The sequence below is a fragment of the Excalfactoria chinensis genome, chromosome 15 (assembly GCF_039878825.1).
Source record: "Excalfactoria chinensis isolate bCotChi1 chromosome 15, bCotChi1.hap2, whole genome shotgun sequence".
Taxonomy (NCBI): domain Eukaryota; kingdom Metazoa; phylum Chordata; class Aves; order Galliformes; family Phasianidae; genus Excalfactoria; species Excalfactoria chinensis.
Window position 1 is genome coordinate 11,718,518 of NC_092839.1, and position 71,741 is coordinate 11,790,258.

At 42.6% G+C, this 71,741-nt stretch overlaps 1 protein-coding gene across 4 annotated transcripts; it reads left to right on the plus strand.

Annotated features, from left to right (window-relative positions):
* The first annotated feature begins 33,198 nt into the window (after window positions 1–33,198).
* Window positions 33,199–60,367, plus strand: ZNF217 (zinc finger protein 217). Of its 4 annotated transcripts, XM_072350537.1 has the most exons (7): window positions 33,241–33,326; window positions 34,117–34,178; window positions 47,024–48,814; window positions 50,871–50,996; window positions 51,730–53,322; window positions 56,840–56,968; window positions 58,248–60,367. In XM_072350537.1, the coding sequence occupies exons 3-6, from the start codon at window positions 47,416–47,418 to the stop codon at window positions 56,947–56,949; spliced, it is 3,228 nt and encodes a 1,075-aa protein (XP_072206638.1). In that variant the 5' UTR covers window positions 33,241–33,326; window positions 34,117–34,178; window positions 47,024–47,415; the 3' UTR covers window positions 56,950–56,968; window positions 58,248–60,367. The 4 variants fall into 4 exon arrangements, with proteins under 4 accessions (XP_072206637.1, XP_072206638.1, XP_072206639.1 ...); XM_072350536.1 differs by lacking the exon at window positions 34,117–34,178 and having other exon boundaries at window positions 33,199–33,326; XM_072350538.1 differs by lacking the exons at window positions 33,241–33,326; window positions 34,117–34,178 and adding an exon at window positions 33,596–33,779.
* Window positions 60,368–71,741: the final 11,374 nt, after the last annotated feature.

Here is a 71,741-nt window from a genome sequence, read left to right on the forward strand (position 1 = left end):
CAGTGAGACTGTCCATTCTGAGTCCATAAAAATCGAATCTATTTTATACAGGGAAGGGTAATTTGGACAGGAGCAGGAAGCCTCTTGCAGATGATCAATACTTTGCTATTTGTGATAATATCGAATAGGTTATCATTGGTCTTCAGATACTGCACATGCAGATATATCAAAAGAAGATTAATCACATCTGATTATATGTAATTTTAGGATCAGTTCCAACAAACCCAATTAGTGCTTCATAGCTAATAAAACCTCTTTGAACTCAGTATACCCCTCTTAGGATGCGGGCTTGCATGGCACTGAGCACCTCTGGTGAGACAGGAGTGCTCCCTGTTGAAGTCTGAAGTCTGAGGAAATCAGGCCTCCCATGAGTTAATTATGGGGGATTAACAACATATATGAAAAATAACAGCTGTGACTAAACAATAAGTTTGCAAGCAGCAATAGGACCAATCAATACGAGGCTCTGCTCAGCAAGTGATTATGCTCCAAATGGGACAACGTTGTGTTTTTCGTTATTTGGTTTGTTTGTTTAACAAATCTTTATACTTAAAAACATGTTTGAAATGCTGGGAGGATACAAAGCACATGACTATGAGAACGGCACACTAGAGCTGCTGTGGCAACTTCTCCATTCCATTATTTTACAAGATGATTTGGAAAAGGTTGCCTTTCACGTTGTTTTTCTTCACTCAAACTAGAACAACATGGAGCACAGGTAATGCAACTGCCTGAAGTCTTTGCTTTGTTAGCAAAGCTCAATGTTAAGTCCATTTTAAACCTATGTGCCACAGTGATTAATATGAGCTGGAAAGGATAAGCAGGTATGAGACATGGGGCTGACCGTGCTTGAAATTTCTCTTGCTTTTTGCTGCTGATGCTTGAGACTGTCAGGAATTGCAGATAAATAAATACATTCTGTTAATATTTGCTGAAATTTTGGAACACGTTCCCTTTGGCTCTGCTGGTGTCTCGTCTCTCTTTTGCTTTCTGGGAACATATGTGTGATTGAGTCAGGGAACAAATGTTTGGAGAAAAAAACATCAGACTTTTGACCAGTGGCACATGTGCGTTAGTACTCGTGTCAAATGTGACTCAAATGGATTTTTTGCCAAGAAACAGGGAGTTTAATATGAGTTTATATTTATGGCTAAGGATATTCTCTTCCTGCAGCTGGGAGGTGTGATGTGAAAGCTCCTAAATAAGAGTCTATGGTGGCCCACAGTGGCACAGTGGTTCTGCACCAGCTCCTAACAGTCTCACTGGTACATGATTGATTTCAGAGCAGGATATTTGCAACCACAATAAAGGACTGCATGTTAAGCCCTGTTAAAGAATCCCTCTGGTCAAGCAGAAGCAGGTGATAATTTTCCTGATTAAACAATGGGTTGTTATAAACTGTTCTCAGGTTTTAAGCATGCTCAAAGAGGACAAACCTGTAATTCTGGCTCTGTTCAGCCTGGAGAAGACTGAGAGGGGGACTTTATCAGTGCCTATCAATACCTAAGGAGCAGGAGGCAACTGGATGAGACCAGACTCTTTTCAGTGGTGCCCAGTGATGAGCAGCATCCAAAATCTGTAACATAGGAAGCCCCATACAAACATGCGGAAGAACTTCTTTACAGTGCAGGTACCACAGCCCTGAATAGGGCCCAGAGAGTGAATGGAATCTCCTGTGGAGACATTCAAGACCCTTCTGAACACTGACCATAGTGACCTGCTGTAGGGGGCTGCCTTGGCAGTGCGTTGGGTTCAGTGATCCCCAGAATTCTCTTCCAGCTCCTAAGAGAAGAAGCCATATCAATAAAGTATCTGGAGTCTGGAGCACAGAGAGTCACCCCTTGCGTTACCCATTTGTTGGAGACATTCATGAAATCCTTTCCTCGGGAGAAAAAAAAAGCCAACAACCCACAAAAACCGAAACAAAAATACAAACAGAAAACAACAAACTGACAAAAAAAAAATCCCCTTAGACAAAAAAAAATCCAAACCCCACTAAAAACCAACAACAACAACAAAACAACCCAGAAAAACCATACCACATTTTCAGAGAGTTTCAGCACTGTTATGGCCTCTGATTTATGGGCTCTGGTAGATGCTGGAACGATGTCAGAAGACACAGTGAGAGAAGCCTGCTGTTACAGCATTAGAATGCCATAACATTCTGCATCTCATTTCAGAGGGTTTCGCCTGTTGTTTTGTGGCTTGGTGACACCAGTGGGTTGCATTTCATTCACTTTACAGCTCTCAAAACTGTAAAATAAAGTTTAGAATTAGAAAAAAAACCAACATTTTCACAAGTAAATCTACGTAGATCAAACAAAAATCTTTTCCTTCAGTGGAAACGTTTGAACAGATAGTGGGCGAGATTTCAAAGTCAAGACAATGCAGAAGGGATTGGTGTGTGCAGTGCTGCACAGATGCGACTGGTTGCCGTTTGTTCATCGATCACTTAATTAGAGCAGATTGGTATTACTGAAGTGGCGAGATAAAAACAGCATTCCTCTTCTGTGTCCTGCTTTCTGTTTATTGTTCTTATCCTTTGTACAAGTGGATAAGGGAAAAGAAGTAGAAGCAGATCATAAGCAATGTCAAGGTCCAAATAGCCTTGCTTGCCAGCATTAAAGGAAGTGCATTCTTTGTACAAAAGAAAAAAAAAGGAAGCATGGAAAGAGATACTAAATGAGAGAAAACTGCATTTTTCTTCATCTGAATCATCCTATTTGGTTCCAACAAAAATCCCATGGAAACTTCAGGGCCATCCAGCATATCCTGCAGTATTTCTTGCAGGGAAATGCTCTGGTTTCAGGTCTGCTGTGGGTTCCTGCAGTGCCGTCCGTGATCTCCAGCAGCACAGCTCCCATTAATACAGTAAGTCCTGGACAGGTCTGCACCTTCAGACATGAAAACAATCTCAAATGCTGCATTTCCCAGTGTCACAGTAGGGGGTTCTCCCTGAAAGACTGGCAGAGCCACTGGATGCAGGAGTTTAATTAACTAAGGCCTGATAATCAAAGTATTGCCTGGAGAAGCTTGGGTTGGGTTGGGTTGGCTTTTGCTTCTATGGCCAGATAAAACTCCCTCCCTCCAGATGTTCTGGGAATACATTTCTTTTTTAAAAAAAAAGCCTAATTTTGGGAGCAGAACCACAGATGGAGTTTAGACAGAATCTGATAACAGAGCACAGCATTGGCCACAGGCTGACAGGAATGATGGGAATGAGTTTCACTGCCCCTGCTGTCCCTGCGAGGTTCAAGCATTGCTTCCCAGGTTTCCCAGATCTACCTGTGTCCTGAAGATCCTCATAAGCGTCGTGTGAATTAGCACATATATAGAGTTTGATGGGATCAGCTATGTGTCACAGTTTTCATACACGGTCAGATCAATTTATTGCTGTAAAGTGCTCATACTGCTTTGTAAGGCCCCATAAGTAAGTGCAGAGGGGTGAGGGCAGCCAGGCGTGGGGATTTCCCTTCCTATGATTGGGATTAACTCAAAGCAAGGTGAAGCTGTTACCAGCAGCGTTTGCTGCTACTACTGCAAGTTTTTGCTCTTCAGGTTCCTGACTCATCAGTGATGCACACACACTGACAAAGGGCAGTGAGATGGATGCAGGTCCCTCTGCTCAGCTTGCCCTTCATCTGAATATGAGCTGCACGTTTTAGCAAGAAGAACAGAACATTTCACAGGTGGCCCTGCTGCTGCTGCACTGTTGTTTAGCTGGGTCAAACGTTCTGATTAATGTTGACACACCAGGGTGGGTGCGAAATGGGTGTCCAGAGATTTTCGGACTAATTTTGTGTCTGTGATTGGGTGGTAGCAAAATTCCTGTTGAGCTCTGAGCTACACGGAGAGCAACAGCAGTCACCAAGCAACGAATGTCGGAAAAAAGATGAATGTTAGTAGGAAAACAAGTATAACAGTGAAGCCAAACAAAGCAAAAGCAGAACAAATCAGGATGCCGGTTCCAAAATAATCCCCTTCAAAACAACTTCCAAAACAAATAACACTTTTCCCATAAAAAACAAAATAATGCCAACACATCAGCGTTCGAGTAATTCCTGCTATTGAGCGTCTGACTTTAAACAGCACATTTTTAGGAGGAAGTATTTTAGCTGTGTAAATAAAAGGCATCCAAGTATCTTTGTTTTCCTGTGAAATGCAAGGCCAATAACTTCTCTCTTATTAAAAGGTTCATCGTTACTTTCCCTAAGGTGCTTTTTTTTTGTTGTTGTTGCTCTCTTGGCAAAATGGTTTGGAACAAAGAGAAAGCAGCTTCCCCGCTTGTTGTTTTGCTGCCTTTGCGAGCAGTTACGTTCACAGAGACAAATCTCAGTTTCCTCTGTGGTGGTGTTGTGTTGCGTGAAATGTCCCAACGTTCCTATGAATGGAGGCTTCTAAAGACAGGCTGTTCTGTTTTGAACTTGTTATGACAAAAATAGCCAAAAAAGCCAGCTTGTCAAATTAGGAATTACATGAGGTCAGCAGTTTTGGGAACAACCACAAGAGGAGGAGAGAGAAAGAGGGACCTAATTATGCCGGGGGGAGGAGGGTGGGCCAAGAGCCTCTTTTCATCTCTGAGCGCGGTGGGGCACACACGCAGCACAGCTCTCCCACTAATTTTAGTGGCAAATGACCAGTTCTGTTCCCCAAAATAGCATCATGTGGGCCAATATCCAGCGTGCCCTCGGTGCACCACAGGATACTTCTGCCAGAGGTATGAAGTGTGAACTGCGAGCTTCAGTGACGTCCCAAAGCTCTGTGCCCTCATCCAGCTCTCTCAGACCCATACATGGCACCTGTCACTGCCACCAAAGGGGAACTTCTGCAAAGGTCCGCCTCTGAGTAAGTCCTGGAAAGGGAACTCAGCACTTTGGAGAAGTCTTGGAGAATGCACCGAGCACAACAGTTTTACCACTTGCACTTTTGTTGGGCTTCAAGTGCCGTAAGGCACGTGGCTCCTTTCAACCTGGTATGAGAACAAGGACAAAGTGCAGTGGCACTGGGCTCACTGCAGGCAGCTGTGGGAGATGCTCTCCACCTGTCAGTGTCACACTGCTTCAGGAATCCGTGAATATATTTCTTCAGTCTCCACCTATCCCATGGATCTATCAGAGCCTATTAGAGACTAAGTGTAAATCTTATGTTCTTATTATGTTAAGAAAGTAATCTTCAGTGCTGTTTGAGGGGAAGTTAAAACTGGGGTTTATGTGCAGCCCAAGAGCTGAAAAACAAATTCATAATGGTTGCCTTCATTAAGAATCTCAGACCTCCTTCCCAGCAGGGATAAAGCGTGCCCTGACTTCTGGGTGCTGGGGAACAGCGTTCCCAACTGCTGGGCTATCACAGCCAGACACACAGCCATGCACAGTGCTGGGCTGCTCAGCCCTCTGCCCCCACTTGCAGGGCTGCATGACAGAAGAGCCCTGTTCTTGCTTCTGTCCTTTGGTCGTACGCAGATGCAGAACCCAAACCTCCATCTAGACATTAACCAACTATTTATTCAAACCAAATTCAACCGACTAATTGTTTCCGAGCCCTTCCTTGCTGTGTTCATTATTTGCTATGTACAATTGGCCCCCTGGGACTTTGGTAGTACGACGTGCCTTCTTTGCCCTGACTGGATCATTGGGTTGTGAAAGGGTGATAAATTGTAAATACCAAATTTATTTGGTAGGACTCAGTTGTGGCCACAGCCGCCCTCTCTCCTCATCTCCAAACTTCTTTGCTATTAAAAACACATTCATGTCGGTGCTCACAAATGATAAATCAAATGGGATACAAACACTGACTGAAAAAAAAGCAAACCTCCTTTGCAATTCCTACCTCATAGGCTGTTTGCTGAGCGTGATAGATGTAGCTACAAACAGGACAGGTATCTCACCAGCTCTTTCAATAGGAAATAACACAACTGTAATAAACATAGAAGCTCTGAAGTATTATGTCTATTTTCAACGTGTGGTTAAAATACATTCCAGCCTCACACTGGCTCTGAGCAGTGAGTTAAAAGTCCAACGTTCTGATTTGTTAATTTTTAACCTGGGTATGTAAAAATGGTCTGTTTTGTTGTTTTTTTAAGTGAAGATACAAAAGCAGTGACCCCCCCTCAGCCCCCCCAGTCCTACATGGATGTAAAGCACACAGCACAGCACCACAATGAAGCAACAGCTACGCTGGGCAGCCTGTCTGGACAGAGTCCAGCCTGAACAAAGACAGCGATTCAAGTTGAAACTGAAAGCCAATGTTTAATATAAGAACCAGTAAAGAAAGTATTTTATGTAACTTCAGCAGAATCACGAAAGTTTGGCAATTGTGTGTGGAGCTGATACGTGAACTTCAGCCTTCCAGTTATTGCAGACAGAAAGGAAATATTTGCAAGCAGCAGCTGAGGAATCTTACAAATTAAATTACATGAATGTGTCTCATCTGGGGAGGAGGCAGTTCTGCCTCAGATCTGTATGTTTTATGCAACAGAGCTGTTAACTTTGTTCGTAAACCCCACAAAATACGGCCCGAAGTTCACTCCCTGTTCAAGGTAAGAATGTAGTTGCACCTCCTGAAGTGTGATAGAGGTAATAAATTTAGGATTCGCCAGAGAAGGACGGTTTGGAATTAAGAAAAAGCCATTTTAACTGTCTTAATGCCTCTTCTCCCCCTCCCCCACTTCTTAATGACTCTCGTCCCCTGAAGAAATCTTTGAAGTAAGCCAAAAGGAAAGGGCTGCTCTGCTTAAAGGTCGTGTGGATGCGCTGTGCTTCCCGTGGCTGCACGCTGCCCCTGCCGAGCTCAGGGGGATCGCTGCTGCTCCTCCTTCTCATCCAGGCTTCACTTTAGGGAACACGTAGCCATGTCCGAGCCTCACACACGACCTTCTGACATTTGTTTAGTGTTGTTAATCACACTCCCGTTCACTCCTTCAAAAGCAAAGCCTACCTGTGGACGTGCAATGGAGATGTATCTGTAAAATCAGAGTGTGCTTACTGAGAAATACAATCAGGGGAACAGAAAGGCGTGCTTCAGCCTCAAAGGCAAATGATTTCGTAATGAATAGATTCTTCAGGCCATAAAAAATCCATTTATTTTCTTTTGAAATTCAAGTGGAGGACTTACACTTTCCCACTCACTTAAAATCATTTAAAATTAGAACAGAGAGAATGAAACTGGTGCACGGGCAGACCAGGCAACAACCGCGGTGTGTAATAATAGAAGTTAATTAACAGATGTTTTAAAAGAAGCAGCACTTCCATGGAAAGGTACTCATATATTACTGATGCAGAATGAAGATGTGATCTAAAACGCATCCTGCCTTTACAAATCATCTCCCTCCTAACAACGTGCTGCCAGGTTTTGGTTAACTCATTGAAAAGAAGCCTCCACTTGACCCCTCCTGCAATTGTGGAAATGAACCAGAAATATGATTAGTCCAACTGTTTCAAGGGATGCTCCACATCAAGCTTGCCTTATCGAGGAATTTGTTTTCTGCTTCCCTCTTGTTTTTCTGCCCAGAAAGCTGAGGTGTGCAGTGCTGTGGGACCCTCTGGTCTGCAGAGGGCACAGCCGTGTCATGGGGTACCGAGGGCTCATCCAGCATGCAGCCACACATCAGCAGCACACAGCTGTGCACACAGTGCCCACAGGATGGCTGTGAGCTGCTCCTGTGTGCTGCCAGCTGCTCTGAGGGAGGACAGCTGGGACAGTGCTGCCATCCAAATGCTGGGCAAGCAGAATGCTCTTGTTGGGATTGGAACAGCACTACAACAGTGGCTGGACTGCACGTCCACTAGTGTGGGATCAGCTACTCCCGCAGTGTCACTTTCCCTTCCCTCTTTCATTTCTGTGGTTCCCAGGGTGTGATTGAATGAGAACGGGGTTTCTAGTTTTTAATGTGAACAGGAACCAGAGCCAGTATCTTAGTGCCATTGCGAAGATCCCACTGAGGTCAAACAGGCAGAACTATTTGCATGAGTAAGGGCTTTCTAAAACAAGGGTGAGAGACTGAAGAAATGTGGGGAAAACTGACCCCTTGATGTCTGTGTTACCTGTATCCTTCCTATTGCAGCACTGATGTGAGCAAAGGGGTCAGGAGCACCTGGGGAAAGAACTGGGTCAGCCTGGGAGCACAGGCAAAGGCAGTTCAGTGATGTGACCAGAAAGGATGGAGCCTGGCTGCACCTCTATTAGACCTCGTTTAAGGGCTGGCTGCACTGGGGAAAAATTTCTGGTTGGAGATCCCTCCCTTGTGGAGTTTTTCCTACTAGTCTCTTCAGACGTGGGTGAGCACTTCCCTTTTTACTTTGTAACACCTTTCTGTTATTCTGCTCCCTTTGTGGTTACACCTCCTGGATCACCATTTTGTCCCATTGATGTTTCTGATTGTTACGTTCAGTCTTTGCTGTATCTTCTTGCCTAACTTGTACAAGAGTTATGAGCAGTGGTGTGATGCTCGGGAAAAACAGCTTTTTAGCACTGTTGTCCGTGAAGATTGATGGCTGGAAAAGTGCTATCCTCAATCAACTGCCCCACAACACCAGAACACCCAGATCCAACTTCTCTGCTGATCATCTGTATAGTTCAGAAGTTAGAACAGAAACAGAATGGAAATTGTCAAGAGCAAAGGCTGAGCAGAACCTTCTGCCTTGATGCCACGCGTCGACTGTTTGGCCTCCTCGTGTCCTTTATCAGAGCTGTACACGAGCTCTGTCCCACAGAGGCACTGTGGGCACACATCTGTGAGCTGAGTGCTGCAGGGGCCATCCTGCTTGTTTGTTGCAGCTGTGCTGGAAAAACATATTCAAGCCAAAAGGATCTCAGGGCTTGAGCCATATTTCTTATCTATCATTTGACCCACGGAATTTCTGCGTGCCCCAAAGCCCAGGAATTTTAATCTAACAGTTTACGTGTTTAAAGACAAGAGTTCTCGGTTGCACTCTGTAGCTGCTCAGTAGAGGACTATAAATCTAGGCAAATTGTTAGAGACTGAAACTCCAGAAGGCTGTAGGAATGATGCAAACAGAAGGTCCTGTTCTGACTCAGTCACTTTCCAACTTGTGTTACATTTTTATTGCGGGTCAGAAGTCATCAGAGTATGCAAATTTCAAGAAAAAGGTTCTTGTTTTGGAATAATAAGCCATTTTAGTATTTATAATTGCACACTAAGGGGCTTTCATGCTCAGCCTCATTTATCTTGGATTTTTGCATAATTTGAACTAAAAGCAGCAATATACGTGGAGCTCATTTATTCAAATTATACAGGGTTAGTGTTTCCCTCTCTTGAACATGGTGTGCGTTTCGGGAGGAGTGCCAGATTCGAGGAGGGAGGAGGAGTATAAGAAGAGTCTGAGGAAGGACTACAGGGATACTTATTCAACTTCTAAAATGGCTTCCAGACCCCATGAAAAATGAGACGAGTGAGTTTTAAATCCTCTTCCCCTTGCAAGACAAGCAAGTTCCCTGCAGACCTCACTGGCTCCACCCTCCCCTTTTCTCCTCCCCCCCCCCCCCAGCTCAGAACTGCGGGTGCCATCCAAGGTGTGCAACGACCGCTGTTCTCACCTGTGCCGTTGAACAGAAGGCAGCTTCTCTGTGTCCTCAGATAACTCGTCTTCCCTTTTCACCTGCCAGTCTTTAAAATAGCACGTCCAATTTATTAGCTTAACCATTGGCTGACTTAGGCTGTGCGTGTGATGTTACAGCTTTTACTGCGGGAATTACTCACTGGGCATCCTGCTGTAAATAATGCTGTGAATAGATCTTATCATCCATCACAGTCCAGGCAAAACACGTTTACGGTGTGGTTTGCAGTAAATGAAATGTTTTGTATTTGGTTTTTCTCTGTGCTAATGATCACTTAAAATGGTTCAAATTAAAGGTGTGAAATTCTTGCTAAGTTAAATTTCCAGTGCAGCAAAGCACTGTGCCAGCCTTTGTTTGGTTTGGGTTTTGCCCTTAAAGGAAGGAGGCTACAGGGCAGTGTTTAAGAGACTTAATTATTCCCTGACACATAACAACTGTACTCTACTGAAGTGGTTCTTTCCCCTTGTGTACAAATGTGACCTTACCCATAGGTGACCCTGGGAGGTGTTTGCCCTCCAATATTTCTACTGAGTAAAAGGCTCGATATCACTCCCAAATGCAATGACATATATCAGTGTATTTGGGAGACTTAATGATGTGTACTTAACAAGCAAATTTGCCATGCTCTTCAATGTTTTAAATCACTATTCATCCAATAAGTGCAGTTTATGCCAACCTGGTGATCCCCTTTGCAGCCCCTAAGAAGCACATCCCACCAGCACATAAAGAGAAATTGTTGCTCTGTGGGCACAGCATAACTTTCCTAAGGGCAGTCGTGTCTGGGAGCCTAAACGTTCAAAATGTGCTTCTGTAGGCAGGGACAGACGCAGCCCAGATGTGAACCGGATATTTGAGCATCTTTCTTTCCTTCCTTCCTTGCCCCAAGCCCTGCACGTGGCTGGGTTGAGGCGCCGTGCCCAGCCTGAACCAGGCAGTGGGAGCTGTGGCTCATGGGCCCTGCCCAGCCCGGTGCCCAGCAGCATCTCCCAGCCATGGGATCCCATTTGCCCCATCCTGGGAGTGAGCCTGGAGCAGTGGGCATGGGATGGGGTCAGGCTGCCCTGCTAGCTCTCGTGACCTCCTCCTTTCCCACAGTGCTGGCACTGTACTGCTGCTCCTGGGGCTGTGCTGGTGAGTGAATTTCCCTTCAAACACAAAGTGTAATTGTCGTTTCTAGGTTTTTTTGGTTTTGTTTTGTTTTTTAAATGCAAAACGGTTGTTTCCAAGCTTTCAGCTGGTGATTCCTGTGATTCCTGTTCTAGGCTCGTGTGCCCGTTTCCTCCTGCACTTCCAGGTCATGAACCCAGCCGAGTCACCATCTGATCCCTGGGAACTGCTGATTTAACGTGGCTACGTAGCTGTGCTGCCAAGCTGCAGGGAAGTGCTGTGATTAGTGGGATTTATTTTTCTTTTCTAATAATACATTTGTTATGGAAAGAACTGAAGTCGATCTTCCATTCCTTAAGAAACAAAGCTGCAGTGTTCCCTTGGTAATGAGATGGCCCGAAGGAATTAGTTATAAGATGGGGGGAAAAAAGGAACTCATCCACTTTTTAAGGCAGAAAACTAAGTTGTGCTGTATGAAGAAACTTCTAATAGCCCTGCTGTACTTGTTTCATGTCCCACATGGGCCGTGTTGTCCCTTGGAAATATGCAGAAAACTCATCCAACAGTTGCCCAATTGCTGCTGAAGGGTGAGAGCTGTACCTACACATGTCATGTTTGGAACCATTCTTTCTCCATGGTTTGCAAACTAGCATCACTGCTTCCACATGTCAAATATGAACTCACACTGCTGCTCTTCCCAAATGCTAATACACAGCTGTGGAGTTCGGATATTCCAGAGCTGACTCATTCTGCAACACAGCAGATTCACAGAGATGAAGTGGAGGAGGGGCACAGCAAAACAGCTCTTTCAGGAATTAAAAGAACTCCTGAAACCCCAAAGTATTACTATTCCACTACAGTATTTCTTTCATTGAAAACTTTGGGTTTTAATGACCCCTAATTGATTTTTTTTCCCCCTTTTTTTTCTTTGCTTTGTTTCAACATAAAATCTATGTCACTCCGGCTCAGGCTGCCAGAGTCTTTTGTCTGATGTTACAAACAAATCCAGCCAAACATTAAGATTCATAAGGGGGATGGGGGGAAGCACAGCTTCTTAAAGCCACATCAAGTATGTTAGAGACAAAACATTTAATTTAAATGGTAGAAACTAACACAAAACAGCTTCAAACCTAGTAAGCAGTTAGCTAAGTAGAAACACATGTTCTTTAGACATTTGTTTTCATGACAATTAGAAGCAACTAGTTTTCAGCTAACTTTCCTGTTCGTCTCTTTGATGAGCTTTGGCTAATGTGTTAATTCAGAATTACTGCAGAACAGGTGCTGATTGGAACAGTGTAGGTAATTACGTGCAGCTCAGTAGAATAAGAGGCAAATAACCTGAGTCTGGTTCAGGCATGTACATAATCGTATATTCAATGAGTCAAGCAAATGAGGAACACAAAGCGCTTTCATTTTTATGTTGTTTTGACCTCAATGTATGTTTTGCTGTAATTTATTTTGCATGCTCTGATCACATGAATGTGTCTCACTCCCTTGTGGAGCACACAGCTTCACCCCCCCCATCTAAAGACAAAGCCCAGTGACAGCTTGCAGAGACAAGAACACGTTTTTGACTTGGTGTCATTCGCTGGCAGGGTTTGGTTGCAACAGTTTAATGTCAGCCCAGAGCTAGTGAGAGGATTAACTTGTCAAAGGGCTCTTCCTACCTTTTTCTTCCTCTTAGCCAAGAAGCGAATCCTCATTTTATTAAAGTCAGTGGAAGGTACAACTCTGGTTTCAACAGGGATGAGATTTCACGTGCAGTTGGAGACAATGCAGGGGTTTGAAAGGGTGGGTGGTGCAACGTAGCCCACCGCTGGGGGCTGTGCTCGTCAAGCCACTCTCAGGTTCTGCTTTGAACAGATGGCAAGAGTCTAAAAGACCAACATTGCCCCAAAACAGCTCAGCTGTGTGAGTTACCCTGAGAGGTGTCACTTCAGGACTAAAGGAGCAGTTTGCCCAAGGCTGGGAAGCTTCCCTTGCTGTTAGGGGTAGAATTGGATGGAGGAGAGTTGTGAATGACTCAGCCTGCTGTTCCTGGGTGCCCACCAGGGCGAGGAGTGACACTGCCAGCAGGGATGTCACCACATTCACACCCCATCTCTCCTGAGGTGGGGAGGCAGGGACGGGTCCTCCCCATGGTCTGGCAAGGTGTGACTATTTATCCTGTGTGGTGTCCCATTCCCTCCCATTGCTTTTGGCAACGGCGTGCTTTATCAATGCCTGGAATCTGTGCTGAGTGGAGGGATGTGGTAGGGTCTGACTGAGAGGAGTTAACTTGTGCATCCCAGCACCTACAGAACAGGGAGAGGTTGCTGGGAATATTGATAGCAATATATTAGCACCTCTGAGTCCAATTTTCAGAAGAACTACAAGAACTTAGAAGCAGACTCTGCTGTTGCTGTCAAGGGATTTGTTCTAGTAGGTGAGATGTTCAAGAAACTGAAGCAACATGTTATTATTAGCCAATTGATAAGTATTTTCTTTTTGTTTGTTTAAACGGAGTTATCACGCTGCTGAAAGACAGGAGTAATCTTAAAAGTCTTGCTAATGAGTTAGGAAATGCACAGACACCACACCCTGCGCTGGATTTATTTCAGTCATACAATGGATCTGCATGTGATGAAGAATGCAGATGGTGTCACATTACAAACCCTTTAGGGCCCTAGTCTGCCCTAAGTACATCTACATGTGAACTTCACCTTCAGAAAACACAAACAAAAGGTTTCATTTTCCAGTCTTCAGAGCACTGTTTCAGCATTTGTACATGCAGAGCTGGACATGTAGTATATATCCCTTATAGAGCTGCATATAGAGACCATATCCCATGTAGCACTAAACCATTATCTGGTGTCCTCTACTGCTGGGCTTTCAAGGTTTTAGTACCTGTGCAGATTCATTGCACCTATGTTAATGAATTTGACTATATGCAATAAAATAGATAAAACCTCACCAGATTTATATGACTGGCAGCATAAAAGGATGTAGTGAGTGTGACAGCAGTGCTTCCCCTGCTCGCTGTCAGGACCCCAGCAGCTGCTGTCCATCTCTATTGACTCTCAACCATTGCTTACGCCGTTTTGCTTTTATTGTTCTTTTTTCCTTCTTGCTTCTCAGCAGCACCACACACACGTACATTCTATGCCTTTACTGTCTGACGTGTTTAACCATAGCAGTGCTGGCTGCAGTGGACAGGAGCTACCCCTAGAACAGGCTCCAGCCCCAGCAGAGTGCAGGCTGGCATTTAGAGGCGCTGTGTCTCCTCACTGCTTATTACCGTGCCGTTAAACTGTGCCTTTTATCTAATGAGCCCAAGCAGTTTATCGGCAGTGAATTATGCTCTCACAACATCTCTGTGAATCTTGTAAATAATGGAGATAAGATAGTGCAAGAAAATGAGAGGAGCTTTATAGGAGCTCTGTGCTTTTTAACAAGCTGTGGTAAATTGTTCATCATAGGGTGAAAAAACACTGCATAAATGCTTCTGCATTGTCAATGTTACATTTGGCTCATATGATTTTCATTTCAGCTCACTTATTTCTGAAGTCTATTAGGACAATTGTCTTAATCTCACTTACTCTGCAGTGTATTTGCTCTCTGTAATAACAGTATTAATAAAAATCCCTCTATAAACACACACCAGCTGGAGCAAGCGCCATGAGAACAGGGAAGAGCAACCCACGTGTACAGCATTACCCATATTCTTTTTATTACAGATAAACACGTTGCCTGGTCCTCCCCAGGAACTCCTTGCGATGCCCAGCTGCCCCCTCCTGCCCCACAGGCCCAGCAGCTGCAGCAAAGCAGGCAATTTTCATCATACTCCCCACCCTGTGGGGAAGTGGATCTTTCTCTTCCCCTCCCCTTTTTTCTCTGTTCAGCCAGAGGTGATAATCCCCTCGGAATGCAGCATTTAGCACTTGTCAGGTATATGGTAATTGCTACATTCCCAGGGGATTAAATCCATGGAATCTAATTACAGTGGACTGAACCATCCCTGTAAGTGAGGAGCAGAAGTCTACTCCTGGGCACCATGGATCTGGGGGGCGATGTGCCCTGCCTTTGCCTTTTCCCCATTGAACAGAAGTAATCTGCTGCCTGTTCTGCTCGAGTCACCTCCCAGCTTCCCACAGAGGTGTGATCCAGGTGAGTCTGCTGGCTGGAAGCTGCTTTACTTCTCCTCTGGTATATATCAGTTACGGTCAGACTTACCTCCATGTGTTCTCACAGTAACCCTGGACTGTGCTTAACTAAGCTATAGCTTGATTGTATGTCATTCTGTACATGCTCACCCTTGTATTTACATTGGGCAGCAGTACTTAGGCTCAGCCTTGCCAGGGAGTTTTGTCATTCCTGGAATAATACAGATGCAATCCAAACCTAACTGAAGTCAATAGGAGTTTTACAACTGACTCATACAACCAGATCAAGTGCTGCTTTACTAAATTAGTTTCCTCAAACAAGCACACATATGCATGTGTACATAAGCACATACAAATAGTATTATGGGTTATCTACAGCAGCCTGGTTGCTACTAACATGCTACCTAGATGAGTTTGAGTTTATCTCAATTTGAAGTCAGCAGCGCATGTTGCAGAGGAGGCAAAGAATATTCAGAAGCAGTTAATAGAAACATGCTGATCTATAAATGATACCAGAAACAATGAAGGAGGCGAGAGGAGGTTTGTTTATTGAGGAAAACCTCACTACGTACACAATGCTGAGATGGTTTATGTCAAAATACCAACTCAGAGTCTCTGCTTTATTTAGATAAAAAGAAAGGAACAGCTGCGGTACAAAGTTGTCCCTATAAGCCGTGTTGTTGCATTCAGATTTCCAGTGGGAAATTGTATTTGGAGAGGGAAAACACACATAGAACACCTCAACATCTTCAACTAGAGCAGTTTGCCATTGTGTGTAAGTCTTCTTCTGAGGGAAGGACTCTGCCTTTGGTTTTCCAGCAGAAGGTTCTGACAGCACCAGTTTCAAGCAGGCACATTTTTTTCTCCTCTTACAACCTACACCTGCTGACTGTAACAGACAAACACCAGTGGAAACACTGAGCATGCTCCTGCCTGGCTGCCACACAGCAGCACTGCACACAGAGTCACGGGGCTGACTTCAAGCCTTTGGTTTTAAAACCAGGGATCCATCTTATTTCTCTCTGATTTCTGAGCTGTTTGGTATCCTCAGTTCACGTGTTCAAGTTCTTGTTTTGATTTGGAGAGGCTAAGGGAGAGAAAAAGAAAAATGAAAGAAAGAAAGAAAGAAGGAAGGAAGAACAAATAAACTTATGGTTCTCATGGAAACAAAAGAGAACATTTCTGTCCCTCAGAACTGACTTGTCACAAGAAATGCCACAAAACCAGGAGAGCCGTATTCCTGGTGCTGGTGACATTGCTGGAGGTGACACGGAGCATCGCCTCTGTTGTCTTTGAATTGTTATTTATACAATAATGATACGGGATGAAAATATTCTGGGGTACAAAATAATTGAAATTCTCTGCTGGAAAATTTGCTGTGAGCATCAGGAGACCTGGCTGCTATTATTGACTCAGCGCCCATTCGGGATGACTCAGTCGAATCAGTTCTTCACATCTTCAGTTTCTGCAAATATGAAATTTAATTACAAAGCTTATTAAGTGAATCCTTAACAACGTGCAGTGAAATTCTTGGATGGAGGTCGTACAAATGTGTTTAATGTCAGTCTGTGTTAGTGGTACTCTGAGAAGCACAGTTTCCCTTTGGGGACGTAGCAGGGCAGTAGGTGTGGAGCCTCCTACAGGCATTTCCCCACCAAGGAAGTGGTTCTGAGCCGTGCCTCTGATTCATGTTTTCATTTGGCTGAATTGTAACTGATGCTTGATAATTGGTTCGATAATAAATAGGGACAACAAATTCCTTCTGTCCTTTCTGAAATTTATTCATATTTCCCGATTTGGGAAACGTTGCGTGTTTAAGTCCCAGAAATCCTAGCTAAATATTAGTAACGATAAAACATTCACTTGAGAGATGGACTGACAAAACTATTCTTTGCTTTCTCACTCATAAATAACAAAAATCTATTGGCCCTGCCACACTTACCCAATAAGCAGCGTAAATAATCATACACATATTTACTCCATCCTCTTTTTGCAGTTCTGTGCTCTCTGTCCATTCTGCCTTGCATGCACGTGGAACACTTTGATACGCGGCAGCATCCATTTTCTATATTTTCCTTTTCTATATTTTCTTTCTTGCATTTTCCTGTGTTCACACTCCACATCCATCACAGCACACAGCACTGTTAGCCTCGCTCAGCACACGCAGGGAAGCAGGATCATGGCACAGCCCACTCCCCATTAGTACATAACTGACAAACTGCATTGTGCTCACCTCACATTTCCTCTGCACTTGCACTGAGTTTTTGCATGTTATTTATGGGCTGCGTTCTTTGACTCCTGCAGTGGCTGCACTTCCCTCGATGAAAATTTCATGTCTTTGAGAAACTCTTTAGGTTTTGCTCACATTTATCTTACTGGGGCCAAGTTTCAGTGTACAAAACAAGTGAGAGGCAGAGTTAGCCAAGTACCTGCAGAGTGCTGCTTTGCCCTGAAAAATGCCTATGTAAAGATGCAGAGAGCTCTCTGTGGCCATGCCTGACAGGTCGCAAAAAGCCACTTGTCCCTGTTGCTGGTGGGGGCACAGAGAACAGGTGGTGGCCCCAGGAAAGACTGCCTGGTGGTCCCCAGAGGCTGGGGGTGCTGTTGTGTGCCCGTGGGCACTGTCCCTGCAGCAGGATTTGGGCTGCACAACAGCCTGTGGTTGTGGGGATGGTGTAGGGTTGGGAATCCAAGGGCACAACCCAGGAAGCACCCCCAGAAACTGTTTTGTATTACTGCAGCGTTGGCAGCCGTGGGTTTCAGATCCTGATTTGAGGGCCCTCAAAATACGGTGAGTGCATCTAATGCTCCCAGTGAAACAAGCACAGGAACACACAGTGTGGATGCTGCGCCTTATCCCAGCTGTCTGTGATGTCAGCTCAGAGCAGTGAGCCGTTCTGGTGTTTCCATCAATCTGCATGGTTTTCACTTGTAGGGATTTATTGGGAAGATCAATACTTAGACCTGTTTGTGAATTTGTGAATTTTTGTATTTATATCATAGCTGCATGTGAGCTTTTGGCCAAGATATCCTGTTTGCTTAGTTCCATTACCTACTAAGCTGTAGGATGGCAAGTTTTGCTTTGTTTTTTGCATCTGAGTCATAGTGTTTATGCAATAGCATACCTACCAGACCTAGCAGGGAAAAAACCATAGCACAACTTGGACAGATGTTGATTGCAAATGGTCCCCTGGTCCTGGCAGCCTGTAGCTGCAGGCCCCTGCAGGCTGCAGTGCTGGGCAGGTAGGCTGCAATGTGCTGCTCCATCACTGCCTCTAACACCGTGCTCAGGACAAAGCTGCTTGCTGCTTGATTGGCTTAGCAGGCATTTCTTCCTTGTTGTATATTTCAGGAGAAAGGACTCTATTTCTTAGGGCTGTGATGTCTTAATAAGTGCTGTATTGTTTTGTACTTTTGTAGTTTTTTTGTTTTGTCAGAGCATCAGAATTAATACAAACTAAACAAATTAATTGGTGTCTGATTGCAATTAAGTGGAATGTATAACCCAAAATCTTAAACTTGACAGCCAAAGAAATCTGGAGAAACTCTACCTTAGAAGCACACGTTGTCTTTCTTGGTGAAACACTGTGAACAGGAAGTGTTTTTCTGATTACTATTGGAAACATGCAGAGATGAAATTGCCAACTGTCTGCACATACAAAATGAATTTGCTAAGTATGAAATCAGCAGTTTGCTGCTGAGCTCAGGGCTGTCGCAAATTCACAAGGCAAAATACACAGCAAACCTTGTTTTAGTCCTGAAATTCGCGTTTACATTAAAAATATGCATATGCGTGCTTACAGGGAAACGCCTTCAGAAGTCGGCAGTTTGGGGCAAATTTGCAATGCAATGTGTAATTTCTCTTAGCAAGGCTGTGAGAGTGCTGGTCATCATAGGTTCAAATCCTGCAGCTGCGCATTGAGTGTCTCCTGCGCTCCTCACGCCTGCCACTTTCCATACGTTTTAATGTGGAGATAAGGAAGGCATGTGAGAGAGGCGGTGGGAAGGTCTTGAAGTTCTGCCTGCCACAGCTGTGCGTGTGCAAATGACCATTTTCAGTTTCTTTAAATCCTGATCAGTTGTCAGGGCGATGGGTTTGTACACCGTTGTGTAGAGGGCAGATTAAATGGAATCTTTTACCCCAGTCGTCCCTCAGAGACAGACTTGTGTAAGTGATTAGAGCTCTGTCTGCACGCAGAATTACTGGGCTTTTAAAGTGAGAGGAAATTAAATCAGATGAGCAAGATGTGTACCTGTCCTTATTAGAGGTGCTTGGTGAACTTTGCTAGTGGTGAGAGCTGTGGATGTAACGCAGAGTCTTGCATGGTTATTTTTGGGACCATCAAATCGATGTTGCTGTGACACTGCACTTACGGCTTCTTATGTTGCCCTCCCAAAGAGCTAACCAAGTCCTTTGGCTCATGAAGGCAAAGCGTGGGGATGATGTAGAAAATGAGAACAAAGAATAAATCATACTCTGCTCTTGCCAATTGATTCCACACTTGTGCCACGTTTTGGGGCTTCCTTTTCTATGGCCTGTCTATATTTCTTCCTGGAAACCGTATTTGTGAATATCATTTTCATTGAAACTGGAGGACAGGAGAAGAGGGGAAATAGAGGAAAGATTTTATCTGTTGAAAGCACTGATACTGTCCATGTGGTAAAAAAAATATAAATAAATAAAGGGACAGCAAACTGATGGGCACTGGGTATAAAAGTCCAGATTTTCACACATTAAGTTGCAGTTCTATAAAGACTAGCAAGAAAAAGAAAAGATTTAATAATTCTAATAGAGGGAATACATTCCTTCCATTTGCAGGCTGATAAATCTGCTGAGACATTGGCTTAGTTATGAGCAAAGTGCATGGGTAGCTGGATGAGGTTTCATGTAGTGCTTTATATCTAAATTCAGACAATATGACCCTTCTGTTCTTAATATTGCCAACCTGGAAAATGTTTCACAAATGTTACTGTAATACCTGAAGTTCCAAAGGCCGTGGAAAAAAGGGAAACCCTGAAGCTGGACATGTTGCAATCACAAGAGAAAACAGTGACATTAGGCATGTATTGGAGCCCCGCTGCACTTACTCTGGTTGGAAAAAATGTCTTTGTGGAGTAAGAATTAGAAGTAGTGCGTTATTACCATTCAAAATATTTTTATTCTCTTAACTGCTCCCCGCACTTCTCAGCTCCCCGCACATTTCCACCGGTGATAAGGAATGGGAGCAGTCAGTATTCACAGCTGGAATTAGAGGAGATGAGGCGTCCTGTGCATTACCGAGATCTTGGAGCAGGTAGAGCAGTTAATTAGTCCCCCAGCGCGAAGTTTGCAATCAGGTGTTGAAGCAGTTTCGGTTGCAGTGTTGTGGTGAATCATTTCCTTCTGATGCGTGTGGTGATCAATCATGTGGGGCCCTCTTCTCGATTTCACACCGGCTTTAAGACAAAAGACATTCAGAAAGAAAAACACAATATTATCCATCTGCGTGCCCAGCATGGCGCTCGTGTCACTATTTTTACAAACTTTGTTTATTTTCTGACTGCAAGGTTATTCAAACATTCTACCCTTTAAAACTGGCATTTTGCTCTGAAGGAAGCCTCTTCAGGAAACGTTTGCAAATAATATCTGAATTTAAAATGCAAAACTAGATATATTTGAAGTGCTGGTGGGATTAGTTTTGTTTGTTTGTTGTTTTTTAATTGCTGGCTTTCTTTCTGAGCAGCAAAAATATCCTGCTTTTCCAGAGGGAGCTTTTAGGCTACATTGCACATCATTACCTTTTTTTCCCCTGCAGACGAGGCAGTACAGGTCTGCACTTGTATGACCACGCATATTTCATGACATACACACAAAGCATGTATGAAGAATTTTCACCTGCAGCTATTTTGATTGATCGATTTGGATTCAGGAATGCATCCCTATTTGAGTCCACACTTAAGCGTGTGGTTAACAACATGCACAAGGTAATACTTAAAGCTGGTCATGCACTTAAATGTGGTCATGATGAGGGATGGACGTGAGCATGTGCGAAAGTGATTTCTTGGTTTGTGGCCTTTGTCACTGCAACGCAAACAGATGCGTGCGGAGCACCAGCCGCACACTGCAATTAAGAAAGCCTAACCTCCTGTCCTCAGCCATGTTTTAATATATAAAATAATGGTGTGATGATGAAGATCTTCAGCTCTCACGGGCCTCAGTGGGAATTAAGGCTCACTGGAGGTGGTGAAACTAACAATATTTGCATAAAAATGCACATGGGAAAAAGAAAGCATCAAATGTATAATCATATTCCAGTCCTATTTTCAGTGTCCTCTCTATCTTTTCAGCGGACTACTACGTCCATGCTGGATTCTGCTGGAAACATGAAGGAACATTCATTTCAAAAGATACATTTTTTTCTTTTCATGATCACAATAAATTATGGGAAATGATTTTAAACTTTTTCCCACTGTTTCCCCACTTTGCAGAGCTGTACCCTGGGGTCTGGGAAGATTATTAACTGTGGAGATTGCTTGCTTTCCATTGCTACTTATAATTATGAAGCGGTTAAATGAATAAAGAATAAGGAACGTGACCTTGTCACCCCAACCCGTGAGTGATTGTCAAGTGAGGTATCCCAATAGGTCAGATACTGAAGTCTTCATTTTTTTTTTTTCTCATTTGGTCGTGAACTAAAAATGGAAATGCTGATCTCACAAAGACTTCTGCATGTTCTTACTTTTAAGCATCGGAAATGTAAGGCTTGTGCCTTCGGTGCATGTGCTGCAGAAGAGAGACCTGAGGAAATCGGGAGTCAACCCCATTGACTTCAATAGGGGTTTCACATGAAGGATTGCAGGATCAGATTCCTGGGTGATACAAAGGAAGGTTTACAGAAAGTGCTGGGGGTGGGGAACTGTTACTGAAGATATAATTAAAGTTGCGACAGCAGTTACTAATGATCGCTTCTGATGAAAGAAGCAAACTCTACGCCAACTAAATTTGAAGGTCTCTTCTCGGTTTAATTTCTAACAATAAAGAGCCTTCCTGCAAGGAAGAGCCCAGTGGGTGCCTGGCTGGGGGATGGGTGTATTTGCATATTCATAAGGGATGGGGATATCACAGGGGAGAGGAGTACAGAGAGATCATGTGGAGACACTGCCACTTGGATGCTATTGCCCCCGCTCCAGTATTTTTGATAGCCGGATCAATATAACATTGGCTGTCCTTGCAAAACACAACAGGTCAATAAATAAATTTGTCTGCATTTTTCCTAGCTTGCCATGCTGGGAAATAATACAGGTTACTAAAGAATTGTCAACTTTGATTTATAAAACTAATTAAATGCAGGTGCTTTGGTTTGTCTCAAATCATTTAGCAAATTAAAAGATACAGGGAAAGAAAATTCTACAAGTGAACCGGTGGAATGCAGTGCATCTGAGCACTCCTCAGTCTATGGAGACAGCTGACCTTGATTAGTATGAGCGCATTTAACACAGCACTTTAGTGTTGCTTCCTCTTTGTCTGTTTACAAGGTATGATATTCAAAATAAATCTGCAGCGAAGCAGTTTTGATTTAGCATTTAAGATTCTAGCAATCCGTTCCAACTTCAGTCTTGGGGCAGTAGATATTTTCCCAAGTGATTTCCTGCTATTGCCGTGCAATTTTGCTTATTATTTTTTATTACTTTGCATTATATTATGCTAATATTAGTTGACTTCATTCATATACAAACTGGTTCTTCTCTTCGGTTAAGAAATATTTCAGTTCTCTTATGTCCTGCTGTAGTGTTATGAGTGAGCGGCTCCTGCAAGCTGAAGGAGCTGTTTGGGGGATTTTTTTTTTAACTCATGGACTTTTCCTAACCATCTTTGTCTTGTAAGCAATGAGAGCCCCAGCAGAGTGTCTCCAGTGTTCCATCTGATCAGGAGTCTTCTTCTTTCTCCTTTAAAAAATAAATACATAAATAAATAAACAAAACCAAGAACAAAACCAGGAAGTTCAGACTGAGATCCTCTGCACCTGACAGCAGAGGCCCAAGCTGAGCTCCTGGTTGTGCAGTGTGCAGCCAAGTGAAATAGAGCCAGCCTGGGACTTCCAGAGCATTGCAGGATGAAAGGCAGTTTGGATAAATTCAGTCCTAAAATTGAATTTAGTGAATGTGGGGAAATGAAGCTGATTTGTTAAGATTTCTGAGATGGACATTTCCCATGTTTTCCCTTGGGATTTTGCATAACTGCTTTCTCCAAAGCCAGGAGTCAATATATTCTTCACAGCCAGTGAGTCTCTATAATCCACTCAGTCCTTCCCCGGCTATGAAGAGCTAATCTGGGGCTGCTACACTTCTGTCTGGGATTTCCTGGACAGAAATACACGCACATGTGCCGTGTAATGGCATGTAGAATAAACCTGATGTATCCGGGATGCATCAAACCTATTGCACATGTGTGAATCAACTTTATATCGCGTGCTCAATAAAGCCAGCATTTCCGAGAAAAGCAGTACAAGACCTGCACATCCACCGTGCAGATCTCTGCAATTGGGGATGTATGAAAACTCATCTGAAGCTCCTGCACAGAAATTCCAACTGGGCTGCTCTTTTATCCATTTATAAAATGGGTATGGAGATGCCTATTGCTCTGTGTAAAGTGCCTGTATTGGTATACATCAGTGGTTCTGCTGTTCTAATGGCCAGCTATGACATTTAATTCAACTGTGGACTGTTGTAAGAAAGATTGTGCTACCTGTGCAGGTGGGGTTGTGCCTCTGTAAGTCACTCACTCGCACACAAGGCAATTTTTAAAGACCCCAAAATGCTCGCATTTCCTTTGGCCTGTTCCTGTTTCAAAGATACCCGACATGAAAGTCTCAGACATCCACATAGTGCACAGCTCTCCCTGCTATTTTCGAATAATATTTTTCCTCCTTTGAAAAATGAACAAGTAGAAACAAAGACTGCTCAGATTACAAATGTTTCTTACTAAAAATAATTAGAATCAATGAAAATATTTATATAATTAAGTAATTGCTGCCTGGGGTAGTTACTTTATGTAACTGGTCATTATTATACTAAATACAGGGCACGCTGTTGCTACAAATCCATTATCATGCAGTACGTGGCTCCTTGTTCAGAGCAGTTAATGCAGTTATGAACCTTTAAAATATCTGCACTAGAGAAAGGATTAGTGATTTCCCTGCCTTAGAATAGAAATTCTTTTCCTTTTATTTTACAAATTGTGATTTAATTTCCAAAGCTGAAACAAAGGAAAGGCTGTACTCTGGCAAGGAGAGGCACTGCTTAAGGCTGACAGCTGGAGTACTGTATATAGGATGGCAGTTCTTGATTTGTCAGCATGTTGCTAGGGGTAGGGAAATTGAGGGTATAGTAAAATGCCTATTGAGATATTCCTGTAACTCACAGCACATATGCACACTTGCTCTTTCCCTTGTCTATCTATATTCACTGTAACTTCTAAAAATATTATATATATCCTCTTAACAAAACCAGAAAGACACATCCTGTGTTTCCTTTCTTCTCTGTGCCTTTGTGCACAGGTTGAACGAGTAGCAGAAAAAGGGGCAGCGCCGAAAGTGAGTCTGAGAGAAGGCAGCACAGTGGGGCCAGAGGAAGGATGCTGCAGGCTGCAGGTAGGGGCACGGGGCTGCCAGCACACTGACATGGATGGGCACCAACAGCTGGACCCCTGTGCTCCAGAGATGGTTCTGTCTGGGGATCCATAGCAGGGGACGGAGCTGAGTGTCTGCACATGTAAGAGGAAAGGCACATTTTCCCAAGTAGCTGTTTCCATGTGCAACTACTTGGTGTGTGCACCTGAATTCAGATAATGACGTGCCTCAAGCAGACATCCAGCTTCATGTGCGTTTGCAGTACTCTGCTGAGTCACAAATTTCTGTTGAAAAGCCACCTTCAGTGACAAATGTTGACACTTAACAAAGCAGAATGAAGTTTTGAGCTCCTCTTACACTTTTAAAATGACCTCATTTACTAATACCCTTCAATATCTGTGAAAGGTATTTATCTAACTGTGCACACACAGCACCGGAGGAGATTCAACATTACCAGCAGACACGTTATTCTAAACGTCTGTGTGTCCCTTAAAGGGTTCAATTCACCATAGATCCCGATAAGGATGCAGTGTCTGAAGCAAACTGGTCTGTGCTGTTCCTGCAGAAGAAGCAGGAAGTGTGCAGCAGGAAGCATTTTTTCACTCTCAGGGTTTACATTGTCTCTAGAAGGCCTTGCTAAAGCTGAGGCTGCATCTGCTGGGCCGGGGTTTGATCATCTCCAAAGCTGGAGTTAGGAGACCTGCAGGGCTCTGCTGCTCTGCGATAACTCACAGCAATCATAGCAGGATTTCTGACTCACAGAAACTGTATTCTCCCAAATTGCATTAATGGAAACTTTGTTATTCCGAAGAAGTAAAATCCTTTATCTTCGGGAGAACACGTAGATTGAAAAGTCCACATAATTATTTTTCTCCTACGTAATTTGCAATGATGCCATCTCAAATGAATAAACTGAAATGGCTCTACAGCTCCGTTCTGCTTGCCCTTTCATTTCTGATGGTTTAATTTTTGTGTTTGCTTCCACAGAACAATTCACCTTCATTCTTGTCTGACCTCAGCCATTGAAGTTTAAAATGTTCCCAGTTGTGTGTGTTCTCTGTGTGCTGCTGCATGGAGCACAGGCTTTGGAAGAGGAAAAACAAAATGCCCAACTATGTTAGTTTACTAAAAGAGAAAACCAAAACCAAAACCCAAAAACCTCAGAAGAACTTCATTATTTAGTAATAATCCTTTTTGCAGCAGAAAATAATAATAATTATAAGAAGAAGAAAGTGATGCAGGAACTAGTGTAATATTTGCAATAATGAACCAAAATCCAGTGATTTGCATTGAATAGCATCCTGACACAAACAAATCACACACGGCACTTCCAGCGTAGCAAACCCCAGTGTCGAACTCTGCCCTTCCACACGTGAGCAGGCTTCGTCTTGTTGAAAGGAAGGTTCCCAGGCGACAACCGGCCCACGGCAGCAGAACAGTAACGGGCTGGGAAAGCAAAAACCCCTCCCGAGCATCCTGGGGGTGAGGTCACAGCTGGTGCAGTGACGCAGCTGAAGGCCCGGTCTGTGCAGCTCGCACTGCCAGCCTATCGGCAGAGCTTCCCTGGTGCGGTTGTCTGGGGAATGTCAGTGCAAGACAGTGTGGTACAAGCTGGGGAATCTGTGCACAGAGATAGCGCTTGGGGCTTGATTTTGAAAGTGGCTCTAAGGGTTCTTAGGTATGAAAGTGCGTTTCTTTTCTCCCTCCCCCTTCGGCACACAGCACTGGTGGCAAATGTTCATCACCTGTTTGTCGGCTTCTCCCACCCCGCGTGCTGTGAGAGGACGGGGAAGCAGAAAAATGAAAATCAAACAAACTGAGCAAATGCGGGGAAAAGGGCTCGGGTTACCGGGCAGCGGGGAGAGGGGAAAAAGCGAACGCGGCCTGGAGGAAAACGATATCTTCCCGTGCTGTCTGAGCAATAACTCGCAAAATGGGGAAGCAGTTTTGCTGCCGGTGTTCGGAATATTTGGGGTAACTATCTCTTGCTCAGATCAAGGAATACTTGATCTCATTAACTAGCATTGGAACCCGGTGAGATCTGGCAGCATACCACGCCTTTGTCAACTGTCATGCTAATACCTCGTTTTAAGCGAGTGCTCGTCCTTTTTTTCATATATCCTTTCAAATGCGCATTTTTGCCATACCAGCCCGATGGCATTCGAAACGCTAAGAAGCCTCAGATTTTTTTTGTCCCCTTCCTTTCTGATACAAGGAGGAAGCACGGATGGGGCTGCAACTGTAGCAAGAAGCAAGTAATGACAACAAAGAGAAGAAGCTCACGGAATTCTTTCTGTTATCGGATTAGGGGGAAAAAAAACCCTTGCAGCCCTCCCAGAATGGTAATTCCACTTCAGGAGTGATCAATATTAGCTTTCTATTTATAGAACACCTTTCATTGGGAGGCCGTGCAGTGTTTATAAATTAATAAACACATGTGCAAGAATCCCATCATCCATTATTAACACCTCGGCACTTTCAGATGATGAGAGACAATGATTATTTTTAGCGCTGAAAGTTTATGACAGAATGACAAAACTACTTTTTGTTTCCCATTCTCTCTGCCCTACAATTCAGCTGTTTTAGTGCTGCAATAGCACTATAGCTGAATGAAAGGACACACTCTGGGGTAAATAGTTCTGCAAAAGTCCATAGGTCGCACTGAAAGTAACGCCTCCTATTTATTTCAATGGAGACTACAATAATACAAAGAGCACAATAACACTTTGATAGAGTAAATTCTCAGATATAGAATGGGATTTTTCAACATATTCCTCACCATTTGCTGTGCATTTTCACCAGTGATGAACAGAAGCCTGCATACCGTGCTCATAGCAATCTGCACCAGGGGAGGTGATCACTGTCACTGTCACCACTGCTGAAACACACCACCACGGCCACACTGTGCCACTGCCCACTGTTTGGTCCCCATAAACATTCAGCAAGTGTCAGTGGATGTCAGTGCGTGCCATTTTTTCCTACGTGGAGGAATACAGGTCCGTACTCTTGCTCCATATGTACTTCCATGTCAGACGCCAACCTGTCTGACTGCCCCTCTGCTGCCAGCTGTCACACAGCAACAAAATGTAGTGGCACACTGGCAGGAAGGTTCAGCCCCTACTGCCACACTGCCAGCATCTGCCTGACATCGCGAGCCAACATCATAATATAGGAGGCATTACTTCTGCAGCAGCTCTTGTGTGTGTAGAAACTCATTTAACTGATCACAGTGCATCTCGCAGTGTCTGTGGTAATCTTAGATAAAACAGCTACAAGGTGAATACTTCCTTAAGTCTGAACCGACACACATGAACATCTCCAGTCCCTCTGCTACTGCTACCCCAAGGCAGATAATTTTTCCTTGTGTGATTCAGTTCCTACAGCTCAGCCTTCACATTCAGGACCCAGCAGCAGTGACCACTGCTCCTGAAGGCTCTTTGTCTTTGAATGCCACAGTTCCCATGATGGGAGGAATTCACCTGGAGATAGCTCCTTCCCCTGAGAACACCTTGAGATGCTCAGACGGGCTATTTCCATTATTGTGGGAATACACAACATATATTGAAACACAATGTAAGTAACATCGTTAGTGCATCTAAAATTTCAGTTCCATTTGTTTAAGGGCAAAACAAAGAGAAAGCTGCTAATGGAAGGCAAAACAGAAAACAACCCCAAAAGGAGAAGTGAAGAGAAAGGTGGCACTTGAATTACATTTACAGCATCATTCAAGTGACAGAATTGAAACATGGCTGCAAAGTCCTTCAGGCCTGAGATCTCCGCAAGGTTTGGGATCTTGCTGTAAACCAACTTATTCTGTAGGAAGTGTGGACACTTGGAGGGAAAAAAGTTGTATTAATAAATGCTTAAGCGTATAATCTTATCAAAGCAATACATTTAGGCCTCCATCTTAGAGCCAGTTCAGTGTGTACCTACACCTCTGCGCGTGAGCAGACTGCTCAGGGCTGGGCTTTGGATGTGAAAAATTTCTCATGATTTGACAAATAGTGTCAGTTGGTAAATAGCATGGCGGGCTGCATTCTTATTTTTGCCATAGCCTAAGAAGTGGAAAGAAGTAGTTTATAAACGAGAGTGAGAAGACTGGAAGCCCAGACTAATCAAGGAAGAGAGTGGATTAACAGATCCCTAGATCTGACCCTTGACATTCAGAGTAAAGGCCGGGTGATAGCAGAGAGGACAATCTGGAAAGTTACAACAAAAGTTTAGGGCCTCTGCTCCTGATAGCAGAGCACATTTGGGGCAGAAAGTATGACTCCAGGATCTTCAGTTTCTTCTTCTTCTTTTTTTTCCACAGCTTATGTTTCACTCGTGTGTTTCTTTTCATTCCCCGCACAGTACAGTACAGTATGTGCACGCTTGGAGTTTGCTTCTGTTTTCAGTCCTGAGGGAAGAGCTGCTGTGTCACAAGCCCTCCTCTCCTCCAGCTGCATCACTCCAATGAAAAACATTACTTCTCCATGCAAATCTTTATTCTCATTCGGTCACCACAGTAGCGCCCCGCTGCTCTCATTACTAATGTTATATACGCTATCAACCAACTTACGTGCACTTAAAAAATTGACAGTAAGATCCCAAAGACCTTTTACCCATTAGTTATAAGAGGACATTCACTTCACAGTGTGCTCGCATTTTGAAAGGGAAATTTGCTGAACAAAGTATAGGAATAAAACTGGAGGTTGAGCAAAATGAGCTGGGAGAAAGTGATGTATTTTTGCTGAGAAATCTACATGCTATTGAACAAGCTTCTGTTTACATGTCTTCTCCTACACTACATGTGCTTGTGATAAATGAAAAGAAACGGTGTGTCATGCTTCAAGTCTGTTAAAGTTCATACTCAGTGAAAACAAAATCAAGGTCAAATAGAAAATCTTTAATAGCTGTACTGTCAGCGTGCCTCACAGGACTTGAATCTAAGTGTTTATACTGACAGGATGTATAAAATACTGGAAGAAAAAAATCTGCAGCTTCTTTCTCATTATAAAAATAAACTGTCCTACGTTACATTTGCTGCTGATAAAGTTAACTAGACCTACAAATTTTAGTTGTGTGAAACACAATTAGAAATACAAATGCATTTTTAAATACTGCAATACTTTGGCCTAAAATGCACAGGGGGGTGGGGAAGAACAAAACCACAACCCCCCAAGCTGCTGCTGCTGACAGAGGGAGGCTGGTAACTGAATCTGCACCGAGGAGATAGCTGCTAATGCAAGAGCAGGGCACATTCTTGGGGGGGAGGGAGCCTTGTGCATGGCTGCAGCACAAAGTCGCTCCATGGATTATCTGATGTTGCAAGAACCTGATTGCTTGCAGCTTTCTCATCACTGTCTCATCTGTGTCTTCATTTAGTAAACCTAATCATGTGAGCATGTTAGTCAAATCTGAGACCGTGCCTAACTACCAAACTGCCCCTGCAGCAGGCGTTTCCTGTAAACACACCACTGTGTGCTTCTGCAGAGGCAAAAACATGAGAATCATCTGACACGATTGGATTTTCTTTTAGTCGTTGCTGAAATAATGCTGAAAGACGTAATTTGTGTGAAGGGGAAATTCAAAAACAAGCCACAGAACACTGATAAAGCTTTCTCATCAGTCTGCCTCTTTTCTACTCTCAGCAGAATATCTTGCTAACAGTTTGTGAGCAGTTCTGTAAGCAAAGGAGGAAAATGATCCCGATTTTACCAACAGAAATTGTGTTGCATAAATGAATGCTGCAGAATTTTGTATTCAAACTCATGGCACAAAATCATCTTACAAAAGAATTTTGCAATTTCTTCTCCGGCTTTGAGCCATTAAGTTACTCTCCGAGTGTGTTTTTGAGCTTATCTCCTTAAAAGCGAAAACACTGCATATTTACTTTATTCATCCATTCATGCCAGCATATGGAGAGTTTCATGTAATGGTTTGATTGCTCGAGCAGGGCTTTTTTTTTGTTGTTTGTTGTTTTTTTATTAACCTGCCTGCCTTTGTGTGCCTTGAGAGACAACTTGCCCAAGATCACACAGAAAGTCTGTGACCGCACTGGGACTGAGCCCAGACCCCCCAAATCCCACTTGTGCCCTAACCACACTGCAGTCCATATGTAATAGCTGCTTACATGTGATTCTAAAATGAGAGAGCTCCAGTGCGAAAGAATGAAGCTTGGCTGATTTCCCGCTCCCAGGTATTGCCTGGATATTTTGCTGTTCAGATCAGTTATTTTAAACAAACACCCATGCTAACTCTCGAAAGACTTAAATTTAGGTAAAGGCTTCCTGTTGCTTGGTCAGCTCTGTTTTCATTCTCTCTGACAGCCAGTGTTTTCTCATGTGCAGCAGAGCGGGGCTTCAACCAGTTTACAGGACTTTTAGCACGATTTTTTTTTTTAAAGAATGTAAATTTACATAATGCAATTCCAAAGCACAGAAATGCAAATGTAAGTGCATTAGGAGTTTGGGGACCGAAAGGAAACATTTCAGTTTTCAGCAGTGTTATTTTATTTTATTTTTCCTGTTGTTACGGAGCAGATTATCACAATTTTGGGCTTGCTGCCTGGTTCCAAAGTCTAGTTTGGAGTTGGGTTTAATATTGCAGGCTGTGTAGTGACATACAGTGTAATACAGAAAACACAGGTCTGTCAGCCTTTCCTGTGTGTTTGTTGTCCAGTTTTTCACTCCATACACGATATTCCACGTGCTGAAGGTTGTCCAGAAAAGCAGCAAATGTCCCCAGCACAAAACAAACATGGGGAGAAAATATAAGATTTATTTTTACAAGTTGGCCCTTGCCTCATATCAAACATCTCCGGTGCCATGAGCATAAATCATGGGGGTCATTGTGGCTAATCCGTAAAAATAAATGGGATGTTTTCAGTTCAGTCATGTGATGTGATGTTATACATCGCATTTTGAGGAAAGAAAACAAAGTTTAGAGATACGCTGAGCCTCTCATTCTTTTTTCTTAAACGCTCCTTTTACCTTCTTACGTTTTCCATGGTGCTATCATATCTCAGTGGATAAAAACCACACGGCTTCTGTGTTCTCTGTTCAACCATGTTTACAGTCACCCAGAGCGCCGGCTCCAGTGGAACACCCCGTGGCTTTAAGGAGGTCAGCATACTTCACCTGGAAGAGCAGACTACTTCAAAAAGGGGTGAAAAATGAAAGGAGGAGAAAGTAATGCGTGCTAGCATGTCATGAGAACAACAAATACTGTAAAATGGGGCTCAGTGAGCTTTGCAGGAGGCAGAGCTGGAGGCTGAAAGGAAAGGCAGAAGAGTTTGTTTGTTTGTCTAAAGTTTTTGGGCTCTGAACTGGCTTCCAGTCTTTGGTATAAGGGCTCTTAAATGATAAAATCTGCACTTTTAGCAGTCATGACTTTTAAAGGAGTCACGTGACTCAGAACACTGAGTATAGCAAAACTGGTAACTCACACCCACCTTCATTGAAATTCGGCTTTGTTCTTTCTGCCTTGCTGCCAATGAAAATAATCGATACTGAAACGCACATGCAAGTCCCACTGAAGTTGCTGCTCTTGTGCTTCGCCCTGGGAGTGTTTGTGGGATCAGGTTTGGTTACATAGTACACATTAATGTGCAGCAACTTACAAAGAAATGAGAAGCTCTTGCAATAAAGTGTAATATTTTGCATGTGTGAACAGACATCTTGTTCAGACCCATCATTCTGCAAAAATCACACCTAAACAGATCAACTAAAAATGCTCATTGCGCAACAACCACTGATTCCCTCCCGTATCAATCAGTGGGAGGGCCAAAACCTAATGCCTCCAACCTATACAGAAGCACACTAAGGCAACCCCCTGGTCTCAGTTTGCACTGCAGATTCACAGAGGTATTTTAACCGTCAGGAAACTAGCAAGGGTGCAGCATCTCCCCGTATGACTAATTGAAGGTCAAAGACAAGAGAAATTCTAGAAGTTTGGCCTTATACACTGTGGTCTTCTTTTCATTGAAAGAATTCCATTTCAGGCTGGTGTGATGCAAGATTCAAATTTACCAACAACGATATTTCGCCTTCCAGAACAGCGTGGTGACTCTATTGCCACATTCGGAAAGGTCTTTGATTAATCTTTGTATGACATAGGAGTGACCTCAATCTCAACCAGAGTAGTGTTGTTCATTTTGGGCTGGGAGAGGTTTAAGGGGGGGAGGAGGGGGAAAAAGAGTAGAAAAAAAATGCAGCTCCTTCTCATTGCATTTATTTGAGTAGTGCCCTCCAGCTGGGCATGCGGGGTCTGATACAGCGTCCCATCCACACACAGCAGCGGCATGCTGCCATTTTTTCCTCCTCGCCTCATGGCACGGAGCTTCCTCCACGCACTGCACACATGTATGTGTGAGGATTTATTTACTGCCGTGATATCCATTATCACCAAGTGCAGCACTGCGCACCACTGAGCGGCTCTCGGGGCTCCCTCGGCCCGCTTCGCCTCTGGAGGACCCACAAAGAGCACAGAACGAGGCTCCCGCGGCCTATCTCCGGCTTTACATGTGCAAAGCGGCGACGGCCCCTCCCGGGCCCACATTCCGTGCCGGTGCCACCCGGCCTCGCGGCAGACCGCCGTCTCCGCCATACAAAGGCCGACGTGCCCGCGCCTCCCCGCCGGGACCCCGCACGGCCCAACGGCCCCGAGCAGCGGCCCGCCCTGCCGGGAGGGGGCGTGCCGGAGCGAGGCGCGGGGCGGGGCCGGCGGCGGGGGGCGGGGCGTTCCGCGGGGGCTGCCCGAGCAACAGCTGCGGCGGGAGCGGTTTACAAACAGTGCCCCGAGCGCCAGCGCCGCCGAGTCCGGGCTCCGGCGGCACCGCGGGCGGCCGCCCTCGCTTCCCTCCTCCCTCCTGCCCCACCTCAGGATGCCGGCCGGGCAGGCGGCTCAGGCACAGGTGAGGGAGGTCTGAGGGTCGGCTTCCAGCGGGGCCCCGGCCCACCCCCCCCCCTTTCTTCCCCCAAACCCCCTCCCCCTTCCTCCTCATTCCCCTCACGCGGCGGCACCTGAGGGAGCCGTGTGGCTGACGGGGCCCACGCGTGTGAGGCCGCGGGCGCCCAGCGGCAGCGCCGTCCCGGCCCTGGGGGGGGCTGAGGAGGAGGAGGAGGAGGAAGGGCGGGGGCAGCGGGGGGCAGGTGAGCGGCCTTGCCCCTCCTGTGGCGGAGCAGCAGCAGGTAACGAGCCGCTCCCAACGCGGAGCTCGGCACGCAGCCCCGCTCCTCCCGGCCCCCCGTGCAGGTGTTCCCCTCCAACCCCATACCTGGCCCCGCCGAGCTGGGTGGGGGGCGCGGGAGGAGAGCGGAGCTGAGCTCCTTTGTGAGCCGAGATGTGCCTGGAAGAAGGCTCTGTAGTAAGTGGCTCGTGGGGCGGGGGGGGGGGGAAGGGAAGGAAAAGTTTATTGATCCGTTCTGCCAGCTTTTTTGTGTTGTTTGCCTCCCTCCTCTGAAGGCTGAGCCGCGATCGTGTCTTGGCATCGCGTTTCTCCTCTTATTTACTGATCTTCGAGGGGAATAGGAAGTTTGGGAAATAAATAAATAAGCTCCAACTGACTTGTGGAGCAACAAAAGACGTTGCCAAGCGAGGACAATAAAATTCTGGGATATCTGCGGATTGAATTTCACTCTGTTCCGTGATACCCACCGGACTTTCTGTTCTGGGTGTGGGGTTTTTGTTTGTTCCCCACACAGAAACCTGCAGCAGAGTGAGCTCTGTGCTCTAATGAGCCACCCCCAAACGTGCTGTGACTCCTGTAAGTATCTTGAATTGGAGCGTAATAGTTTTGAAGTGGTGGCGAACAAAAATCTTTATGCTGTGTTATTGATCTGCTGATGAAAGGCGTTTGGATTTGAAAAGGGTTTAGGCTGGGGGTTTTGTGTGCTTAAAGGTGGGTTTTTTTGTTGTTTTTCTTTTTCTTTTTTTTTTCTTTTTTTTTTTTTTCTTTTTTTTCTTTTTTTTTTTTTTTCTTTTAAAGGCAACAACATTTTTCTGTTGTTGTTTCTGGAATGACCTTGAGAGCTTTAAAACTACCCCAGTTTCCAGCGGTGGGTTTGAGGGGGAGGCAGCAGCAGAAGCACACAGTGAAAATCGAAAATAGAAATAGGAACTGAAGGAGGTGCAGTGAGATGTTTTCTTATAGAAGTATGTGAAAAAGGAAGTTTTTGTAAGAATGCGTGAAAAAGAGGAGAGGGAAATAACGCAGTTTCAAATGCGGTTAGAAAGAGAACATATCATTCTTCACATTTTATTAGGCCCTGAAACGCGGCAGTGATATGATCTGGAAGACACAGAACTCAAACGCCTGACTACAAGTTGAATAGCAGGCATTGACTTGCTGACCAGCGCTTCCATGCTCGTGCTGGGGGGCTGGTTTTGTGTCTGCAAAGGTATCGGAGCTCGGTGCTATGACAATGGCTTGCAAATGCTTTAACGCCATGTTTTATTGCTCTTAGGAGCTCTTATTTACAGTAGGTTTGGGAATACGGCTAAGACTTTAATTTGTGATGTCCACACTAAGGTTTAAGCGTTTCCTTGGATAATGCAGAAGGACGGTTTTAAATAAGTAGGATAAGCTGCATTCTTTGGCAGGGGGAGGGCGGAGGGGAAGGGTGGAGGAGGTGTTTTTTCTTCCCCTTTAACTAGTTCTGTAACAGAGTCAATATTTTAGGATCTGTGGCAAGAATGTGCCTTTGTGATCGCTAACCTTTCTGCGATGCTTTTGAAAATGAGCAGTACCGTAATTGTGTGCGAAGCGTCTGGGTTTTACATCTTAGCAGGTCGTGCTTCGAGATTAGCACTGTTTGGAAGTGCTGCCTTTTAAGTTTTCGGAGTGATGAATATGAAAGGAGAATAACTTCAGAAACGTGGTTATTACGGTGATTATTGATTGGCTTGGCCCGCAGCCAGGCAACTCTTCTGCATGCACCAGAGTTGCTGATTTAAATTCTATAGGTTCCATTAAAATATGTGCGTCTCCTCGAATCGTTAAACGCTATCTGGAGCTATTTAAGAACAGTAGATCAGCTTTTAGTTAAGGTTGTTCAATTATGTCTTCATCGCTTTGGAGTTGGTTGAATGACTTGACATGAGATTAAGCACAACAAAAGAAAAGGCAGGGGAACAACAGCTGCCTTCCAGTACCCGAGCAGCAGCGTTCTCAGCAGCTCAGCGTTTTACCTTCTAGTATTAGGTGGTGTCAGGTTTAAATGTTAATATTTATATGCGTATTTACAAGAACCTCGGGCGTTCTGATAACACATCGGGCACCCAGCGCTGGGCTATTCGTCTTTGGGGGTTGTTTGTCTCTTGCCTTTTTAGGAAAACTATCTTAAGATCTGATACTGAGGGGTGAATTGATCTCATTAACTTTTCAGACAAAAGTAGCGAGCAGTCACCACTAGTTTGTACTTGTTTAGTTACTGTGTGGTAAGAACTTTAAGGTGTGTCCTTAATGGCAGTTGACGATTCTCGCTGCGAAGCCTTGTTTATTTTAGGTAGATGTTTTATACAGAATTTCCAGTGGGACAAATTACTCCACTGCCTGCGCTCAGCCTTTCTGAAGGCTGGCTGTGAGCAGAAGAGAATAATTCTACGTGCTGCAATCAGTATGTGTTTTTAAATTGAAGTCATTAAGTTTTACTGTGTATTTTGAGGCTTTTCCTACTTCCTTTGTTTAAACATTCTCAAACAGTGCATATCATACATGAATTTAAAGCATTCACATGGCACTATTGAGCTCAATTTAAATTTAAAATGAGTACCTACATTCTGGCTGATCAAAATAGAAAAAGTATTTCTTTAAATAAGTGGATGTTTTCTGGTTTTGAATGTGGTGAGAGGGCTATATTTGTATCTTGTAAACAAAGTTTCACATTAAGTAGTCTTTACAGAATGGCTTCCAGGCTCTGGATTAGAGGGCTTTTTTTTTTCCCCCTTCATTTTAAGGGAATATGTCTTTCTTTGTTTAGGTAGCAGCTGGGGGGGGGGGGACGGACAAGATGTAGGGTGGGGGCTAGGAAGAGGAAGCTAATAAACCTTAGCACCTTTGTCAGGCTGTCTTACAAAAGGTTACTTCATTTTGGTTTCCCCTTTCATGAGATCACATTTAAAAATTCCTTTCGAGTACTTCTAACCTTCAGAAAGTATCTCCTCCTCACTGCTGCGCTTCCATTTAGAGCTGCAGTGATAGATTAGTATCACGTTTTAAGTGAGCGGGGTGCTCAGTGAGCACCGTGTTTGGGGGAAGTAATTTCAAAAGGGAACTGTGAGGTTTCACTTGACTTTCAAAATGGTGATTACAATAAGCTCTTAATTACAAACTCTCAGATTTTTATTTTTATTTTTTTTTTCCCCCTGTAGCTAAGGAGCTCTGGGGAAATGCTAAGTAAATTTTAACTTCCCTTTGTTCTTTGGGACTCTTTTGTCCCAACTCTTTCAACCTGGATCTTGATATGGAATTCATTGTCCTAGTAAAAGATTCCATGCACTGTATATGTAAATACACTCCCTCTTTCCTGTGTTATGAAATGTGTAACTAGTACTGGCATATGGAAAGAACAGCCCCGGCCCCCCTTCCCTTCCCTAAGGTAAAATGGGCTAAGCTTTCTTTTCTTTGCGAGCAGCTGAAAGAAGAGTTTGACCTTTGAACTCCCCCTCACACTTCCACACTGCTTTCAGGATGATTAAATAACCGAGGATATTTGCCTGTGTCTTATGCTTATTTATCTCACTTAAAATGTTCCAATACTTAACTGTTGAGGTATTGTCTTTAAATATAGCAAGATAGTGCATTTCGGTTGCAGCAGGGCTGCCATTTGCCAGCTCAGCCCTCTTATTTTTGAGACTCTGGATTTAGAACATCAGCATTCCAGTAAGATATTCTTTCCACATCTCATAATTGCATTTATTTCAAACTGTTACTGACTTTTAACAGGCTCTGGGTCATTTCTGCTGACCCTTGACCCTCCTTTTTAAGGTAACTTTAGTAACAAAAAAAAAAGTTGAGAAGAGTTTTTCTTTCTGGTGCCTTAATAGGGGCGGGGGATTGTGCTGCCTACTGTATGCATGCTTTTAGAGAGATGTGACTCATACCACGGGAGATTTGCAACTGAAGACAAAAGTAAGGAAAAGGATATGACCAAGCTATGCAAGATCCTCACTGTGTTGTGTTTTAATTAGAAAACAAACAAACAAACAGCCTTGCTAAGCAAACTTTGCCTATTTTTTCCATCTACCTCCAAAATTAAGGCTACTCTCCCAAAGGTTTGGTTGTTTTTAACTTTTTTTCAGGGGAATTCCCAAATAATCTTGTTTTATTGCTTTTATTGTTTTGATTCTTCTGCCAAACAGGAGGGAAATATATTGAAATTTCTACCACTGTGCTCTGACCGATATCAGGGGTTTATAACTTAGAGTTTATGGATTAGATGCTTTTGTGATTCTTCCTCCTCTTTTGTATTTTTTTTTTTTCTTTCTTTTGGGGTGGGGGAGGGAGAACAGGACAAACTATGTGCTGTGACAGGAGAGACGTGGAACTTCTTATTAAACCACTGTAGGTGCTGAGGAAAATGATGCATAAATCAAAAATCTGAGACAGACTTGTTTGTGCGCCCAACGTCTGAGTTCATTGCAGAAGTTTGAATTGTTTATCTGACTGCATTGAGAATTTCAAAAGAAAGTACAAGAGGAAACGTGGTTAGAATTCACAGGAAAATCTATGTAGTGCAGTGTGACTTCAAGATTTGAGCAGAAACTCATCCAAGAGTACGTGAATAATCGTCTGGATAGGGATTTTTTACACTTTGGAGTAGAAAAAGACTGTAAAGTTTAAAAAAAAACCAAAACCCTCTATAGAGTTTTTATGCAACTGAAAATATCCAAGTCTGAATTTGTTTATGTGCAACAAGCATACTTGCATTCTTCTGTGTAGTAGAGTGTAGTGTAGTTTGCTTCTGACATAAACTACCTAAGGGATATGAAGGCCCTTGTGCTTACACTTCATTGCAGTGGTAGATGAGGCTGATGAAGTGAAGTCTTTGGTCAGCTGCCTTCTGCTGTGTAGATAGGAAGAAGCAAACTAGATGTGCTCCAAAGCCTGTGGTGTGTAATACCAGTAGGAGAATGGATATAAAGGTGGTCCAGAGAAGCCACGACTTCTGTTTAGCTTTAATGTTTGCTTCTAACCTGCTACAAAAACAAAGCATACAGAAATTTTACTTATTTCCTCTCTCTGGAGAGGTCCATTTCTTGTAGATGCTGGCTTTGCTTCCTAGGGTAGTTCGTCACTCTGAAGCCATGTGTTGGTCATCACATGCTTCCCTCCAGTCCACTAGTGCAGGATAATTAAGGTAGTACCAGGCAATTAAAACTGTTTGAATCTCCATCTGATTTCTGGAAGAGCTCCCACCTTCATGGAAGAAATGTGTATTTCAAACGCATTGCTATTTTTGTATCTTCAGATTTGAGGCCAGGGAAGGACTTAGTAGAAGTAAATGTCTTTCCACCAGACTGTGCATTTTTCCATCTTTCAGGACTGATTTCTGCCAGTACATACTTGTGGATATGTTTGAAAGTGACAACTTCAAAGTCACTGCTCTGCAGAGGGGTGGGATAGGAAGCTGCTGCTTTTTCTGCCAGTGCACCACTGTGTTGGTAAGAGTTGGATTCAGAGTTGAAATCAGGTGAGAAGGCAAGGGAAGATGAATATCCCAAACAAAGCGAACTCTTCTCTCCAGTTCAGGAATAGCGAAGAATCTGTTATTTCACTTATGCTGCCCAAAGGGATGCAACTTCCCCATAATTGCTACAGAGGAACTCCTGCCTCTTGAGTAATAAGAAATTAAGTCTAATTTGGTAAACTCCAAGTTTACCACTTCTTTGTAGTGGTGGCTGTTGGAGAGATTTAACATCCCTCTTGCCAAAAGGTGGATGGGGGGCTGGAGGGGGAGGGAGGGGAAGAACAATCTAATTTGCTGTTAAGGTCTCTGAAAATACCTTCTTTCAAATGGAAACCAAGACTAAACATTAGGCAGTTTATGTAAGGTGAAACTGATTCAACAGTAAAAATACATCACTCTCTTCACTAAGAGTCTTTACCTGCTGTGTTGAGAACAATAAACTGTTTTGTCAGGTAAGGGGTCACTGCCAGTTTAAGTGCACGTAACTTCTTGATTTAATGAAGTTGCGTCATCTTGTAGCAATGGTGAAACTTGTCCCAGACTTATTTGGAATAGGATTGCTCTTGTCTTTCAGCCTTTCCACAACAGGTGTTGGCTGTTTCTTACTGTCTACAGTCAGCTTTGGTTTTGCGGTCCCTGAGAAATTCTCTCCTACTCAGAGTGGGGGGAGAAAGGGAAAAATCTGGAAAAATCTGTTGGATCAGTCCTGCTGAACTTTAAAAGTCAGCACTTACTTGTAGCACTTCCTCCTTTCATGCCAAGAATTAGTCTCTTTTATATTTACTCTTGCTCAGTGGAGGAAAAACATGTGCAAAGTGATGCAAGCTTATATGTTTTCTGCTTTAAAAAGGAATAATTACATCTTTTGGTGGAAGAGGCATTCAGTTCACTAAGGAGACGCGTACATCTTATCCATCCTCTGCCAAAGCAGACATATAGCCTTAAAGAAAAGGGGACTCTGCAGGAAAAGGTTTTTTAGAGAAAGGATATCCTTTGTTTCTATCAGTATAGATGTCTGAAATGGGGGGAGGGAGTTTTCCTAATATTGTTCATTATTAACTGCTAGTTATTTTCCACTGGTAATTAAATTCCTGGAGGAAATTGATTTGCATATTTGTCTGTCTTATCTGACTACAAAAGAGCTTTAATACAAAATCTTTCTGAAGTGTGTGTGGAGAAGTGCCTGCATAATAACACTCCTGCATTCTGGCTTATGTCTGTTTCTTCAGATCTGCTTTTATGAATTGTCTCAGCTCTGCTGTGTTGGAAAACTCTGCAGTTGCATTGCAAGGATCTGTAACTGAAGGGAAACAAAATAGCTTCTCTTTTAGAGGGTGAAAAGATAAACTCTGAAAACCTCTCTAAGAATTAAGGTTTAGAATAACTTTGAAAACTTCAGGCCTGAAAGATGAAGACCAGCAAAGGGCCTTAGGGATGTGCAGCATTTAGGGAGTGGAAATTCCTATTTGGGGTCATCTTTTATGTTCTCTTTTCAACCTGAACATCTTCGTTTTGATCTTTTCCTGCAACTGAAACAAACCAACTCTCTTCCTCCCCCTAGATCTCCATTTCCTTTAAAAGTTCTCATGCTAGTTCTTTATCAGAATGAACTATTAACAAACTTCTTAGTAGAAGATTTTTCTATTGCAATACATAGCAGGAAAATAAACGTGGATGGGAAGCTACATTAGGTACATTCATGCTACTCTGTTAACACAGAGGTGAACTGGGAAGTTGTTAAATGATTTACAGTCAGAATGTCAAAGGGAGTTGTTCTTCCCTTCCCTGGAAGGCAACAGGACTCCCAGTAACAAAGAGTACGTTACTGTCTTCCTATAGTGTTATGAACAAAAGCTGACTACCACTATTCTGCAAAATGAAGTTTTCTATGCCAGTGTTATAGCTTTCCAGTGCTCAGCTCAAGTCACTTGCAGGTGGACATTGGTACTCTCTCAGAAATAAGTAAGGTCTCAGTCTATGAAGTAAAGAATGTATTCCCTAGGTTTAGGGACTGCTGTCCCTTAAATTGGGATGGGAAAGAAAGGGACTCTGCGAGATGTGATGTGCCTTTCTTAGGAAATACCTGAAGGATATTGTTTGTGTGACATATACAGGTCCAAAGACTTGAAGAATCAAGCTGGAAATCTCGTATCCTGGGTACCTGGTAATTTGACTAAGATTTGGAAGCAGTGGGTGAACTAGAACCACACAGTGACTTCTTGCTTTGTGTTGTGATGAAACGTAGATGTGAATGCTTGACACACCTGTTGTCACTGCTGGGTTCTGTGAACATCTTAGGACTCTGCAGGCACTGTCTCAAGAGTCTGTAGCTCTTGAATATTGCTAGCAGCCACTTGGGGATGGTATTTCTACCTAATATCCTCTGTGCATGCCAGTTGTGGTGGAACTGACTTAACTGTGCACTGAGAGAGGGAATAAGAGCTAAATGAAATAACTAAACCTGGACTTAGTTTTTCCTTTAAAAAGGAACAGTCTGATGTAGTTATGCATGAGCTATTTCATGGTCAGTGTTGCCTCTGAATGTAGTTGTGCCCAGCTGAAATAAATACTTCCAATAAGGTGGTTTTTATTTGCAGGCGAAGTGGGGGTATCTCAGTAAAGAAAATGTGCTGCTAATTAGTTTATGTAGAGGCAGAATGGAAGCAACTATTCTGTAGAGGCAAAACCTGTAGATAGAAATACGAAAGGTGCTTCAGTAAGTTGTCAGTGGTTTCCCATAAACCAGCAGCAAAGTGAGATCGTTCATTAGCAGCACTGAAGAGGAGGAATCTGTTCTGAGTATGAAAGTACTGAGACAAACGGCTGAATGTCTTTATCCTTCTGAAACATCTTGAAAGATGGGGGAAACTGAAGGAATGCCTTGAAAATAAGTGGAGTTCTGTCTGTGGAAATGTCTCAGGTGAAAGAAACATGGTTACAAAACCAACCAATCAATGGCAGCTAAACTGCAGCAATTGGCACCCTGAGTTCTTTGGGGTAGGAACGTGTTCCTGACAGTGGGCTGCATGGGACTGGAGTTTCCATATGGCACTGAAAGGAACCCTGGAGCCAGTGCAGTATGGCAGGTTGTTGCTGACCTTGGGTTAGGGGGTCTGTTATGGGGTTGCTGGGGCAGCTGTCTGGGCGCTTCTTGTGTCAGTTGTACAAAAGTAACTTATCACTTAGTTGTAACTCTCTTCGAGTTTTCTCACTTCTGTTTTTAAGAAACTGTTGCAGGAACTAGGTGAACTTCTGTAATTGTTCCAGTTAGCTTTTTACAGTTGAACAGCTGTTATTTCTGCCAGCACCCAACTAGCGAGGTGTAGTTGTTTTTCCTGCTACCAGCTATGCAGCTCTCAGTCCCAGTGCTCTGTGGTGTCTGAAGCAAGAAGTTCAGTGGCTGGACTTTGCTATTCTCAGAAAGGTGTGTCTAGAATTTTTATTACATATTCATGGAAATTTTGAAATGCAGGAAGTAGAAATGCAATAAAATTACTACTGATAGGTCATTTCCCAAAGAAATCTTTGAAACATGTAGTCTTCAGTTGTGTAATTTAATGAAAGTAAATTAAACTTCTCTACAGGCACTTAATTAAAACTTAGTCCGTTCTAATAATCTATTTATATGCAGCAGCTTTTTGGTGTGGTTGTCAGGTTGTACGGCAACTGTGATGAAAACGAGACCTTCTCATCTGTTGAGTTCAGTTTTTTTATATACATTTTGTGGTGTTCATAAATATGATGGATATTGCTGCAGAAGTATTGAAGTATTACACTGAAGTATTTGATTAAAGACCACATGGTCAAATATGACTTTTGTGAACTACAGCTTGCGAAGTACTCCGGGCTGCTAGAAGGACAGAGTTCAGCAGGCAGTGTTCTGAGTTGGGAAGAGCTGTCACTTTTGGTAGTGACCCCACAGGAGGTATCCAGGAGCATGGAGCAAGGTGGGATCCCCATGCTTACTGCTGGGGATGCCCGTTGTTGTCTGCAAATGGTGGAGAGGGAAGTCAGAAGGCTGAATGTGAACTCACTGTAAATGTGGAGAGAGTCATCCTCTATTTTCAACATAAAGGTTAATCTGTGGCAAACTTACAGCTTTCTCTTCAGATGTTGGAAGGAAGCGTTTCCTGTTTTAGTCTGCTGTTTTGCTTCAGGTCTCCGGCTGTCTAATACTGGTGTTGTCCTGTTCTTTTTTTGTCCCTCCCTTTTTGTCTCCTGAAAGTGAAAGATGACAGAAGCTGCCCCAGGTACTGTGTGTTTGTTTGTGTGTTTGTTTGTTTGTTTTGCCGGAATAGAGACTTTCAGGCACAAGTAGTTACAGTGCTCTTCTGAACTACAGCTTGTCTGCTTTCCCAATGCAGAACTGTAGCAACTCTTGCTGTTTTACTGGTGCCTACAGTGTTCTGAAGAACAGGAATGTAATTAATCAGCACTTTTGGTCCTCAGGTCCAAGGTATAATGCTATCTTCACTAGGAAGGTTGTTTTCTCTTTAAATAATGGGTAAAATCCTAGTGCACATACTTGGTTTATAGTTTAAGCATATATTAGCTTGTCTAAACAATGAGTATAAAATTGTGCCCTGCTTCGGAGAGCTATTTGTCTAATCACAGTGAAGTATGAAATAAATAAGACTGCAGTTTTCCAGCTTGCTTTCTGACATTAATAGTAGTATCTAGATGCATTTGCAGTTTTCTTCAGAAATTCTACCTGCAAGATTTTCTTTTTAAATCCATGTATATTATCTCTTGTATAGAATAGCATTTCCAAGAAAAATGGTTGCCTGAACTGCGGATGGGCCTTTTAGGTTTCAGGCCAGGAATATCTTGCTCTGCTTTGCAGTGCTGCCTAGAGGGTGAGTTGTGACCGGTCCTTCACAACTGCTGAGACCCTCCTATGAAATACAGCAGAAGCCTGGAAAACATTCAGCAGCCAGCAGAGGTTGGTGGGTGTGTGCTCAGCTTCGGGGTGCCATGGAACGATTCAACAAAGGGTTTATTAAAATCTATTGATACTCAATAAATTTGGACACACAGTTCTGTAAAACTCTTCTTGTGGTCCATGTGCCAGCTGTGTGTTGGGCGTTTACATGCAGTTGTGAGGACAGGTTTGTTTGTTTTTTAGTCAGTTAAGTAATTTTTCTGCTTTGATGCATTGAAATGAGGTGATGTTGAAATAGACCAACTTCTCTGCTCATCTATTTCCTGAATGCCGAAATATTTCTCCTCATAGGGTGGGAGATCGTGTGGATTTCTGATGTCCTTCCTCTGTGTTCTCTCCACAGTGACATCTCTACTGTTGCTCTGTGCATTTATGTCATAAAGGGTGGGGGGTGTAGCAGGGTGGCAGTTGCTGTGTTCTCAGGCAGGAGTGAGTATATAACTGATGGATCTCAGCAGTTCAGTGTGTGGGACTTGGTTCACTTCCTTCCCAGTAGTGCCTGTGACCTTTGTGGGGTATGATTCTTATCTACTACTGCAGAATATGTACCTGTGTAGGCAAAAGTAGATATGTTAAACTCTCTACGCTCACTTCTACAATTTTGCCTAGTTATTCCTTAGAGGCATTTAGGAATCTTTCAAAAGTAGCTGTTCATTTTAGTTTGCAAATAAATTATTTTCAGGCATATAGCCACTGTTTAGGCACATGAGCTGTGCTGCAGCATGTTATCCTGTTGTGCAAAAATACCTCTTAAAACTACAGTAGAAATGGAACAAAACAGCAAGTTGAAACATGAAAACATGCTAAGCAGTACCCTTTGATATGTTTTTCCTTATGCTTTACAAAAAAGGAAAGCTTTTTGAATACTTCAGCTTCAAACTTTTGTTATAGCTTCTCCACCTGCCTATTTAATGGTGAGTGAAAGCCAGAAAGCTAAAACTGACTGAAAGGATAAGGCAAGAGCAGTGGCTGCAGCAGAAGCAATTCAGATGTGTCATACCACAGGCTGAGTCTGCCTGCTACATAAGATTTGAGTCCTTATGAAAGGAGGAAGTATTAATCATGACAGTGATTAAAGAAACGACAAAAAAAGGGAATAAAGGCCCTGGTTAGTGAAGAGATATTTTGGCTGCAGCAAATTCAGGTTCTGCTGTTGTCCTCCTATCAGCTGGTGGCTCAGTCCCCCTTCCACTCCCTACCCTTCCACCCAGTTCTCTCTGTTCTTCCTGTTGACTCGTGACGTGTTGTGAGCCTTTGGCATAGTCTTTTGAGTTTTAAGAAGCCAGAAGGGACCACTCTGGCTTCCTGGTACTCAAATGAATTGTTGTCTAGCCCTTGGTTGGATGACTGGACAACAAGAATATTTATTTCCTGACTTCAAGTTTGAAACCAAACAATATTCCTAGGACTGGGGCATAGAGTAGTGAGGGGATGTGTTTGATGTGTTCTACCTACTATTCCTGGCAATGTTTTGCTGAGCTCCCCTAAACTGAAGTGATTTTGAGATTTAAAAACTGAAGACCATACCTGCTGTCTGAATAGGAAAGCTGTCAGGAAAAGCTGGGGCAGGTTCCCTTGGCTGGGATCACAGTAGTGCAGTGTCTTTGCCTGCTCCAACTGTTTGTTGTGAATGTGTTTGTAGTCTGATCTAATACAAGATTTGTTTGGAATGGTTATCCTTTCTCTGGCTGAAATGAAGTGAAATGTTTATAATGGGGGTTGGACTCGATCTCTAGAGGTCCCTTCCAACCCCTACAATTCTGTGATTCTGTGATTCTATTTCCCCTTAAGTAAGAATAAGGAAAGAGGAATTCTAAAAACATACTTTGCTAATACTGTCTTATATTATGTGAGCCATAGAGCACATTGTGTTTTGAGACTTGTTAATTCAACTGATGTGGGTAGTTGGCCAGCTTTGCTTACAGAATAATTAGTGAAAGTCTGAGGCTGGAGTCAAATTCTGAATGCATTCTTCTGATTAGATAGTTGTGTTTGGGAAGGTTTTGTCTGCGGATGTTTCCCATTCAGTTTATGAGCATGTGAGACTCTGGTAAATCTTTCTCTTATACCAACACTTGATTAAGTGGAATCCTGAACTCCAAAGCTATTAATTTCTCTGCCCTAAGAGAGTGGCAGCAATTAATTGCTGCCAGTGGACTTCTTAATTCTTGTGAGTTCAAAAAATTTAAAGGGACTTGTAATTAAAGATATCACAACCCCCTTAAAACTTATGGAATTCTAAACTTTCATTTTGGAGTATAATCAAACACACATTTGGTGTTGCATGCAGTTTGAAATGGGAAGCATTTCCTTTGGAAGTGTAATAGTTGGTCTCTTGGATGATTTTTTTAATACTAAACTACTGCCCAAGGAACATTATCGTTAGACTGTTTCAAACTTTGAGGTGATCTAATTGTGACGGAGATTGTAAATCTGTGGATATTAACATCTCTGAGTGGTGGTATTAACAAAGTTCTTAATAGAAGGATTTGTACTTAATGCTTATTTTGTATTAGAACTGTGAGTGCTAATTCCAAGCTCGCTAGTCTTGGGGTGGGAGGAAGAAGGGATTTTGCTCAGCAGCCATTACTGAACAAACAAAGTTTTACTGTGGCTCTAAATTCTGGTTTCACAAGTTTTGGAAGGTTACTTTGGCTTGCTTTGTTAGGATTTCACTCGGTGTATGTATTGAAATATGGTTTAAGCAGTTTTATGCAGCTAGGTAAGAGCAAGTTTAAAATAGATATTGAAGTATTGCTATTATATAGCAGTCTTAAAGCAGTAGCCTAACTAATGGAACAGAGGAATGTTTAAGACAGCTGTTTATTTCTACTGTGGTATGTAGAAAATCACTGGACTGTCTTCTAGTTGTCCCTCACTGATGCTTAGTAACGAATGCCTCAACAGTTTTCTTTATTTGGGAGGTAATATCTCCTTTTCTTTTGAAAAGTCTTACGGATTGTTTTCTCTCTCCTTCAGGTGCTGGAGTTCTTTGTGGCTCTGAACTTGCCCTCGAGTACATTTTGCCCGATGCAACTATTTTAAGTTTTTGTACAGAAAAACTAAGTGCAACTGACTGTTTCTGTAGACTTGAAAAATCAGAAGAAATAGTTCAAGAAACCTCATTTGTGTCACTGAGGGAACCAGTGGATGCACTTTGAGTGATGTGTTAACGCAGGTAAAAATGGAGAAGAAATAATCTTTTGCTCCTGGAAAAAAAACTTTTTCTTGGCAGAGGACTTTGAGCTTTGCAGACTTGCAAGCACATGTTGGAGAACTTTACAAGTGTCCTTATTGTGATCAGTGAACATCTCCCAAAGAACTGAAACCTTGCATTAAAAACACGTAATAGGGAACAGAACGCAGGAAACATGCCAACTCAGCCTCTCTTGGCATACATGGATGGACTGGATGGAATAGCCAGTACTGTTGGTGCACAGATGGAGAACAGTGATGCCTCAATGACAATAAAAGGAACAAATACCATTTCTTACAAAAGCTTGCAAGAAAAATTTCTCATGCAAGCTGAAGGATGTATGCCTCTGGACTGCATGTTCTGTGATGAGACCTTTAAGCATCCGGAAGAACTTGGGAAGCATGTTTTAACTCAGCATAGGCCTACTCTTTGTGAACCAGCTGTCCTGCGTGTTGAAGCAGAGTATCTCAGTCCTCTAGATAAATGTCAAGTAAGAACAAATTTGCCTTCTCCAAACAATGAAAAGGACAGTGAAGAACTCAGTTGTGAAGTTTGTGGACAAACATTTGATGAGGCTTTTGATGTTGAAGCACATATGAAAAAGCACAAAGATTCTTTCACATATTGGTGTAATGTATGTGGAAGAAGATTTAAAGAGCCGTGGTTCCTCAAAAATCACATGAGAACACATACTGGAAAGCCTGGTTCTAGGAACAAGCTTCAACAAGGTTCTGAAAGCCCCATCACAATAAATGAGGTGGTGCAGGAGCATATAACTGAAAATGTAACATCACCTTACAAAATTTGTATGGTTTGTGGCTTCCTATTTCTCAATAAAGAAACTCTACTTGAGCACAGTAAAGTGCACACCAAAGAATCAGTACCCAATGGCGAAAGCCCCCAGGTGACTGATGATCCCAATCTAGAAGAAACATCTCAAAGAGAAGAGTTTTTACGATTTTTGAACCTAAGACCAAAAGTGGTTCCAGAAAACGGCAAATCACAAAAGCCCGTGAAATGGATTGCTGAGCTGGATCCTTTCAACACGTACCAAGCATGGCAGCTGGCTACCAAAGGTAAAGTTGCAGTTGGCCATGGCCAAACTAAAGAATCAGGACAAGAAGGAAGTACAGACAATGATGACTCATCTTCTGATAAAGAAGAACTTGGTGAAATTTGGAACGCAAATAAAGGTAGCCAGACTGAATCTACAGGGAAGTCAAAAGTAAATAAAAACAGCAGTTATACAGGGAATAGTAACTTATACCGACACAAATTGAAACATCCCAACGGTGAAGTGCCTTCTATGGAGATGGATTCAAAACTGTCCCAGAACAAAGAGAAACCAACACACTGTTCAGAGTGTGGCAAAGCCTTTAGAACATACCACCAGCTAGTCCTTCATTCTAGAGTGCATAAGAGAGACAGGAGGACAGATGGGGAGACTTCAGCTGCTTCAAGGTCGTGCTGTACTGATATAATTGCAAGCCTAGATGAAAATGGAACAGTAGAGCGAGTGGAAGGAGGATCTGAAGATGGGTCCGAAGATGGGCTTCCAGAAACAATGAATTTAGGTGAGCAGAATTTTTGGGGAATGAGATTGAAATAGCTGTTACTGTTTGGGAACTGTTTAAAGCCAAAAATGCATCGTCTCTCTTGATGACCTTTTTCATAAACTTACATAGGAAATATGAAATAGTATGGTGGGAAAAGGGGAGAGGAGAGGAAGAATAAGAAAAGGAAATACATGTTCTGACACAAGCATTTTCAGGTCTTTGAAGCTGTGTTGGGCCTTCTGGCAGTGGTGGTTTGGGTTTCTGGAATTACTGAAATACTTTCAATAACAATCTGTCTAGAAATAATTGGATTCCCCCACCAAGACACATACTTGTACTGGGTATACTGCATATTCATCGTGTTCTTGTACAGCACATGTTTTTAAAGGTAGTATTTCTGAACAAGTCATTGTATGTTTCCCACTTGATTCTGTGTCTTATAAGGAAGAACAGAAAAATGTCCAGTGCTCACAATCAGCGGTTGTTAGGATCCCAAGGTTTTTCTCCCCATCCATGGGCTGTGTATTTCCTTTGAATGGTAACCAACTTGATAGGCCAAGTGTCAGGAGCAGCAGCTTTAAATTAGTTGTTTAAGGATGTATGTAATAGTATACTGTGTATGCAAGAGGAATGTACTTAGCTCCTCTTCTTTGACAGAACAGATAAACTGTATGTTACCCAGGGTTAATGCTGAACCTCACTTTGCATTAGAAAAATGTGATACCAATGTTGAATGATTCCTTAATTGATAAAGTTTGCGTGTCTGGGGACAAAACAGGATAGCAAGAAGACATGTAGCTAAACTAGCACTGCTGTGTGTGACATGCTGCAAGCCTGCATTTAAGGAGCAGACACTTGCATAATCGCTAGAAAAGACAACGTACAGAATGTCCTGGCACACAAAACTGAGTTTTCTGTTTCTGGTAACGTGCTGCCCTTAATGTTGCCTCCAATAACAAAGGAAAAAAAATATTACCTAATGTTAGCTTGCTTGTTTTGTTTCACAGTGCCTTATCCGAAATGACAACAGCTTTCATTGTGAGATGCTGAGTCATGCTTATTGAGACATTATCTGTTTGTTTAAAACAGCTCTGGCTGGTCTTGGCTGCAGTTTAGCCATGCTTAGCATTTCCAGTATGGAAACTTTCCAATGCATAGTAATTTTGGAAAATCATTTTAAGCTGTCTATCATGTTTCTAACATCTTAGTTAAGTAAAACGTTTCCTCCTTTATTTTCCCACTGTAGCATTCTAGTTAGCTTTGACATGGATATTTTACTTAAGTTGACTTCTTTGGCAGTTTGAGTTGTAAAAACATCAAGACACGTTGATTTGAATGGTGTTTTGTGTGTGAGCTTTCTCCCTTTGTTAGACATTAAGCTGTGCATGCCGCCCTCCAGTGGCAGTTTATCTGAATTAGTTCCTCGAGCCACGTGCTTCACAGAACTAACAACCCCTGCCACGCTCCTGTTTGTCAGAGCTTAAGCGTTCCCAGTTCTAGTGAAAGATTACTTCTTAAAGCCAGGCTGCTGGTTCTGGGCATGACACTTCACTGATTAGTGCAGGCTTAATGTTACAGTACAGGAAATAATCAGGCATCCTCTCTACCTTCCTTCTGCAGGGCAACATCCTGTGTTGTGCCACGGTGCTCGGGGCAGGTTTACAGTCCAAATAACCACGCTATTCAAGCAGTCTCCTTTAAGATAAGAATACAGGTTTTAACAGATAGGAGTTTTTCTTTTAGGCCATTCTCCAGTGGTTTCTTGTAGGTTATTACAGAATTAGATGTTTTTTCTTTGAGGCCTATTTTTACATCGTTTATTCTGTGGGGCTGCTTCATTTCAGTCGCTAACCACAGTGGTACTTGACACAGCTGGAAACCTTTTAAACCATTTTACTTTCTGAGTGTACATCAGTGCAGAACCAAAGATGCTCGCAGATAGCAGGAGTTGGCAATGGTATTTCCTTTTGTGCTTTTTCCTTACTGCGTACAGCTAAGATAGTTGGTTTTGGTCTTGAAAGGGACTACAGACTTGCATTTGCTCTTCATAATATAGCTGTATTTTCTCTCAAAGATAAAAATGAAGATGTTTTGGAAAGAGCAAAAGTTAAAAATCTTGGAGCCTCCAGAGAATGCAGCTATTGTGGGAAGTATTTTCGCTCAAATTATTACCTCAATATTCATCTCAGAACTCATACAGGTAAATGGGCTTCAGCTTATGGGAGGGGAAGGAAGTGTTGAGTCCGCTTGGATGGGATGTTTGGTTTTGGTTAAGTAAAACAAAAGTTGCCTTCAAAATTATTGATGTTAAAAATGAAGATTGCAGTTAATGCTGGGAAAATGATCTGAAAAGGAACGCATTATATACCTGAGTGAAAATCTCTTAGGGGCCAATTATATTGTGTTCTTAGAAATAATTTTAAGGCTTAAAATAATTAATGTTGTTTTTCTCAGTGTAGGAAAAACACAGAAATACTTCCAAGTATTAAATTTGTTAGTTGCTGGTGCCTGGGGAAAGAGCTGTGTATTCTTCAGTTAAACTTGTCTGTAGCCAAGCAAACTCATTGTACTTCTATTAATGTTTCTTTTGAAACAGCTCTATTTATAGTACTGTAACGTTTGTGTTGTTGAATAGCATACCTGCAGTATGATCGAGGGCTATGAATGCAGTTTTTGGAGTTGACCCATGGCTGTGCCAAACAGAGCTACCACTCTGCATAGGGAACTATCTTCTTCGTAACCAGAAGATGTCACTGTAGTTAGCAAAAGCGGTTAAACAGTTTTACATGATTCAGAGTCTGGGGTTTAAGATGATGGGAAAGGGGGAAGAAAAGAATCTATTTTATTGTTCTAAAGTCTGGATTGTTTCCTTGTTTTTAATTGTACTCAGGACTTCAAATTGTGTCAAACTTACTGATAAAACTGTGTTTCAGGTGAAAAACCGTACAAATGTGAATTCTGTGAGTATGCAGCAGCACAGAAAACTTCACTGAGGTATCATTTAGAGAGGCACCACAAGGACAAGCAAGCTGATAGTGCAGCAGATGTGAAAGGTGACAGCAAAGCTTCATTGCAGAGTCAGGAGACGGAACTCTTTCTGGTTGCTGATGGTGCTCAAGAAACCAAAAATTTGAAGAGGCTTTTTGATGGTGCCAAAGATGCTGAGGGCTGCCCACCCACAAAGCAGCAAAAGGAAATCCTGTCCTTGAATAATGCAACAGGCAGCACGGTCCTTGTAAGAATGAAAAATGATTCTAGGGAATCGATCAAACGTTCAGTTTGTAACAGTTTGACTCAAATGCATGAGAATGTGTCCGCTCCTTACGTGGAAAAGCTGAAGTCTGAGAAGGAAACAAAGGAAGTTCAGCCCAGTGCTTCGCATAAAAGAGAGAGAGAGGCTTCTGTGGAATCAGAGGGAGATGACGTCCAGTATGTTTGTGCTTTTAAGGATGGAAAAAATACAACTGATGTACGAGAGTGCTGTGAGAACTCCAAACACAAACTTATGGCGGATGCTCAAGAAATGCCCTTGAACTTATCTGTTGGGACTTCACAAGAATGTTCAGTGGTTTCAACTACTAGAGGCCTAGTGCCCAGCTCCTGCCCATTTTGTACTTACAGAACATTCTACCCGGAAGTCCTAATGATGCACCAGAGGCTGATGCACAAATACAATCCAGACACCATTAACAAAAATGGCTATAGGAACAAGGCTCTAGCTAAAGCCAGACGCACTGGATGCCCTCCTGCTCTGCTTGGTAAAGATGTGCTTCCTCTGTCTTTTAATCCTAATAAGAGTAAGGCTTCCCCATCTATTCCACAAAAACTGTTGCAAACAGGCAAATCCCAGCAGTGTCACCCTCCCCAGAACAAAGTCCCTCTTTATGCAATGGCTGATTCAAGCAGCACAGCCCCGAGTAACCTCAAGTTTCATAAACAGCAAAGTAATATTGGAGCTCAGGCAAGTAATTATAGACAACCTCAGCAAGAAATGCACTCCAGTTCCAGTGTCTCTCCAGTATTGGACAGAGTGAAAAGAGCTGAATCTAAAATGAAAGCTCTGAATGTCACGATGTCTCAGTCTGGTGTAGTAAGCAGCAGTATGAATGGGGCTCTTGACTCTCACCTAAACGAATCTGCTTGGTCTTGTCATCGAGGAAGAGACTATCTTTGTAATAAATCTGTGGGCAATGCAAATCTAGAATATGGTGAAACGTCATCTAAAAGAATGAAACATAGTGTGGCAGTTATTGAACAAAGTGACTGTGCAGTGGCTAATTACAGAAGATATGAAACGAGCAGATTTCGTGTTGCAAACAGATATGCAAATCTGCTACCTCAGGAATGTTCTCGCACCAAACCTGCATCTTCTGTTTTGCCAACCAAACAAGGGCTTCTGAGTTCGGATGATGCTGATCCTCCTAAAGTACTGACTGTCCTCAAACCTTATGAGCCATATAGCTCTGGATCACTTTACAGTTCTTGTGGATCTAGCAATGGCCAAGTCACCAGCTCTACAGTAGAAGGTACTGTATCTCCATCCTAGTTCAGTTAGGTGTCTTTGAACTTTGTGAAGAAAGGTGTATGGAATAAAAATGCACAGCTACGATAAAATAATAGAGAAAATAAAACACTGTTAAACATTTTGTCAAGTGCAGTCAGTGCCTGGATTTTAAATGTAAAATCCAGGTTCAGCAAACTCCTATTTTGGGGAATTAGGCATGTAAGACTCTGAGTTTTAAAGGGAGGTTTAAAATTCAAGTTCCACCTCCCTGCCTGCAGTCTCTAATATTAAGCATGTACTGCTCGCTCATTAGAGCGCTCACAACATGCTGACTAATCCAGGGTATGGAACAGGCCTTTCTGCTTAGTTTATGAGAAGTTTTGGACCATCTGGAATATTAATATAATTTTTTAAAAATAATAGCTGTCATAGACAATTGTTCCTTTCAATTATAGAAAAGGATGCATCAAAACCATAAACTATGATATAAATCTCATACTTCTGTTGTTCAGCAGGTTTTTATAATGTTTAGGAATAGAACACTTGAGACAGATTTCTGCTATTCTAATTACGGCATCATTGCACTAAGAAGTAAGGCTTTACTGTGGAAAACTCTTAATCTAACAAGTACTTTGTGATATATTTGGAAAAAAAACTTCGTGCATTGTTTCTTACTCAGTATTTTCATAAGCTTGTAGGAGGCCAAGATTAAAAGATACCAGGGGATGTTTAAGCAGTTGTCTGACTTTCTAGAAAATATCCATGACTTTTAGCTGAGGATCAGTGTAGACTTAGCCTTAAATACAGGGATTTGAACTTTGAAGTGAAGATTCTGCTGTAAGAATGAATAGTATGCACATGCATGCTCGTGTAGTCTGAAGGTATCAAATAAACTGAATATTTCCATTCTCTAGAAACAGCAAAGTCACTTCTGTGGTAACAAGCAGAGTTAGGTTGCTTTAGATTAGAGAAAAGTGAAATATACTAAACCTGCATTTTGTTACGTGGTGAAGAGTCTGTTCACCTACTCCATTCTGTTTTCTGTGTACATGAAGGTTGTGGGCTTATTAGTGAGTTATGGAAAAATGAAGGCAAGTGCAAAAGCTCTGCTTCCAGGCTGGGAAAAGCAAAGCTAGAATCACATTTGACTTACTGAAACAGTTGTGAAAGCATTCATTCCTAGTTTTGTCAAGTGTCATCTGTGTCAGATGACCTGTGCCATTAGTTGCCTTGAGGAACATGTAACACATAGAATACACAGGGACAGGCACAAGGACAAATGTTATTGCTGCCTCTTGGTATTCCTAGTGATTCAAGGGGATGAAATACTGTTTCTTATCTGGGTGCAGAAGTCATTCGTGCAGTTGTGGAATATATAGATAACCACTGATAAAAAGCCTGGCAGAATGCTACTTTCTGCTAAGAATGTAATGTGTGCTCTCATCACGTGGTGGAGTCCTTAAGGACTAAATAGAATGCTAGTTTGCATACAAGCCAACTGATTGAGGACTTGTGCTTCATGACATGTTCTCTCTGCTCATCAGGGAGCCATTCAGGATTTTATAGAGAATTCTCTTGATACTGTATAAAAACATGTTAATTTTAGTTAAAATAAGAAGGGGGAAATAAGAACTTGTAGCTTTGGTTGTCTTGACAAGTCTGTACCCTCAAGGACTGGACTTGGTAGGTCAGTATCTTGCTTCTCTCCAGCATTATCTTGAGAATAGAAAAATTCTCTTCTCCTGCCATCGCTCTCAGAGAGGTTAGCTTGTGGAATTGGCAGCTGCTGTAATACCATTTTTAAACATTGACTTCATTGGAATCCACCTTGTTCTTCTTCTGAAAGCTTCATTTGTCAACCAGAAAAATCTGGGTAGACTTCTTCCTCTTTTATGGTACGAGCTTGGAGACAGCAGTTTGTAATCAAAATTATAGTCATTGTTTCTTGTGATTTAGAGCACTTGAAGCCATGCCTACAGTCATTAGACTGTATAATTGTCATAGAAATAAAGGTTTCATTGCTGGTTATGCAGTGCCATCTCAAAGTAACTTTTCATGGCTGTTACTGATGTTGAAAAGACTTGTGAAACAAGACCCTTTTGATAGGGGTTTCCTTAAAAACTTCAAGAAGCACCTTGTGCAATAAAAGATAGGCATTTAAGGCTAATTGCCTGGCTTTCCAACCATTCTGCCCAGAAGTATATGAATGAAACCAAACCTTGATGATTTTGAGAAGGTTAAGGCAAGGAAATTCTCAGCATTAGACTCCTAATATGGTTGGAGGCATATTTGTTTTTGCCTGAGAGTTGCAATTCCTTGGAGGTACTTGGTAATATATGCAGTTTACTACGTGTTTCTGTAGTCTTGATCAACCTTGGAGATATTATAAGAACACATCAGAAATCTTTCTCTAAGGATCTGTGTGCTTATGGCAACATTATTTAGGTCCTATGAACATGTTATGTTGCATGTTAAATGCTGGATCAAGTTGTCATGAGAATATGTTCCACTTGGCAAGCTTGATTAAAGCATGATGCCTTCTATTACTGCTTGTAAGCTGTGCCACTCTGTATTGCCCTGAAGAGACAGAAACGTTCTGAAACCACTCAGTTTGTGTTATTTTCAAATTACTTGCCTTTGCAATGGCAGCATGCTATCAAGGATAACCTGTTGGCTGATTGATCTGGCAGAGACTGCAAATTAAAGACAATTGCTCATGACACACTCCAATGGCTTTGTAGATTCTGTTGAAATATTAATTTAGCTTCGCCATTTTAATTTAATTAAAGCTTGCTAGGTTTTTTTTCAATGCTGCATTTAAAGCTTTCATGGAGTATGGATGGTAGTTGGGCTTTTTGTATCTTGGGAAGAAAAATGATCCTTGACTTTTCCTTCATTCTGTGAAGTAGTTTTTGACTGCTTACTTCAGCCACAAAGGCTTGGTTTGGAACAGGCGTTGATTTCATGTATATAAATCTGAATGAATGATTGTGGGTAAATATGAACCTACCAGTCTACTACACTGAAACCTGCTTAACAAAGTTATTCGTGTATGTATGTTAACATTTTTTAAGGGGTTACAAATTCTATGTATCTGTATGAGCTACCAAGGTAATAATGTAGTGTACCTGTCTTCCATTTCAAGTTCTAGTTTCAAACAAATGCAGGAATGCAGGAAATGAATATGTAGGTATCATATGATATGAGGTATTCACTTAAAGTGAACCCCACTGTAAGATGAATTGAGCAGAGACCTCTTGCAAATTATATGAGCAAAACCTGGCATGATATGTGCATGCAAACAGCTTAGAACAAGGTTCTTAAATTGCAGCTTTTCTCCTTGTTCTAGTCGGGGATACTGTGCTTCCTATAACTTCTAAGAGGACAAGGAATAGCTGTCCACCTTGAGCCTTACTTGTGAGCTGTATTCTGGCAGCTTGTTGTGTTCTGGGTGCTGACATAGACCTGCTCCTAGTTGAATGTCTGACCTATTAGATTATCAGGAAATAATTTAACTCATTTAAATTTATTTTTGTCAGGGAAAAGATCAGTGTCATACCAACACTTATCTAGCAGTGTGCTGCAAAAGCGAAGTTATGAGAGTTTCATTGGCAATGCACGCTTTCGACCAAGTGACAAGAAGACTTGATCATTGACTTCAGGAAACGGTAAACAAACCTTCTGAACTAATTGTTACTCAAATATTGCATTATGTACTCAGAACATCAAATGCTGCTGCGTAAGTGTGATGAGAGGTTATGAACGTCTGAACCAGAGCATCTGAAAATGCAAACTCTCCCTCTTAGAAAGTGACGCAAATATTGGTATAGCATTATTTTGAATATTGGTAATGGCGTATTTTGTGCACTGTATATTAAAAAAAGCATAGATGCTTCTTTCCTAAAAGAAATTGAGGTTCTAAAAAAGATAAATATGTGAATTAGATACAGTGCTAGTGGGAAGTGTTCACCAAGGGGCTTTCCCCTTGTGTCAGTATATGGGGGTGGGGAACTAAAAATGAGAGGATGTGCCTGTTATCGTAGTTTGTGAATCCTTGCTAGTCCTTGAGAGGTTGTGATGGTCAGTTCTTCCTGAAAATGGAGGCATTACTCATTTTATGACTTCTGAACATTTCGAGGGCAGCCTCTAGCAAGACTTCATAGAGAAGTAAGGGTTTCCTGATAGCTCCTTGACACTTTATCTTTGTGTGCTGGTGAGGTTGTTCCAAATAGCTTTTTCTTTGTTTGTCTGAGGGATGGGTGTAGCCTCTTAGGGGAAACAAGTCAAGTGAAAAGAATTAGCCTGGTGTGCTGAATTCTTGTGCTTCATCTCTTCAGTTTGTAGCTGAATCTCAGGACTTCACAATTCCATTGTGTTCACAACATTCTTAGCTGCTAAGGAGATAAGCAGTGAATAAGTCTATAAATAAATATATCCGTATGCTCTTTCTAAACTGGAGCCATGGATCATTTTCCGTGTTGAAATTTAAGCAGATGCCTCTTGAATGCTGCAGCACCTGGACCAGTGTGCAGACTTTCTTAAAAAGATTTTTACATGTTAGGGGAGTGGAGCTGTCTGACCTCTAGCTGACAGCTTTTAAAATACTTGGCTTTATTTCTTGATAGTCTTCTAATCTTACTGCTTTTATTGTCCCCCACTAAGTAGTTTTTGCCTGGTTCTGCTTTTTTTCTTAAAAGAAAAAAAAAGCTAACTCAATTTTCTGCCTGTATTTCTGCCTGGAGTTTGAGTGTTCAGAAGGAGACTTGATTGCCAGTTTTAATTTGCTATGAAATACAGGATAGACTGCATATGGCAATACTAATTTCTAAATGCATTTATGCAAGGGTGAAGATTATCTTCTCTTTCTTTTAAGGATGCCTTGTCCCAGACAAAGTGTTACGCTATTTTCTAGTTCTATACAAAACCCTATTTTTTGATTTGTTCTAGGTCTTAAGGACACGAGTGCATGTTCTGTGGAGTTATACCTGCAGTTCATCCCTTGAGGAAAATGAATGGTGAAAGCTACTGAACTAAGCTGTGATTGTACTGTATATAAAAACACTACAGTTCTATAATATTGGTTCTGTTAACATTTAATACCAAATAGCCATAAAAGGTAGTCTAAACAATTGGGTTATGAAGGTGTGTGGGGAATGTATGTCTTGACGTTGACTTGGAGTATTTTTCATTAGAATTAATTGACCAAATATTAGGTAGGAATTATATTTTTACATACTTGAGAGCTGCTGAAAAGAGTTTCTTTGAGAGAATATATAGTCCTTGCACCTCAGGTAAACTGTAAATACAGAAGTTGAAATCCTGTTGGTTTAATGCTCCTTTTTCATAAAGGTGAAAGTTTCTCATATGTTGTTTTTCCTGTTTAACTATGTTAGTTTCTCAAAACAACTTCCAAATAAACTGTCTGAAACTGTCCAGTTTATAAATGTTGTGAACATCAAAGCAGTGGTGCTGACATTATGCTGATCTGCCTTGCATATGTTAAGATCTTAATGTGTACTTCCAGAAGAGCAGGGATCTCTCCTTCTGGAGTTGTTTCCGGCTTTTTTCCAAAGCATGGATGGGGCGATACTTGACGTTTGAGTCTGTCATTGTGGTGTTCCTGGAATACGGTTGGATTCTTGGTTTGGCATTGGTTGCTGTTGTTCAGAGAAGTTTCTTAAATGAACCTCAATAGCAAAAAAAACAAAACAACAGAAAACCAACAAAAACCACGTAGGACTTGCATGAGACACGATACTAATCTAAATGTTTGGAACGTTTAGTTTTCTACTAAACCACATTTAGAGGAAAACTACTTTGCACCTTTGTCCAAACTGTAAAGTCACAAACAGGCTTGCAATATGAATACAGGATCCACAGACTTCCAAAAGGGATGTGGCTATGGTCTGGCCTGCTTGACTCTGCTTGAAAGCTTCTTAATGTTGGTTTTTAGCATCTGCTGGGTGTTTAAACAGAGTAAGGAATAAACTGTTAATGGGAGAATATCTCCTTCTATTTTTTTGTGAAGACAAGAGTTTTTTCTAATGCACATGCAGTTTATTTTTTGTAAAGGGAAGACGGCCAGTTACCAGCCAGTAAAGCAGAACTGTTGTGTGTTTTCACCTTCATTCCTAGTTGCTTCTCATAAAGCCTGTTGTAAAGAGTTCGTTTCTTCTGTATCTGGCTTTGACTTCCATATATTTTACTAAAACAACGAAAAGAAAATTTGCACTGCTTGTTTTGCTCTCTTCCCTCAAGTAGCAAAATGTAAAATAGCAAAACTTAGAAACTCTTGTTTTTTCATTATGCAACTTGAGATGTTCCAGTTGTATGTCTTACTTCCTGAACGTGGGACCTAATTTTAACGTCTCTGTAAACTGGCAATGTAATGAAGTGCTGTGTATCAGGAAATTGTACACTATTTACCTTTCTTCTGTTCATAAGCTGAGCCATATGTACATAATCTAGATTTGTTTTCCTAGTTTTGCACTTTTATAGCCTATTTTTTGAAGACTGATTCACTTGGAAAATGGTTAATCTATTTTTTTGCGTGATCTTTCCAATGAGTCTTATAGAATGCATGCTGTAACTATCATCTGTGTACCTTACCAAGGTTCTGTGGTTAAAACATGTATGGGGCTGTACTAAGATGTTTAAGTAAAAAGGCCTAAGGTGTTTTTAATCTCTCTTCATGCTGGTACAGTTTCCTTCAAGATTTTTTATTTTAGTAGAGATCTTGAGGGTTAAGTAGAAAAATGGCCATGAAGACTATTTCATGGCAGCATAGCCCTGTACTTCAGAATACACTTTGCCCATCAGTATTAACTATTGGGATACTACTGGTTTTGTATGATTCTTTGGAGGTAACAGTTCATACATAGAGGTACAAATTGTTGATTTTTTTTTTTTCCTCTTTCTGTGTATTTATTTCATTCCATTTTGTTTTAATTGTTGAAACCGGAAGTTGTCAAGCAGTAGGAACACATTACTCATTTAATTTATAATGTATTTCACTTTAGTTGAGTATATTATTACATGTGGATGTAAATATAGACTCGGTGTTTTGCAAAACTGGTTTCTGTGTCTTGCTTTTAAAGGTTGAAATTATCTGGCTGGGATTTCGTACTCCTTTGACTTTTCCTTCATATTCAGACCCCTGTGGGAGGAGGAGGGGGGGGGAAGAGGACCTGCCAATAACCAAACCCAAACTCACGTCTGTTCAGTTGCTCTCATGAAAACACTGAGTCACTTCCCAGAAGATCTGGCTCAGGCGTAGAGAACTCTTAAAATAATGAAGAAGCCTTTTGTTTCTTCCCTTTGAAGGAGAAGGACCAAAGAGAAGAAATAGATTTTGTATGCATTCATTATGGCAATAAGAAGTGGTCATTTATTTATTTATTTTAAAGCAATTTTTTGTTTGTTTTCTAATCCTTAGAAATTGTAAGGGCTTAAATGTTCTGGAAAGAAATAAGTCTGGGTCTGATGTGTTCTTGGAAGCTGAGTAAGATGTCATACCTCAGTAACGCTGCTGACATCTGAAAACCAGATTGAACTTGGGGGGGTGGGGGGGGAGACAGCTGGAAAAGGCTTGGCAAAGGCAATCTGTCCCAAAGGGAGCTCACCAGATAGGGTCCCTTATATAAGTAAACTTCATTTGAGGGCACGCATCTGACTGACCAGCGCCTTGCTGGCCTCACAGTTGGAGCTTTTGAGTTTTGTGTTGGAACCGGCACTTGTGGCTGTGGTCAGGTTTGTAGAGAGAGCCAAGACTAATTTAGTGAGTTGATAAAAGCGCTGCTGATGGGCAGAACGAGAGCTTCAAAGTGTGCTCTTAACAAAACTGTCATCTGTGGGTTGCTTTGGAAATGGTGAATTCTGCCTGTGGTGTATGGAAGAAGTGTGGGCTCATGGAGCCAACTGGGCTTAGGGGAACCCTGCTTCGGAGAAACCTGTGAGCAGTGCCGAATGAAGTGTGCTGGATGGGAGCTTTGCAAGTCATCTTTGCCATTAACTATGGTTTTCCTTCAGTGTTCCAAGTACGCTTTTGTTCCCTGTTAGTAGTGGTAGCTTCAATTATAAAGGTACTAGGGGCCTTCCTTCTCTACTTTTAACGAGTGAACAGTAAAAATACACTCAGTCAACTAAATGTCTTGAAACTGAGGAAACAGCGTTGATTTTTTCATAGAAGGAAGATGAAATGTTAAAGCACAAAACAGTTCCTTGTTCCCTTTTTAGTAAAAGAGGGAAATCTGCAAGTTCGTTACTGAGCAGATTTCTCTGTTCATTTGCACACACTTAAGAAAAGTGCATTTAATTAGGATTAGCAAGCCTCTAAATTGCAGATGGTTCTCAGGGGAAAAAATAGTTATGAGTGCGTTCATGACATTAAAATCAGTACATTTAATTCAATTTCATCTTAATATTAATTCGTAACATCTAAAGTAGTAATTCCTGCAGAAGATGTCCATGTGATTTTAGGATTAGTAGAGAAAATGAGATCTAGCATTTCCAAACATGTAACGGCATGATTGCTCTGTGTAATTATGCAGATTGAGTAGCTACATGCCAATTACCAGAGCGCCCATCTTGACATGCACTGTTATCTGTGACAAGGTCCTGTTACATGAAATGTGGTTTTCTTAGTTAGGGGTTCATTACCAATAGATAATCTGAGCCCAAGTCTGGGTCGTGTGAAGTACTGCGAAAATCAGTAGTTAATAGGGACTGTTGGTGTGTAACTCCAGAGAGAGCAGTCTGATGGGCTGGGGATAGGATTACAAAACAGGAGATTTTGTCTTTAATGCTTTTCAGACTGCTGTATTGATCTCTGTTCTGATCGCAGACTGGAAAGTACAGCATATCTTCATTTAGGGAGATAAGTGCAAGGCTGTGGTATCTTCCCTTATAATTTGTTCTCAGTTTTATTACCGTACCTACTATAAATGAGCTGTATCTTTTTAGGACAAGTACATCAGCTTCACATTTGTTCTGCACTTGTTGAATGTGAAAAGTAAAGTATCTTATTTCATGCCCTGCTCAGTCCAGAACTGAAGTGTGGAACTGGAAAATCCTGGATTCAGGTAATACTGCTCCCTCTATGAGATTTCCTCCCTCTGTTTTTGCAGAGGTTATCTGTAGTTTGCAATACTCAGTACAGTGGCTATCAGCTTCCAGGCTTAGCTGGGCTTTGAGGCCCCAGAACTTCTCACAAGCCTTGAAACTGGTGATGGAAATGTCTGCAGAGGCCCCATCCATCTAGCCAAAAATCTGGGCCTGTTTTGGTATGAATGGTCAAATTTTTGCTCAAGAAGGAAGTTTTGACTATGATGAAGTTTTGGGCTTCTCCAAAGAGGATGTATTTTCCAGGGCCTTCACTCTTGGAAATCCCCTGCTCTTTAATGTGTCACTGCGGCTCAGTGCAAATGAATTAACTTCTCTGTCTACAGTCCCAAAGCTGCATCTCCCTTCCGTTAGAGGAAGAGGCCTTGCACCTTCTATGAGAGGGAGAAAGGCTGTTACCTCTGCTCTAGGTGTGGTTGCCTGGAAATATTCATTATTGCTCCACTGGCTTGTTCTTATTAACAGAGCTGGAAGCTCTAGAATGGATGTGGGGGTGGCTTTTAGCAGTATTTTGATTAAGAGGTAATGCCATGTGTAAGAGAATCTTGTTTCCTCCTGCTGAGAGCTCCGTGTTTGAGCATTAGATGGCAGTGTTAGCAAAGAGAAGACACTGAAATAAGCTTCACAAGGAGAGCTCAGACAGCGGATGGACAAGGCAGGTACAGTGGAAGTGCTATATATCTTAAGGCCAAGTTTACTTGGGATTCTTAAATTAATTAGCAATTACAATAAAGCAAGTTGAAATAAAACAAATGGAGATGCCTTGAAATATACCACACACTCAAGATATTGACCTATTTAAATAGTTCATGTAGCAGAATCCTCAGTGTGTGTAACCTGCACGCTTCACCCTCAAATGAGGTGAACCAAAGGGAATCTGCAGATGTAGAAGCGTTGTCTCCGACATTCCCTTCTCACCCTATCAATATTTACTGAAACGTGTTGCTGCAGAGCAGATTTAGAGTGCAGTTTAGCTGCTGGCTACCATTATATTTGACTGCTTTTGTAATTAAATGATGCATTTTATAACATGGTGCACATCACTGAGACGTTTGTCTGGGCGAATCTTTAATATAAAACTATTTTCATGAGCAAATCTGCTCTAATAATTGTGCAATACTTTGGCATTTAAAGCTAATTTTACACGTATGAAATGTCTTCATTCATCCTTTATGAATGTAATGACCTAATGCAATTACTAATTTTTCATCCCGTGAATAATCGCTCGCAAGGAGCCTTGTGTGATTTCATCCCTGTGACTGGGGAAGCGATGGCAGGAGGAGCATCACCTGCATGGCTGTGGGGCTGTGGGCTGTCCTGGCAACTGGAAGACCAGGAGATGGTTTTGGTGTAAAGCAAAAAGTGCCCTTCAAGTTGTAGGAACAGCTTTCGTTTTGTCACGAGCCTTGACATTTCAGCTTAGAGTTCTGATCTATATATATACGTGTGTATATATCTTCTCTCAAAAAGTTAATTAAAAACATTTCTAAATAAAGTAATTTTTTCACAAACTCAGTGACATTTTAATGTCAGAGTTGAGCATAAATTGTTCAGGAAAACAGAAGGTCAGAGCAACTAAATGAAATTACAATTAATTCAGAATCACGTTTGCACCAAAGCCGGATTTTTTTCCTGTGTTCTTTCCATAGCTGCTCACAGACCCAAAGCGTTTCAGCCTGCAGAGAGAGGGTTGTGTTCATGTCTGGTCTGTTTTTCTGCTGGGTGCGGAGGAACAGCTCTGCTCCTCACTCATCTTCCTTGTACAGATAACACATTTTCCAGGCTCAGTTTTTTGGCAAACTTTACAGCGAATCGCCCTCTAACTGAAGCTCTGCCACAGTGCCCTTGTGCTGCTAATGTGGTTTGTTTGCTCTGGGCCTCGAATGGAGGTGGACCCAATAAGATTTCACACTTCTTCACTTCTGTTTCTTTGTGATCTACGTTTCTTGTTGTGTTTGTGTTTAGGTTTACATTTCTTTTCTCCCTTCCTCTGCAGCTGATACTTGAAGTTACAAGGTAATTGAACTCACGGTTTCTATTCAACTTGGGTCTTGTAAAACTTTTAGCAGAAACTTGGGCGATTTGACAGAATTTGTTTTCAGATTGAAACGTTTCTTTCCCAACAAGAGCCGTTGTTTTCCTATTCGACTCCAACAGCCTACATTGATCTTTAAAGCATCTTTAAAGCATTAGCACAATTGTTTACAGATGGGCTCTGTACACCAAACGTTGGCTTTTCCTTTCCCTAACCCCGTGTGCTGCTGTTTGTCTGAGCTCAGGGGCTGCTTGTTTTCCTCGTTTAAGCACGGTGAATTCTGGGATGAGCGCAGCCAGAGCTATCGATGTTCCATCGTTACTGCGCAGGAACAAGCCAACAAACTTCTCCAACCCTTGTGCTGCTGCTCAGTTCTTGTTAAGTAAATGGAAGTACTTGAACGTCCTGTTATAAATAAGGCTTAGGGTTTAGTTTTTTTTACTAGTGAGTGATTTCTGGCTCTGCAATTACAAAGCTCAGTGTTGGGACACAGCAATGATTACAGCACGCTGCCAAACGTGCGCCCCAAATGCCAATTCAGTACATGGGTGAGTGCTTTAAAAATAAGGACCAGTGATAGTCAACCACCCGTCCATTAAATCCCACTGACAACCCACCCTGTGTGGCACAAAACCTCCTGTGCTGTCCCAGGCTGGCTCAGGATTGTGGTCCCTCTGCAAGGTCTGTAGCACTGGCTTTGGGCCTGGTGGCCCCTGGTGTCACACTGGGTCTGTCCAGGTGCTGCTCAGTGCCCAGGCTTTGCAGTCAGCCCATCTTTATGCTGTAAAGCGTTCAGCAGGGGGAGATGGGGCTAAATTTATTCCTGAATTGTTGAATAATGTAATATACGTGTTGTACATAAAAGGATCACAAACCACCCCGCCTGATTCTCCTATGAAAACATTTAACTTTTATTAAATCAAGACAGTTTTAAGCAGCAGCAGAAATGAAAGCAAAAGCAGCAACTGGAACAGCTTTCAAAGTTGCCCTGTAGCCATAAGAGCCATCTGAGAAGCTGCAGGGTTGATTTTGTTTGTTTGTTTATTTGTTCTGCTGGAGTGAATCACCAACAATTAACAGAAAGAAAGATCCGAGTTCAAACCCTCAGCATATCTCAGAGCTGTCTCCATGCACTGCAGCTGGTATGAGAAGCAGGACTTGGCCCAGCTCTGTGCAGCGGGTCCAGCCCCCAGGATGGACAAGATCTGTCCGTATGTGGCCCATGGGCTCACCCTGCAGCCAGGTGCTGTGTGCTGTTCAGGAGCTGGGGCACGTTCCAGCAGGGCTGGTGCTTCATGGAGCTGTAAACGTGTTCGCAGTCAGTGCTCCGTGCAGGTGAGACTCCCCTCAGGCGAGGATTTGGCCCCAAACCCATCAAAGATGCCTAAAGCATTAACTGTGCTTCCCAGGGAAGCAAGTGGCAGAGGACCTCGCTGCTGGAGTTAAGTCAGAAAGGCGAGACAAAGCCCCGGGGAGCGGTCTGCAGGGAACAAACCTGTATTGGCAGACAGCAAGATAAATGGGATGATCTAATAGTCCTTTTCCATCTCTAAGTTTTATGATTCATTTGTTATTTTAGCCATCTCTATATATTTTTTATTTTACCCTAGAGGGGTTTCTTGAGATGTGTGCTATATATTCCTCAAAAAAATAATAATAAAAATCACTTAAAACAACAACAACCCCTATTGCAGAATCTGAGGCTCTGGCTCAGAACTGCACTTGCTAATGAACGATCTGGAGTGCAGGAGCAGGAGAGTGGCCCTCGTCCTTTGGTCCCTGTGTGCAGGATGGGCCTCGGGGCTGCAGGTGGGAAGGAGATGGGGCGGCAGTGTTTGGCTCTGAGCACTGAGGGGGGGAGGCTGGGGAGGAAGGAAAGGATGGTGCTGGCTGGATGTCCCCCGAGCAGGGCTTGGGAAGAGGAGAAAAGCCTGGAGCTGTGCTGCTGCCTCCAGGTCGTCTTCTATTTCATCACCCCAAGGAGGAGCGATGGCGATTACATACAGCCAACAGGTGATACCGTACCCATCAAAATTTAATGCGTGCAAGTCTTGGGAATCTCTGCCTCGTCTGGCCTGGCCTCATCTGCAGTAAATAACGAGCGACAGCTCGTGCGGCATCGATGTGAGCTGCTGAGCTCCGGCATGTGAGGCATCGCAGGGAGCGTGACGGGGAGCGAGGGAGTGCTTAGGGAAACTAAGTGTTAAACAGAGCCATCCGTCTGAGGTGGAGCAGTTGAGAGAAGGGTATTTGGTATCTCAATCATGCCTGCTTTATGGCTAGAGAGCCCTGGATTTGTGTGACAGCGGCCCAATGCCTCGCTGTAGATTACATCATAAATAACCCAGGCATGGAGTGGTCAGAGGAGCCAGATGAGGGAAGGAGAAGGATGTGCCGAAACAAACCCAGGACGGGGCCGCTAGATTTTCCTTTCCTATTTTTATTCTTATTTGTTATTGAAGATGATTACCCGGGGGAAGGGAGGCTGCTCCAAACCCTCGGTGAGCTCTGCTAAGACAGGCGCCTTCCTGTGGCTTTCAGTCCCACTGCCTCCCCAGGTCAGTCCTTTTCTTCTCCGTACAGAAAGGAGGGGGGGAAAGAAAGAGAGAAAAGAAAAACCCACACGAAAATCAATCCATCAAATGTCATTACAGATTTATTAAGCCTGATGTAGAAAGACTTTTAACAGTAACATCTTCAGAAAGCATAAAAAGAGCACTTCTGTTCAGTCTTGTGCTTTGAAAATCTAAATATATTTTTATCATATAAATAATTCTTTTCATGTTTTAAGTGCATCTGTTTTTTTTTTCTTTTTTTCTTTTTTTTTTTTTTTCCTTTTCAAATTTCCATTTTACAATTGGCCAAAACTGAAGTCTGCATCGACTGAAATGAAGCCATTTGCAAAGCTAATGATGTTGTGAAGCATGTCTATGGTGAATCGTATCAGCTAGATTTCAGAAAGGTAGTTCAATGAGTGCAGCATTAAAATGAGGGACAGCCTCCAGCAAAATCATAATTGAACACACCCAAGTCCTTAATGTCTGCAGTTGGGTTTCCTGATGCAAATTACGATAACATTTCAGATGTGAGCAGTCGCTTTCCAATAGCTGCAGTGGAAAAGAGACATTTTATGCCACAAAGGAAAGAATTACCATGTTTAAAAATGTAAATAATATATGTATAGAAACCTTTTTTATGGAAATGAGGCATTCAGGATTATGGGAGCAGTTTGGGCTATTTTTTTTTTTTCCTTTTTTTTTATTTTATTTTTTTTTCCCTTTTCCCCTTTTAAACACAACAGATAAAGATGTGTGATCTATTATTGATCTATTATTCAGGGCTTTAATTACAGTTCTAAAACTGAAGAGATTTTATTTAAAATGAAGTAAAACTGAAAATCCCTGGGCAGAAAAACGAACGTTTGCTGCGCTGATTTTTTAGCTTTTTTAAACAACCATTTGCCACGATAAAAACACAGGACACAAAATCGCTGCTTTGGAACCATCCACAGAAGAACTTTCTTAGATGCGCTGGGATCCAGGCGCCGTCCTGCACATCAGCAAAGGCATCAGCATAAATAGGTGTGACCTGATTTAAATGCAGTGATACACATCGTCCTGATGGTTCATAACCGGTTTGGGGGGGAGCCCAAAACAATAAAAGCGGTAATTTCCTCTAGTATAAATTATACACATTTATTGAGCCATCAACCGAATATATATATATATGTGTGTGTGTGTGTGTGTGTGTGTGTGTGTGTGTATATATATAAATCTACCACGAATACCTTTCAGGTTGCTTCGTTTACGTGGGCAGTAAGTGGAAGCGGCGCTGCCAGCGGGCCGGGCGCTGCGCTGAGCCTGCAGCACCGCTAGGTGGGACGGTCCGCCCGCACAGCGGCTGCTCCGCGCTGCCGACCGCTGGTAGCATCGGAACGGAGTGAAACATGGCTTTGATTAAAGCAGCCTGTTGGCTCAATAATCTTAGTCATTTTAAAAACATCCTTAATGTGGAAGAGGAACGCTGCGATGTCAGAAACGGCCTTGGGGCCCATTATAAGCAGCAACAAAATAAATAAGGGGGGAGAAATGAGAGGTCATGAAAACGAAATTAAGCTAATGTTTCAAATGTTGACAATTATGAATAGTTCCTCATAGAAGACATTAAAAAAAAAATATTCAGGCACTATTAGATAAAATACAAAGAGAATAATTGTACGTGTATGAGTTTTCCCATGGGACAAAGCATGCTTTAAAAGCAAAACTTGAGTGAGCTTCCCCCATCCCCCCCCAGCCCCCCGGTACAGCCAGCAGTTGGGCAGCTCTCATGCAAACACAGCTTTGCTTCTCTCAGTTCCTCCAAAAACCCATCCCTAATTCCTGTATGAGCCATTAATGGTGACGACCCAGAAGATAAACAAACAAACCAAAATTACAAGCATATTTTCTAGGAAAAAAAATAAAAAATAAAAAAACAAAAATAAAAATCCCCTGTTATGGACCAATTTCTTTTTGTAGGAAACAGAAACAAGCAGATATACCAAAATCTCGTGTTCAGAACATGGCAATATAGTTATATATACAAATATGTACAGTATAAAAATGCATCGAAGGCGTCACTTTCCATCCCAACAAGCTGCAGTGCACCACGAATTGCAGCTTGGCCCCTCCGCCCCAGCTACACAGGCAATGTATTCTGTACAGCATGCGCTCGTTACAAAGCCAGTGCGGCAGCACTGCAATGTTCTACACAGAAGTCCCCGTCCATCCTCTTTAAAAGGAATCCCATCCGTGTTGTTAGTATAAAAGATGCCTTTAATCTTTCATTTTGCGATTTGTAATATATACAGGTTTTTTGTTTTGTTTTGTTTTAAAGAGAAATAAGTTTTTGCTTCATTTTATTATGATTATCACGTTAAACCAAAGGCTAGAAGTGACACCGCGGGTCATGTATGTAACCTAAAGATGCTGCCAACAGGGAACGTGCCACACACCGCAAGCACTGGGACACTGCAAACCCGAGAGGTTTACCATGATGGCCAACTATGCCCTGATGTACAGCGGGGTTGGAGCTCTTACGGTTTGTGCCGACGTACTCAAGATAATAAAACACAAAACCAGGAACGAAGAAAAAGCAACAACAACAAAAACCCACCAAAAAAAAAACCCAAGAAAGGAAAGGACAGATAAGCAGTGCCTGAGCACTGGGCAGGAGGGCATCTCGTACCGGAGACATATGACAGTGAAGTACCCTGAGCCAAATAAGAACTGTTTAGCTTGTCAGCTTTCGCAACCTGTATTGCACATTCCAGCACTTGCTGTGTTCTAAAGCCACAACGCTGCTTTGTGTATCCTGAGGAGACCTGCAGCTCCGCTCGGTGCTGAGTGCCACAGATGGGCACAGCTATGGAGGGACCCAGCGGGGGAGGGAGGCGATGGCTGCGCTGTGACATGGCGGCACTCAGCAAGGCTTTATTCCCATTTTCCCTTTAAAATGTCCATCTTTATTTCCTGCCTTCTCATCTGAGATGTCTATGGAAAGAGTTTGTTGTCTTCACTCGGATCCAAAAGTTAACAGAGGAAAGTTTGCACAGCTGGATGGTGTGACCTCAGCAGACACCCGACCTGCTGCGGTGAGCGTGTAAAGTCCAACAGGGCTTCTATGAAGGCCTGAAGCCATTTCATAAGCTGTGATTGAGGACAAACTGGAGGCTATTGACTGTGGTCGGGCGCGGTGGTACCGCTACTGGTGCAGATGAAGCAGCTCCTTAATTTGGTGACACATGACTTGACATCTCCCATTAGATGTGTGTAGTTTTATCTCTTATAAGATTCACAATGTTTCTGTCTGTGGCCCAGAGTGCCAGACATAAAAAAAGACTCACTTTGTACCTCCTGGTGCCCATCTCAACCTGCTCAGTAGTGTTCCTGAAGAGTTATTTCCTTTAAAGAATAATGTCTGGAGGATCATTTCCTACAGCAGATGGGGTGGGAAGAAGGGAAGAGGCAGCGGGTGGCTCCCGTGTGAGGGCAGCAGGAAAAGCAGCCAGCAAAGGTGCCACGGACCCCGCAGTGGCTTTGTAGCCCAAAGAGAAGCCGTCCCCTGGCACCTCGTGTGGGGCAGGCAAGAGGAATTACAGCCATGAGGCTCCCAAACTCTGCTTCCTGGGAGCAAAAATGATGCATCGGGCTGTGCAGGAGGATGGGCACAAAAAGGCAGTGCTTTCTCAAAACATATAGAGGTGGTTATATCAGTTCTTTTGCTTGGGGACAGATGGCCCTTAAAGCCTGTTGTAATTGCAATGTATTGATTGGGAATCTGTGATCAATACTGCCTTTATGGAGAGAATTTTAAATATAAATTGCATCGTATATCTGTTTGAGAAGACAAAAGCTCTGTGTGACAGAGAGCCACCTCCACCTCGCAGGAACACTTGGACCAGCTGGAGAGTTATGGTGGGGATGGGAATGGGGACATGGCCTCAGCCCAGCCCAGCCCCAAGCACTGAGCAGAGCCCCGCTTCCATGGAAACCTCTGTCTGCCACCTTTGGCCATGTGTTTCCTTGGTGGGGTTGGCTGCAGTGGATCTTCCTGCAGGACTCATCCCAGGGCCGCCTGGCACTGGGGACAGGCTGCAGGCAGGGTCAGGCTGTTGGTACTTAGCAGAGAGAAGCACCCTATCAGCAAATCCCTCTGGGTAGCATTTACCCAAGAGCTGCCCCAAACTCCACTGTTTTTTCATGATTTTTCTGTACCCTTCCATCACAGATTGCTGTTTGCTTTCTGTGCAAAGCCCATCTGTGCCCACACACCTCATGCGTGGAGCTGCCCCGTGGGCACAGAGGACTGGATCAGTGGCATATAGGGAGCTTTGTCAAAATATGATCAAGGAAAGAATAGAGACTAAAACTTAGGAAAGCAGTAATTGCCCTGCAGATGTGTGAGTTGGCACCACAGCCTTTAAGGCTGGCTTGGAAGGCCTCAACCCCTATTGTGTTAATATATAATTATTGATTTTAAACATGACTTCCTATATCCTCCATGATCTCTAAAGAAGCTCGGGAGGTCAGTCCTGTAAATACTTTCACAAGTAGGTAATAAAAATCATGATGAAGTTGCATTGACAAGTAATTACTGGGTAGGTTTGTTAGCGGATTCTCAAAGATTTTTTTAAACCAACAATTATTATTGCACTAATGACAGCCATTTTTAAAGTTAAGTGTCCTTCTCCTTCTCAACTGAAATAATAAAGGCCTGGAAAAAAACACCTGAGACCGATACACTGG

Excerpts from the sequence above, each read along its gene's own strand:
- ZNF217 (XM_072350536.1), top strand. The coding sequence starts at position 47,416 with ATGCCAACTCAGCCTCTCTTGGCATACATGGATGGACTGGATGGAATA. Across the intron at positions 48,815-50,870 it reads TCCAGAAACAATGAATTTAG|ATAAAAATGAAGATGTTTTG; the intron begins GTGAGCAGAATT and ends TTTCTCTCAAAG. Across the intron at positions 53,323-56,839 it reads CACCAGCTCTACAGTAGAAG|GGAAAAGATCAGTGTCATAC; the intron begins GTACTGTATCTC and ends TATTTTTGTCAG.